Source organism: Falco biarmicus, chromosome 5, assembly GCF_023638135.1.
Source record: "Falco biarmicus isolate bFalBia1 chromosome 5, bFalBia1.pri, whole genome shotgun sequence".
In the NCBI taxonomy this organism is placed as follows: Eukaryota; Metazoa; Chordata; class Aves; order Falconiformes; family Falconidae; genus Falco; species Falco biarmicus.
In genome coordinates this window covers 89,037,975-89,110,063 of record NC_079292.1, presented here as the reverse complement: position 1 = coordinate 89,110,063, position 72,089 = coordinate 89,037,975, and the positions used below count along the sequence as shown (strand labels likewise).

General features: G+C 42.6%; 2 protein-coding genes across 4 annotated transcripts in view; both read right to left on the bottom strand.

The window, feature by feature from the left end:
- The window catches only part of MAB21L3 (mab-21 like 3), a 17,936-nt gene extending 2,140 nt beyond the window's left edge, over positions 1-15,796 (bottom strand). Inside the window, exons 1-7 of one of the 2 annotated variants that reach the window (XM_056341701.1) lie at positions 15,573-15,796; positions 15,043-15,224; positions 11,639-11,779; positions 9,426-9,497; positions 6,621-6,912; positions 2,921-3,102; positions 1,955-2,149 (exon numbers count right to left, since the gene is read on the bottom strand). In XM_056341701.1, coding sequence (XP_056197676.1) covers positions 1,955-2,149; positions 2,921-3,102; positions 6,621-6,912; positions 9,426-9,497; positions 11,639-11,779; positions 15,043-15,090 — 930 coding nt within the window. In that variant the 5' untranslated portion in view covers positions 15,091-15,224; positions 15,573-15,796. The remainder of the gene's footprint in view (positions 1-1,954; positions 2,150-2,920; positions 3,103-6,620; positions 6,913-9,425; positions 9,498-11,638; positions 11,780-15,042; positions 15,225-15,572) is intronic. The other variant, XM_056341700.1, reaches the window with a different exon arrangement.
- Positions 15,797-26,910: 11,114 nt separating this feature from the next.
- Positions 26,911-68,283, bottom strand: SLC22A15 (solute carrier family 22 member 15). 2 transcript variants are annotated; one of them, XM_056340678.1, is made up of 12 exons: positions 68,085-68,283; positions 53,401-53,613; positions 50,146-50,278; positions 48,971-49,135; positions 47,851-47,980; positions 45,859-46,074; positions 44,397-44,537; positions 43,541-43,626; positions 41,335-41,455; positions 40,308-40,380; positions 39,138-39,326; positions 26,911-36,142 (listed from the first exon to the last, which is right to left on the bottom strand). In XM_056340678.1, exons 1-12 carry the CDS (start codon positions 68,169-68,171, stop codon positions 36,056-36,058), a joined length of 1,641 nt encoding a protein of 546 aa, XP_056196653.1. In that variant the 5' UTR covers positions 68,172-68,283; the 3' UTR covers positions 26,911-36,055. The 2 variants fall into 2 exon arrangements, with proteins under 2 accessions (XP_056196653.1, XP_056196654.1); XM_056340679.1 differs by lacking the exons at positions 26,911-36,142; positions 39,138-39,326 and adding an exon at positions 39,350-40,195.
- Between the last annotated feature and the right edge of the window lie 3,806 nt (positions 68,284-72,089).

The window sequence follows — 72,089 nt, the reverse complement described above, 5'->3', positions numbered from 1 at the left end:
ATGCTGAGAGACACGGCCGAACTACAGCCTTCGACTCCCCTGATTCATCAGAAGGAGAATTTCATTGAAATAAGCCACACTCTTCTGGATTGCCTGGTTTGGCTTTTTTCCTCCAGTAAGCCTTGCAATAGTTGTTGTATTGCTGACGAATTTCTTCTCAGGCAGCTTTTCAAATGTGAACAATTTTTTGTTCACAGCTGCAATAACCACAAATACTTTTTTTTTTTTTTTTTTTAATGTTGCCAGGGAACAAAAGCCACAGTGAGGAATTCGAGCTGTAACTCCACGAGAGCTACTCCTTGGAGACTGGCAGAGCAGTTAGCTTTTGCCACACTAAAACTACTTCAGCAAGATCCATGGGCAGCAGTTGCGGTGAAGTTTCTGGAGACAAGGAAAACAGTGCTGCTCTTCCAGTCTGGGGCCAAACAGGTGGTGGTCTATCCCCACCTGTTTGGACTGAACCGTCCCTAGCTCTCCACTGGGGGCATAGAGGTGGCTTCCAAAAGGTACCTTCGGTCTTTTTGGACTTCCAGTTCCTGAACTTCATTCGTTCCTATGGAGATAAGCCTAATGAGTGTGCTTACTCAGCCCTCTACGGCTTTCACAGCTTCTGGGGGAAGGATTTCCTATTTTACAGGGGGCCCTTTTCATATGGGGTCTTGTTTAATCATAATTGTTGGATACCTCTGACAGGGGAAACCTGGCAATATGAAGAAACCTAACCCTCTGCTCAACTGCTGGTTTATCCACTGACTGTTTCTCTGGTTTATCTTTTTTTTTTTAAACGTAAGTAATGTTGAAGCATTCCTTCTGCCCAGTAAACCAATCCTCCCTCACAGTAAAAGCCTGAAGTACAGTTACAGCAAAGAACTGAAGAGCTTCTAAAGAGCTTTTTATTTTGATCAAGAGTCCATGTCACAGCACTTGCTGCACTACTACTCCTTCAGCTAGAGAAAGAGATCGTTACTAATGCTTAAATGGTTTTCCACTTTCTCCTGCCTGTGACAATTTTTCCACCAGGTTGTTCTTACAGGCACCGAGAAGTTTTGCATGCGGCTAAACTATAACCAGCCTCGCCAACTCCTTTTTGACTCCATCCTGAGTTAGACTAGCCCCATGACTATAACAGCATTTGACAGTTACAACCTTTTCTTTAGGAGAAATCTTGGCATTGCGTCTGGTTTTGGACACCGAAGGATCAGTAAAAACTGTGGGACCCTGGTGGCTTGAGGCTTCAAGGTGGGAGAAAAGCAGCCTCTCCCCGCCAGCTCCGGGAGGAGGGAGGCTCAGAAAACAGGATTGCTCTGCTCTCTGATAAACGGTGCTGCCTGTGGTCCGTCCACGTCTGCAGCTGTCAGATGTGGGGACACAGACACAGCAGAGCCTTCTGTCTCTTCTCCACAAATGTTGTTTGAAGCCGTCTTGAACCCTGTTGTCAGTACAGGGAGGATGCTCTGTCTTTCTTCCCTTCCCACCCCAGCTAAAACACTACCAGAACTGTAGTTTGCACCTCATTCATGAAATAATGCTCACCTAAGAGAAGTTTGTTCGATGCACATTCACAAAGACAAATGCACAGTTTTCCTCCTGATGGATAGATGGATATGGATGGCTGGGACAGTCAAGAAGCAGGAGATAACCGTGCAACTAAAGAGAGTATTACAATGCCTGTGGGAAGTCAAACCAGCGCGGGGGCCTCAACTCTGCTGTTATTTATGTTGCTGCAATCATGATGTTCCTGCATGTTTTGCTTTCTTGTTCGAGTTTGGAACATGTATTTACTGAGCTTCTTGCCACTGTAAAGCAGTGAAATGGCACTGCAGTTTAGACACGTTACCTTAGAAGTTACATAGCTTTAGGTACAGTGCTTTATGTCATGATACCTTGATGTTACGGGATGGAAGCTACTGCAACAGATACTGAGATCGTACCTTGGTATCATGGTAATGCCTACCTGAAGGTGATAAGCTGTGATGACAGGCTTATTTCCAGCACACCAGACATCTTCCTTCATCTGCCTCATGACCCTGAAGCACTTCATGCGACAACCACCATCTTCGTCAAGCCCTTCCATGAGTATATGCTCAGCACGGGAGAAGCACAGCTGCCAGTGATAATTGGAGCGGGCCAAGAGGTCAAAACCAAGCGACTGTGAGCAAAAGGGGAAGCGTGATATCAGTTGAGAGGCCAACTTCCCTGAGCAATGCAGAGAGGTGCTACAAAAGGAGTGCGTGACATCTCTCAACGTGTATTCTGAGCAAGGTTAGCGAAGGCAGCAAACACGAGTCATGTTCCCATCCTAATTCCTGGTCAAACAAACACGCAATTTGTTTTGTTTTCTGGTGTGCTGATATCAGTTACTCCCAGGAGATCCAGCTGTGAAGCCACCAGGTACAGTACCAGCAGTGCTACTAAGCAGAGGTGCAGCTCTGCAGGCACTGTGCCGTGGTGCAGCAGGTCATGCGCAAGAAGGGAGCAGGGCTGGAAGGTGGAATGGGACCTGCAGGAACATGGCAACTGGGGCTGAGTGACAGAATCCAGCCATGAGCATTGTAGGGAACGATGGGATTAGACTGAAGGGAAAACTGCAAGAGAGCAGCCCGTTTGCAGAAGGCTTGTGTGAGGCAGAGCAGAAGAGCAAGAATGATGCGTGTCAGCACTGAGCTGCACAGGCAGAGCTGTGTGCGAGGGACTCAAGCAATAAACAGCTCAGGTTTTCTTCCCTAGCATTCACCACCATAAGGGAAATTACCAATAAACTCTGACAAAATACTTTGAAATGCCACTTCTTGAAGGGATACACCTTCCGACCATACTGTTGCCTGCCATCTCCATGCAGCCCTTCATTTGGGAAACCACCGTCAGACACCTGTGAAGTAAATTCTGGCGCAGAGCTAGTAGTGCTTTTTACACTGCTCACCTTGATGCACTGCACTTTTTCCTGGGAAGGCCAACGCTTAAGGCAACGAGGCCACCGGGCTTTCTCGGGCCAGCAAGTTGGAATCTCCACAGCAGGGACCAGCTCCACCTCAACCTGGGATTCCGACGTCTCCACAGCCACCCGGACCACTGAGCTGAAGCTCTCCAGCACTGTCACTTTACCTGTGAAGGAACAACAAGAGAAGATAATAAAGATGAGAAGGTCCTTTTCCACAAACCAAGCAAGAGGCTGCCTTGCAATTCTATTGGTCTGTCTTAACACTTTTTCTTCAATGCCATAAGCAGAACACAAGAGGAAACTTATCTAAATCTGCCCTGGGGAACTAGAACAGGAAGAAGATGAAGGAACAACTAAGTTCTCAATTTTACACTCAATTACCATGTTTGGTAATTTCCCTGTGTGTCCTCTTAAATCCTAGGACCAGCTTCTTAAAAATACAGACAGACAACTGTGCAACATAACATTTATCCAGCAGCAATACAGGCTGGGTGGAGAATGGATTGAGTGCAGCCCTGAGGAGGACGTGGGGGTGCTGGTGGATGAGAAGCTCAACTGGCCCAGCAACTTGCGCTCACTGCCCAGAAAGCCAACCGTGCCCTGGGCTGTAGCAAAAGCAGCGTGGCCAGCGGGGCGGGGGAGGGGATTGTCCCCCTCTGCTCTGCTCTCGTGAGACCCCACCTGCAGTGCTGCGTTCGGCTCTGGGGCCCCCAACATAAGAAGGACATGGACCTGTTGGAGCGAGCCCAGAGGAGACCATGAAGGTGATCAGAGGGCTGGAGCACCTGTGAAGACAGGCTGAGAGAGTTGGGGTTGTTCAGATGGAGAGAAGGCTCCAGGGAGAACTCACAGCAGCCTGCCAGTGCCTAACGGGGCCGACAAGAAAGCAGGAGGGGGGCTTTTTCCAAGGGCACATAGTGGTAGGACAAGGGGGATGGCTTTAAGCTGAAAGAGGGTAGATTTAGATTAGATGTCAGGAAGACATTCTTTACTGTGAGGGTGGTGAGGTGCTGGCACAGGCTGCCCAGAGCAGCTGTGGGTGCCCCATCCCTGGCAGTGCTCAAGGCCAGGTTGGACGGGGCTTGGAGCAACCTGCTCTAGTGGAAGGTGTCCCTGCCCAGGGCAGGGGGGATGGAACCAGAGGATCTCTAAGGCGCTTTCCAACCCAAACCATTCTATGATTGTATGATTCCTAATGGTACAGTACCAGATCACTGCAGATTAGAGGGGACCAGATGAATGCTTCATACCTGAAGATGTCCTTACTCCTTCAGAGAGCCTGTGATCAGACCAAATGACTTACCCTTGCCAGTCATCCAGAATGTTTTGTGGGGTATCCCTACGTTTTGTTTCTGAGGATGCACTTGCACAGAAGGCAATGCCAGAACGTACGGCCAGTTGTGCAGAGCTGCTTGCCTCACTGGGACTGCTGAGTGTCAAAAAGAGTGAGCTCTGTGGGGATTTGGAGGAAAGAAGTTTTCTCAGTGAAATAAGAGTGGCTCGTCTCCAGGAACAGTGTGCTCCAAGAGAGCAGAGAGGAATGAAAGCTGCAACAACTCAGCGAGATGTTTCCTGTTGGTCCAGCTGTGTTCATGGAAGATGTTTCTGTCCCCAGCTTTCCCTGTCACTCTGGCAGGGTCACTGTTCTTTCGGCTTTGCCATCTGAGCCAATGGTGTGATCGGGCTCTAACCCACGGAAGTAAAAGATGGAGCAGATTACCGCAAGCAGTTCAAATAGCAGTGTGTTAAGCCACCTCGTTCTGGTTGGCATGGGCTAAGAAACAATTCCACAAAGAGCCCACACAATGGACTCGATGGGGCAATGATGAACATTTGGGATGGCAACCTCTTCTGCCCTCACAGAGGGAATACCTGCTTATTCCCAAAGGCAATTTAGCATCTCCTCCAGAAAGCACAGGGGTGAATTACCTTGCAAATAGTGGAGTCCATCCCAACCAGAATTTATAAGCCTCAGTAAAATCTGCACATTATTTCCCTGCTGAGCCAAGCCTGGCACCAAAACAGGAACTGTCCTGCTCCCAAGCCCTCAGCAGGGATCCCTAGCAGCTGAAAAGCATTAGAGCAACCGCTGTGTTGGCATGTAAGTATGTTCACAGCACTTCCAAAAGCATTGTGGTTGTCCTACCTATTTTTCCATCTGTGAAAAAAATCGGTTTTGCTGGTACTCAAAGAATTAAAAACCAGGAAAGTAAGGAAATCAGGGAAAATTTTCCGTAACTTTAGCTGTACTGTGGGATGAAAGAGGTTCATTCTTCACAGAAACAAACAAGAATGGTAATTACCCTTCCTGACTTCATCTTAGCTCATCTCCTCCCAGCTGGCCTTATAGAAAAGGCACCAGAATCATCAGCCCAAACATCACTTCCTGGGTCCCTTGGAAGTACCTCGCCTGGCTGAACAATTTGACGTACCGCTGCTAGAAACAAAGGCAAGTTTTCACTTCAACACAATGACTTTCACACAAGTAAAGCCTCAGATGCAAGCCAATTCCATCTGGTGTTTTCTGTGAGCCTCGATGGTGAAATTTCATTCCCATTTTTCCTTCCCATCCCAACTTTCCATTCCTATGATAACAAATGTTTCCTGTAAGAATAAAATGATCTAGCTGGGCTTGACTTTGACATGTTTTCTCCTGTGGCTAAAATGCAGAGTGCAATCATCAGATGAGTGGAAATGGATCCTACGTCTCAGGAATACAGAAGACCCATATTAGGCTGCTGATGAGTAAAGTCATCCTGGCAATGCTATGAGAAGAGTCTGGATTTGATCATGTCACAGTATCCTAATGCGAAAAGATGAACATAGACTATTTAGCTTGGACCAAGCCAAGTGGTCATTAGCTGAAGTCTGTAATACACCTCTAGGATGCTCAGAATTAAGCATGAGGATCACTGTTCAGGCAGCGTCTTGCTACAGACGTTGCAGCTGTGAAGGACTGTCGCACGCCCCACTGATTGCATTATGTCAGTGGTCAGCACTTCCAGCATAAATAACCAGCGGCAACGAACAGGTGCTTTGGATGGCTCACAGAGGGACCAGCACCACTACTGAAAGCAAACTTCATGAGTCCACTTCTGCTGAACGGGACTGGAGTAGCCTGGACACTGGGAAAAGAGCCCTTGCCCAACAGACTTGGATGAAGTAGAAGAGTCCTTCTACTTGGTTCCCACTACCCCATGCTGGAAAGCTACGGGCAGCTAAGGTTTCCCCAGATCATCACCTGCCCTATACACATCTTCAAGCACTTTCTCCTCAGACTTATGCACCTTCCTGGCATCCAATTTTCCTATCCTATCTTCCTTGATAGTCTAATATATTGCAGGTGCTGTAGTAGGAAAAGATTTTCCCCAAACAAATTCTTGAGTGTTCTGAAAATCTGGGTTGCGTTTTGATTGCACTGTGGGGGTGATGTTGCTGGAGACCCTACACAAATTCCTAAGAAAGGAGCAACATCTTGGCTGTGAAGAGCACAAGAATGACTTAATTCTATCTTCAGCGCAGGTTGGCATGCCTCACTGCAACGGGCTAAAGGCGCTCTGATTTTGAAAGGGTTTGCCGCTTCTTAACTTCTGATCATGTGAGACTCTGTGTGTGTGATGGTTTCCCCCTGTCAGCTGCAGAAGACAGGCAGGCCCCTCACACCTGTGCCCACTACACTCACTGGAGAGGTTACAGGAGATAATCGACTTCTCCACCAGCTCCCGGAAGACGACAAGGACTTTGGCTGGAACCAGATCACCTTCGATGTTCACATCCGTTTCATGCCACTGCTGAAGGCTTTTTGAGAACTGCTCCACCTCTAGCCATTGATGCAGCTCCTCGGGATCCCGCACGGAGGAGGGGAGCCTGGCTCCATGCACGGTGTAATAACGCCAGTGCCGTACCTGGCATTCCCTGTACCCGGCCAGGCCACGCAGAGGAACTGTGATGAGGAACTGGCTGGGTGCTAAGACCTAGGAGAGTTCAGAGAGATTGAGAGAGGAGACAAGGGCAGATCCATGAGCCTCAAGTAAGGAAAAGAGTGTTAAGGAAGTAACAGGTAAAGCGGGGGGCTTTGGAGAGAAGGAAAAGCCACGGTATGATGGGAACAACTGAATACAGCCAGGACATGTTCCACACCTGAGGGTTAGTTTGGAGATACACAGACTAAAAGCAAATTGTCTTAGAAAGATTGTGATGTGACAGCCATGGCCCATAGAAGGCAAGAGCTCACCGACTGCTTCGCCACCACACCTGCCATGGCTTCCCCCATTCCTTCTTATTTCTAGTCTGCAATTGCATGGCACGTAATAGCCAGCAGCTTCCAAGGGGCAGGAAAGCATCAGAGAGCAAGTTTCGAGATCCAGCAAAGGGAAACAAAATAGTGCAAGTTATTACCTCAGAATTATTACCGGAGATAAGCCTAGAGTTCAACAGGAGTAAGAGCTATGGCAAAACGTGCACTTTTCTGATCTCTGTCAAAGTCCCCCGCAGGCACTAGTGAATTAAGGCTGTGGCCTGTTCATTTTACACGTGTTGCACAGAGATGTGAGGCAAGCGGCACGCCGAGCCCACACAGGCAGTGGCACTCTCAGAAATAAATCCAGGTCTTGGCCAGCTGCACTGTGTGACCCTGCGTCTGCTGCTGAGCATCCAGGGTGAAGATGGAAACAGTAACCAATGGACAGCAAACCCCCAAAGAGGCTTAAGTGCAAGCCAACTAATTGGCCTCACTTTGGGAATGACCATTTTCTGATAAAAACAGTGCTGAGCCAGTATTTGCAAAGAGTAAATAAGGTGACACAATTACCACAAAACCTCACGCTGCCTCATGGCAGTGCCAGACATCTCCAAGCGCTAGTTTGGAAGCACCTGGGAATTGTGGCTCCAGGGAGGGCGTTCAAACTCCTTCGGATTTTTGCCATGTGACGCAGAAGCTTTTCAACTCCACTTGCTACCAAGCCTAACTTGCACTGGCATTAATGAAGCGAAGCTGCTGCATGAGCAGGATGTGAAGTGACAGCAGTTGCTGCAAGGTGGGTACACCCGAGGTGAACGAAACACGCTTGTCACTCTCCTGTAATAATCTGAAACGTGCTGTAGCCTTCCTGGTAGCTCAGCTGATGTAGCATATTATTGCAGAGGTGCCAGGGCCCTCAGGGCACTAACAGGTTTTAATGGCCCTAAGCAGCCTTCCTGGGGCTCCTACCCACACCTTCTTCCCAGGTGCCTGGGACCCCCATTTCAGCTCAGCCCTGGGCTGTGCCGTAGGAGTGCTGGTCTCCAGCTGTGTGATAGCTGTGCCTGGCCATAGACCTTGTTGTCCTACCTGCAGACTGCTTTAGCCCAACCTCGGGCCTACCTGGCCACTATGGACTCGCCTGCCAATCTGCCTGGTTGCCATCGCTGGGTCTGAGCGGGACCCCCGTGAGTGCTCCAGGCTTGACCTCAGACCTGCCTTATCAGTACAGACTTCCCTGATGAACCAAGGTCTCAGCTGCCCCAGCTGCCCTCCCTGGGTCTGCCTGGCTCCGGGACCATGGGGCAGGTGCTGACACATTGTCATGCTCACCTCCTGGCTCCCTCTCCCACAAGGAGTAGCCCAGTCTTCTCTGCCACCTGGCAAGAGGTTTGAAATACAAAGATGGCCAGCAAGAAGCATGGAAATGGCAAAAGAAACACCAGAAGGTCTTTCTATTGTCAAAACCAAACCACCTAAAGGCAGGAGGATGCTGGAAGGGTGACACTGCAGACCAAGCTGACCTGCCCAAGTCAGGTTTGGTGAAGCTGAGAAATCCTGCGAGCTGCTCAGGAGCAAAATGCTAGGCTCCGTAAGGAAAACATACAATGTCTGCCATGCAGTCACTGCTCATCCCACTGCCTCGGCCACATTTGCAGATAAACAACCATTCCTCCCCATAGCAAGACGCTGGCTCGTACATGCTGGCACCCAAGAGGTATTAAAGGGAAGAGCTGTAAGTGTGTGAGTGCTTTCAGATACAAGTCACAAGGCTCCTCCAGCTGGGGCTTACCAGGAAACACCAGAAATCCCAAGGCTGGGGATGGGGATGGCACTGTAAATCTGGGCAGCTGGTGTCCTCTTGGCCCCAGTCCCACACCTATGCTCCGTCACTCGATGGTCTTATGTGCCATATGCAGACCACAGGCTCCAGCAAGTCACAGGCTTGAAAAAGAGCCTCAGATTCTGGGGTAAGTAACTTACAGCCGATTCTGCTGTATTAAAAACCTGCCTGGAGTATGCTGGGCAAATTAAATACGGCACCATTCTTGTAATCCTGGCCAGGATAGGGAGAAGCACTAGGTTAGAAATATAAATATTTACACCTTGAGCAAAAAAGAAAGTCTGTTGCAAAGAGGATGAAATAGTCATGGGAGGATTGGTTAGGGGGGTGAAGTTGTGTGGGGAAGAGGGCGGGTGAGGAGGAGCAGGGACCAGCAGGCACCAGGCAGCGGGAGGGCTTTGTACCTGGATGGATGGGTGGAATGGACGCTTCCCCCGAAGCATAGCTGACCACTTGGCCAGTAAAGCTGGCTGATCCTGAGAGAAGCAGAAAGGAAAACAAGAAGTACAAGAACAGAGACAAAGCACGTGCCAGGTCTTTCATTCACAGAGCGAAGCTGCAAGCTTCCTTCGAGCCCGTCCTCGCCCCTGCCATGAGCACAGAGTTAAACCCCCCCAGCGCCGTGGGACAGGACCGCACTAGTAATTACTCCAGGCACTAACCTGCTCCTTTCTCCTTACTGAAGCCTCCACAGCTTTTGCGTCAGCCCTGCAGAGTTAACAGCTGCAGGGATGGTGAGTCACAACTGAAACAAACACTTCAAAGTTTTCAAAAGAAAATATTCCATTTTTCCCATCTGAATTTTATTTCAAGCGTTTTATTAAAGATTTTGACTTTTTGTCCCCTGAGTTACAGAAAAGCATTGACTATCTAGAGATGTTTTTTATATATTCCCCACGCAGCCCTGCATGTTTAGAAGGAGGCTTGTAGCTTCTCAACAAATCTAGACCCCTCACCATGTTAAATAAATTCCTTTTAACCAGAAGCTGAAAGTTCTGAAAAGTTACTATAAATTTAATTGTCAGAAAAAAAGGTGTCGAAAAATTAAACACAGAATAGTTAATACATTGGCTTTCCCTTGACACAAGGCTCCTCTAGGTTGGGTTATGTCAGCAGCGGTATTAAAGATTCTATTTTTTGGAAGCAGAGCAGCCCAAGCCAAAAAAATTTCATTATTAACCCATTCTTTCCTGCCCCATACTGACAGGACAACGTTATCTGGGCCCTCCTACTGTGACTTCCACAGATTTGTAGCACTGGGTTCAGTTAAGCATGAATAACAAATCTGCCACTTCTTAAGAAAATACATTTTGAGGATTTCTTTTAAGCAGAAGTTGTTCAGATCAGCCTACCGTAATAGCAAATTACTGCTCAGAATAGATCGCCTCGGTTTTGTTCCGCTTTGTTTTCCAGAACAGCAATCTTACCCTGACCCCGGTCCTGTCAGACCTCATTAGCCAAGCGGGTTTGTCCCGGTATGAGAGGTGGATGGCAGACCATGGCACCAAGGAACACGTGGGCCAGGATGTGGCACCCTCTTACGTCACTGTGGTCATTCCTATTGGCAAGACCACATGCCCTAGGATACATGAAAATTCCTGGGAAGATATAAACTCGAATGTGTTTGTCCCAGAGCAGCAGCCACATTTCAGACTGGATGATGGTGCTAGTCTGCCTACACCTCCACCCCCTTCCCGCCGCCTGGTATTATATAAGCCTGGGTGTATAAATACATATATATATATATATATATATATATATATTCTTCCCTCTCACTCCCAGCCAGCTGCAAGAGTTGCCTCACGCTTTTACACATCTGCTGTGTTTTCATCTATAACTGGTTGCATTTTAGTGTAAAGGCTGACCTAGCTCGAGTATGTAAACTAGTTCAGGTGAAAAACATCACTTTCACCAGAATTTGCCATTGCTATGATCGTTTCTTACAGCCTTACACTAGTTATTCCTGTGTTAAGTAGTCATTGGAAATAACCAGTCTTTTGTCACAGCTGGGACAGGACGTTATTATTTTGGTATTTGATGGTCTAAAATGGGAAGGCATTTAACTTCTCCCACTACTAAGCATATTTCTTCCCAGAAAAAAGAAGTTCCAATCCATGACCAGGAAAAAAACATATTTTTCTGAAGTAGCTTTCTAATGTTCATAGTGGAAGAAGAATTTTTGATATTTTTTATTTTATTTTAGTGAGTTGACAGGTTTTCCACCTGTGAAAAATACGAGTCACAAATCACGAAGGCATGAGCATTTTTTTCTTATGTTACTGCTGTACAAGTTTTCCTTTCTGTCTCCCAAAGAGCTTTGGCTTCTGCCTGCAGATTGACAGCTCTGGCAATAGACGCTCTTTGTAAAAGCAGCAGCTGTAAAAAGAGGCTCTGCCCGATTTACCCGGCCCTCTCTGATGCTCCTGTAGTTGCAAGATGTCCGTGAGTAAGTTCCTATGACCCAGTCAGTCACCAGAACTTCCACAGTGAAGTGTCAACACATCGTCTGTAGCTTTTTGGGCGAGGTACCTGTCCATACCACCACCTACAGCGTAGAGAAATCACTTACTGATTGCCCCCAAGCTGCCAGCGCCTATATTAGAGCTCTTGCTCATACCTTAATATTCTCATTGTGAATGCCAGAGTTGGAGATAGCCTGGAACCGCGTGGCCTTGCAGCTGATTTCTGCGGTCAGCTGCTGGATGATTTTCTGCACCTCCTCCACTGCTTTGGAAACCAGGTCATGTCGCCGTTCCACCTGCCAGTTCCAAGAAAGACATTTCCTATTACAGGTAATGGCAGCCTCCGGAGGGAAACAGACAATCAAAGCATCTGCAAACATTTGTGCCTGTGCTGCACTGGGAATAAAACTTACTGTTCCCTTACAACTTACTATTGTTCCCTTAAGTGTTACAACCAACTTACCATGAGAGACAGAGCTAGTAAACACCGAAGGGCCAATACTCGAGACTGCTGAGCATTAATTGATATTTCCATGCCAATACCATTGGATAGAAGGGAAAGAGTTCATTATATGGATAAATTTGTTATCAATCAGCTACAGTCTCATTCTTTATCCATTTGATATCCAACAGAATGCCCAGTTATTCCCCTGCATATACTAGCCGGTCTCAGAGCCAGGACACGTTTCATTCCAAGAGCTGACAAGACTTCAAGGATTACAGATAACTCTGTGCATTAGTCAGGTTGCAGTTGGATGTGGCAACATATAGATGCATACATTATATGTTGAAAGTATCCGTGTTGTCTTCATGTCTAAAGTACAGATAAGAGCCTACCCCAGATGGTGAGAAAGTATCTTTCCAAAGCTGGTCCCGTTGGGGTCTAGGCATTTGTGTGACTTGATGGAAAGTTCTCTGACTCAAGCAGTAGTAGCACAGTTATTTATTGAAAAATATTTCGATGGAAGGTCTGAGTCTTGGAAGGATTGAGATGAAGGATGGACAACTGAGAAAAATATAAGATGACCCTGAACCTTCACATACTACTAAAAATGAACGGAGCTTAAGGGGATGGTCAAGACCTGAACAAGGGGATTCAACAAGAGGAGCATGAAGGAACCATTTTAATAAAGGACATTTCAATATTTTCCAAAGATCCTTACATATTTACCAAAGGGAGAAGGAGTTTCAGCTACTGTTACCAAAGTTCATCAACATATTCCTCATTACTTATTCATTTTTTCTTTTTAAAGAAAAATTACACTGAAAAAATTTAGCCCGTATTCATTTTCACCTCCTCATGTCAGCTTTCATTTATGGCACTTCCCCATCTATAGCTACAGCTCTTTCCCCCACCATGGTTTTGCTCATCCAGAACAAGTCCTCAGAGCAGTCCAATAAGCTTGACTTGCTCAACGGGATACCTAATGGTTTCTCCAACAAGCAAATGGTACAAGTGGTAGAGAAATTTGTCTGCCTCTATGAGATGTTTAGACACAAAAAGCAGATGTTTTCTGTTGAAAGTATACAACCACTGTGGGTCAGCTCAAATGGAGATCTAAGAGTGCCTCTGCACGCATTGCTCATGCTGTGTTCTCTCTAGATGCCCCTGCTCTCTCTAGGTGCCTCTGCTAGAAACACCTTCTGCCACTTCCAGTATCCTGGGAGAATCCATCCAACACAGCCTGGCCTCATTTAATTGCGCCTTCACCGCCTGCTGGCTAGGCTATAGCAGTTTTCACAAAACCTTTAAGAGAGGACAGACTCTTATAAAACCTTTGAAGGGAGGTACCACTAAACACCTCTATTTGCCTGTACTGCTCATCACTGGGGCAGGAATAAAAGAACAAAGGGCATGTGACAGATGGTACTAACTGTTGCTAACCATAATTAGTTCCCTAATCATGCTATCGGAACATATAACCTTCCTACGAGAGGGAAGGTATAAAAATCAGAAGACAGAAAGAACATGAGTTAGTGAACGCAGCTTCTGCAGAGCCAAGGCATTTATCTAGGGTGCCTTTAGCACCAGCATGGACGTATTATTGGGAGAAGAGACAGAATAAGCCCTTCTTTGGACAGCCACTTCTACCACCTACTGGCATTCCCTTTATCAGGTCTTAACGTTGCAAATCATGCCAAAATAAACTGGGATTTAATGGGGATCGTTAAGAACGTTTGGGTTTGTTCTTAGTTACCCCATCGTATCCATTCCATATGCACTTGAGTTTTACCTTTGCTTGAGCAGCTTAAGGAAGAAATCTTTGGTACCGTAGAGATTCATGGCCCCAGGTGGCTGACCTATTTTCAAAAAAAGGCAGCATTTGATGAGCAGAACTGGGGCTGCCTGAAGGTTAGGCAGCCTCACTTGGACATGAGATTCAGGAGCCGGCAGAAAGTAGGAATCCATCAGAGCTGGAGGGCTGCTAGAAAACAGACTTTCAGTAGAACCTAAAATATTGGCAAGTATAAGCCTCGCTTAACTACATTCCACTTCTGTTCCCTGTACTTGTGGCTGTCATATGAGCATCTTCCTGTGCATGGCTTCCCTCTGTTCCCTCCTTTGTGGCTCCGCTTTATAAATCTTCAGAGCGGCGTTCACTATTATAGCTCACTGAGCAGATTCTGAGGGAATGGTTTTCAGTGCACAACACGGCAGGGCTGAAAATGAAAGTTCTCACAGAAATATACCTACTTGTCACCAAAACATTTCCATTGAGAAAACGACCTTTCTTGCCAGCCTCCTCATGATACTAGAATATTTAATCCTTTACAGAAAAGAAAGCCTTACAATTTTCCATCTTAAATTATTTTTCACTTTGGTATCTTGCATTTTGTTGGGGAAAGCAGACTATAAAATACGATCTAGCTGAGCACTGTGATGAAACATGTCAGCTTTAAAAAAATGTTATGGCCCACTCAGAGTTACTCTTATTAAACAGTATTGTTTCATTGATGATTTTATTCTGTTTTACTTCATTTCATAAGGGGGGAAAAAACAGAGTGCTGGAATTATCTCATAAAATAGCAAATGTGATTCCAGCTTGCATGTGCTAATGAGACATGTTATTTTAATCACAGTATATAGAGACGTATCCTTTGCTGAAGTGACAGGCCAGTGGGTGAATTCTAGCAATATCTGTCTCTCTCTTTAGTTCCTACACGCATCTTACTTAGAGGAAGCCCCTGGTGTGGTTTCGGTCTTGTTTTTATCAAGCCAAGACCACTGGACAGGGAGACAGGCAAGGACCTTTCCTTAGGTTAAATGCTGGCAATTACAGCTAGCCTCACATCTGGAATTCCAGATCATGAGCAAAAATTTAGGGCATCTGAAGAAGAGGACAAGCATCCTGAAAAATTAGGCTGCCAGCTGAGATGCCTGATAACATTCTACAATAGAAACCTAGAAATCTCATTAGATATACAGTTCTCATGAAACTTCACCCGCTCTTGTCTCAGAAATGAAGACAGCAGGCAAGCAACTAACTGTCAAGTTTGGCACCTTTCAGAATCAACACCTAGTGTGGGAGACAGAAAATCTGGACAGATAAAGCCTTACCTTGCTCTGGATGTAGATTTCTACATCTTCATCTGTGAATGGTTTCATGGCAAGACCGTCTTCGCTGCTCTCTAAAGTGTGAATTCACTCTTCACTCGTTCTCCTGCCTCTGGAAGCAGAGGACACTCCGAGCAAGCTGCTCGAACCTTCTTGCCCTGTGAAGCTCAGGTCACCTAATTCCTCTGTGGATGAAGAAGAGAGAGAAGCAAGGAAGTATGCCTCTTTTTTAAATTATTTTTTTTTCCCTGGTCTGAGTTACAACGATGACATCCAGCTGGTTTGGAAAAGTAGCTCCAATGCTAATTTTCTAACTTCAGTCATTATTATTCCTCTCATTCCTTCTAAACGGTGGGTCTCATGTGCAGGCGCACACGCAGATACCCCAGGCACTGCTCGGTCTCAGGGCAGGTCTGGCAGCACTTTGCAGGTTGCGCTGCAGATTCAGTATGCCCATGCACAGCATTATTATTCCGTGTGCCACAGGTACCTCCCTGCCTCACAAACCCTTCCCTCAACCATTTGTTAAACACCCTCAACTATCCCTTGTTGACTTCAATCCACCCGCTTTCCATCTGAAACCGCACGGGTATTTTTACACTCGGCTCATGCACTGGGGTTGCCGTCTGCAGCCGCTGCTCCCCTCTTCCCCTCTCCTCCAGTTTCCTCTCTCTCTCCGGCTGTATTGACAGTAAATATCCTGCAGCCTGTCCCCTCCTGTAGTTTGCTTTGCCTTCTTTACAGTAAACAAACAGAAAGCTCTCTCTCATTTTCTGCCAGCAGCTCAGCTAACAACCCCGCGTGGATAATTCAGAGAGGAAAACAATTGATCAGGCCTCATTGATCCAGTGAGGGTTGGTGGCTTTTAGAAAAAAAAAAAAGGGTACATCAGCACATGGAAGGGAGTGACAGGGTATAGAGATGAGGTGCCGTGCTGCTAAGTGTCCCTTATTAAGGAAGGCACACTCCACTTTTGAGTAAAATCGTTGTTTCCCCCTGGAAACCGAACGTTGATGTCCCTTGACTGATTTATGACCTCAGCAGCAGCTGGCGAGTGCAGGTGGCACTTGGGCAGGCGCCAGGTGCTACCTCAGGGCAGGCACTCAGTGCTCGTCATCCTGCACGATGGTCCTTAGTAAAATACTAAGTACGTTAGTGGAGTACCAATACCTGCAGGACATCTGACTCCCCCGAATCTGCAAAGCAAACCTTTTACGAACCTGGACAACGGGTTTGGAAGGATGTAGGGGCAGGCTGGCTGGGGTTAGGTCCAAGCAGAGCATATAAGGCAGGAGAATGAACCTTCTAAATGGTTGGGCTCTGGTAAAAGGGTGTCCCTAAAACATCGACTCCCTTGTGTCCCTTCAGGCAGCTAGCTGTACGTACAGAAGGCAATTTTCTTGACACTCCTGATACCGTACGTTAATGCCCAGAACCTCAGAGGCGTGTTAGGAAGCAAAGAGAGATTGGGGGTCTCTCTGTCACGCACCCCTGAGGTCTCTCCTCACAACAGCTGTCCAGAGTCACAGGTGCTGGCAGACAGATGAAGAAGTGGGTTTGGTCACTTTTCTTGTGTACAACAACACAACTTATGTTTATAATCCTTTTCTATTGGGAAACACTTCCCCAAGAAGGCCAGCTCCCCCTCTTTGTAGCGAGGGAAGGTGGCATAAAGCCTTGGACAAGGACCATCTTTTTGATTGATGTTCAAGCATATTTAAGCTCGAGTCCAAGTTTATGCCGAAGTCCAGGATATGAGCAACAGTTCCTACCTGCTCCTGCCATCTGAAGAGACAAAAGAGAAAAAATAACTCTCCCTGTCCCTATTAAGGAGGTGGAAGGGGAGATGGCAGAGGAAAAGGCAACAAAAAGTAACACCAACCACAGGCTTTTCTCAGCTCTGACAACTCCTTGCTTCACCTGTAAGAACCTGCTGCTTCCTAATTTCCTTGGACTTCAATGAATTCAGAGAAAGAAAGAAGAACCATTGCAAGAACTGGATGCAGGAGATGATAGCAGACGGACAACTGCACCGAGTACCTGTGGATTTTATTACGCTACTGATAGGATGAGAAAAGCACTCTTTGACCGACAGAAAATGGTGTTGCCTATAAAAAGCCCTTACACCAGCAGCAAAATAGAGTGCAGGCTAGAAGTGGCAAGAGGCCCTTCTGTAAGGGAAAAGCAGCGCGGTGGTACGGGAGGCAGCAGCCAGCCTTGGGCTCACTGATGAGAACAGACATCGTAAGGACTCTCACGTGAGGACCAGACAGCGCAGAACACAGGGGAAAAAGTAGAGGCAGATGGCCATGGGTGAGGAAGGAATATTACTGTGGGGAAAATCTGCATCAGAAAAGAATAATACAGAGCAAGGGCAGTGCAGAGAGGAATGTCTGCGGAGATAAAGGAGGACATAGGCTCAAACTGGGAAGAATCCAGGCTCCTTCAGCCAGATCTGCTGAGCTGATGCAGCGCTGTTGCAGTGAAACCTTCATCTAACTTCAGCCAACAGTCACAGCTTTTGCAGCTCTCCCCAGTCAAAGCTCAGGATTTCTAGATTGTCTCTTTTTTTTCTTTCTTTTCTCCAGTTGACCACCAAAACTACAGAAGTAAACCCGTGCTCCCTCCCAGGGAGCATCTATCCTGATAGTTCTTCTATAGGAAAGTAAGATGATAAATGGAGAAAACCCAAGATGGACCCAAGGTCCAAAGGCTGATAAACACGATCACCTGAGAAAATATTTCCTCTGAGCCTACAGCTTAATGCCCCAGGCACACCAGCCAGGTGGAGAGAAAAAAGCCCATTTCTTTGTTCCTCACTCTTTGAGAAGCACAGAAGGAAAGAACATCCCTCTTGCCACTTAAACCCTCCTCCTTTCTCCAGCACCAGGCGTATTTTGTTCATTGAAGGACAGCGTTTGCTAACTGTTGCTTTTTGAGCAGCTTACACACTCCTTCCCCACACCCACTGCACAGGGGGGCCATGCCCTGCCGCAGAACGTGGCTTCATGGAGTAGCAGCCAGGGCCATGTGTTCCCATTCAGCTGATCTAAGTTCATCTGCAGTGACTCAGCTGTATCACACACACCCACCCCCACACACAACCCCTTATTTTATTTCAGTACCCACCTCATAGCCTAGTATTTTAGTGCCCACCTTACACCCACCTTGCAATGGAGTTCAGTTTGTGGCTAATTGCCTCTGTACCTGTGCCTTCGTTGGCTTATCAGTATTCTTCTAAGAGGATTTAGGGATTTCCTAGTATCTGCAAAAATACTGAATCTGTGATATATCATCCCTATTCGTGCCTTTGGCAATACCCAGAACTTCATGTGATTGTGGATCTGTGAAACCCACATAAAGGTATTCTGTGAATATATACCTTGAAGGTTATTAGATTGGCTCTTGGATCTTCTGAAGCTGCCAATTACTGATGCTTTCCATGCGTGCCTGGCTTTCCTTTCTTCACTCTCCAGGTTCACAGATATGACAAATATATTTCAAACCTACAGTCAAAAATAATCCGAACTGTGAACGGTACAACAATAAAAAATGGCTGATCTCATGTAAATAAGAGCAGTAGTATTAACTGTATAGGGAAGTCCAATATTGTGCCTTTTTCTGTTTGGCAACTATTTAGAAAAACTACTCATACGGAACAGTAAGCATGTATTAAAAAGCCTCTACTAAATCACACAAATGAGTCAGTCCAGTGTACCACTTGTGACTCACAGATGATCTGCAGTGGCAACAAATAAACCCCATTGAAGACGCTGCCTTCCAGATGAAATATAACCCTTAATTTGCAGTTGCTAATGATGACCCATCACTTCTTGCTCTAATTACCAGAGGCATTAAGTCTGTTGCATTAGCTGAAGCATGTACTTGGGTCAAGAGAGACTACCAAAACAAATCATTCTAGTAGATTTAATAATCTCTGACAGTTCTCTTGCCTTCTTAAACTGTTGCCCCATTTCTCCCCATTAGTGGATTAAGTGACTGTACAAAATGAGTAATTGTAGCTTGAATCCCCTGTAACATTTATGCTGCAACAGTCTTTGGTAGTGATGGTTCAGTACTGTTCAGACTCTCCGTTCAGAGGATACTGGCATAACATCATCAGCCTTTCTTGGGACACTTCTGTGAATTGGGTTTTTTTTATTCCCACTTTGTCTTTTAACAAGTACATCCAGGCAAAAGCGATGCTTCAATGACAAAAGCCTAGGATGGACCACAGGAAAAAAAGTGCTGCTAATTCACTGTGACAGCATCCGAATCGCATAGGGATGCCAAATTGAAATGTTTCTCCACTCATTCCCACCCCTTACCAATGAATACTTGGCAGGCTCAAAAATGCTCCAACTGCCTGTGCTGCTTGTTCTCACTGCCACACGTTCTCACATCAGCCTTGGGCCTGCACTTCATATCAAGTAAGTTAAAGGTTTATATCCCTTCCAAACTAAGCATAGCATTGGATCAGGTCCAGTGGTTTATCAAGCCTGATACTTTTTTCCATTCATGGCCAGACAAAACATGTCAGAAAAAAGCAGTTAGTTTTTGCTAGAAATGAGTTCTCTTAACCTGGGAAGAGTTTTGAAATCCAAAATTATTTACAACCTGAATCTTTTCAGGCTGCAGCATAGCATTTCCAAAGAATGCAATCACTCCAGGATCACAAGCTGAGGATGCAGGAAATTCTGAAAACTGCTGAGCTTATGATGCTGCTACTCACCACTCACCAGCCTCAACTAGCAAATCCATAAGAATCCAGCCAGTTTTGCAGCTATAGTTAAGAAGCAAGCCACTGGACAGCAAACATAAATCATACAGCAAGGCTTCCAGCATTGCCAAAATCACGCACCCGGTGTGGCGAGCTGTTCAGAGAGTGTGGAGGTTTCCAAGTTCATAATGGTCAGCTCAGAGGGTGATGGGGGGGCAGGAAGCTGGGATCCCTCCCTGCATTGACTCTGAGGCTCCCGGGAGAGTTAGCCGAGATGTTGGGCAGGAAAATTGGTATTTTGAGTTCTAAATTCATGCATTGTCCTCTGGACATTCACTGAAATAGTACAAGTGCAGTGCATCATGATTTAAACATGAAATATCCCTCTGGACCATTTCCAAGCATCTGCAAATGATATTTTTCCTCCACCACTATGTTTTATCCATCACTGAACTACAACTACTGATCTTTTGTTTCAATCAGGATGCCCCACCATCCTGAAAAACCACCTGTGGCCAGCATTCATGAAAACAGGAGCCTTCCAGCACTTGTATTTATATGCCTAGGTAAATGGCCTGAATGCCAAAAAGGAAATACTCAATCCCAAGAAGCTCTCACTGATTTAAACACATGGTTAGAAGAAAGGTGTCTGGAGAAAACATGATGCTTGGCAGACCACAGTGCAACTGGAAAAACATTTAGCACTGGAAGTCTTGGCAGGTGAGAGAAAGCTGCCTCATTTTTGATCTCAGCATAGATTTGCTCAGCTCTTGGTAGACTGATCATTTTCAGCTGTCAAGAAAAGGACTTTAAATCTAGAGGCACAATAACTCTGGGACAGACAGACCACAGCCGAGATTTACAAGAGCCAAAACAAGAAGCTTGCTTGCAGTGATGCTTTGTCTGTATGAGGAGCTGAATCAGACTGGACCACAGCATTTCCAGGAGCAGGTATTTTTTCCGTGGCTGACCTCCAGAACACAAACAATGTTAGCTTGTATTATTTTTTACACTTTGACGTTGTGCGCAAATTGACCCAATTCAGAACTTACTGCTGAGTCTATGGCAGTTCAAAGCAAATTAAATAAATCACCAGTGCTAAGTGAGAGTAGTCACTCCAGCACAAACTCGCTTGGGAGAGAGAAGACAGACCAGCATCCCTGTTCATGTGCTTCATCCCATGACTGACTAGTAAAAAATGTACAAGTGTTCACTGGAGCCAGAACTAGAAACTAGGTCTCATATCTCACAGGCCACTGACAGCTATGTACCCATAAAATCTATTGGTTTCTCTTGATGAAAATGTAATTATTGCCGAACAGGTCAGCTTTAGCGAGCTGTTGAGAAAGGTCTCCAGACCCAAAGACCCCAGGTCTCAGGAGCTACTTCTGATTGCTGGGAGATATATTTGTATGGGGGGGAATGGGATTAAAAAAACCCAAACCACAAACACAGTAGAAAGGACTGGACAACCACATTCTGCAAGAGCTTGAACATACTAAAGCAACCGTGGGTTTGGACAATCTTAGTGGTATGGCCCATCTGCTGTCAAAGCTGTCTGGTCAACCTTCGCAGCTTGTGCCATCTCACGCACGCTGTAACAGATATCAAACTTACAGGTGATCCCTAGGGTATGTCCGCTTGGACGCTGTGTTGTGTTCCAGGGCTAACATGGCATTGAGGAGAGGATGAAAAACAGAATTTGAAGGGATAAAGGAAGGTTTTGTCACTATAACTGTAGAAGTGTCTCAAGAAAAACACAGGGAAGGGGCCAGACGAGTGCATGCTTTGGGTGGGAAGAAAGGAGGGGAGGAGGGAATCATTGAGTCTTTACGATGCAAGGGCCCCAAGGGGAACAGTTGCTGTAAGAGAGTAATTACTATACAGATGAGAATGAGAGCGCCAGCAGAAGAAAAGCGACGCTCTTCATTAGAAGTGTGCTGTATGTACCGCAAAGCAGATCAAGAGATTCAGTGGACAAACCGGTGAGAAGCAGACTTGTCTGAGAGAGAATCTCAACAGGGGCTTCAGCGAAGCCTTCTCAGAGCATTTCTACACAGATCAGGTCATGACCTCCATTGCTACACACTCCGGCTTCAGTCGCTGGAAAACGAGGTGTCAGCCTCCCGTCCAAGCCGTGCCTGGCACACACACGTCTCTTCTTTCAGACAGCAACTTCTAAAAACTTGTCATCATCGAGAGCAGGCGGCGGGAGAAAGGAGGAGGAATGCAATTGCATTCTTCGAGCAAACACTTCCTCCTCTCTTTGAGCCTAAAACTTTGCAGCTACAAGCGAATCCTCGTGACCAGCTGCCTGGCCCTTTCGGCTTTATTGGCTGGTTTGTGCAGTCAAAGCCAAATCGCCAACGGGAGAGGATCAATCATTTGCGCTGCATCTGCTCCAGGCAGTGCTAGGACACAGGGTAGATCTTTAGGGCTAGAACTAGTTAAATGCAGATTCAGGGCACTGAAAGCGAGAGTGGGGGAGGAGAAACAACCCTGGAATAAAAGCGCTGGGAATATGCAGAACAAGTTGCTTGGCCAGGCTAATTCATGGAGGAGCAAGCCATCTCTGCTCCTTGGCCTTTCGTGGAGGGAGGGGAGGGCAGGCAGGTGGGCGTGTGTGTATTTTGGAGGGGAAACAAGGTGAATAAAGCTATTAGTTGTCTAGGAGGAGAGCGCAGGACTGCTTTTCCACCATGCTCAGTTAGGGTGAGAAGGGAAGAGGATGCAGAACAGCATCCATAGGTCATTTAGTCCAGTTTCTGCTATCAGGGACAACAAAGATCTCATCTGAGTGAGCTTCTACTACATTCGCTGCCTTCTAACAACCCAAAGGCTAGCAGACCAAATGACCTCAGCTGTAACTCAGAATTTTAGAGAAGATAATGGACCCTCGATTCAAACAATCCAATATCCCTGAGAAAAGACCACTGTGCAAGCACTGCTTTCTCCTGCCCTTGTGTGTACTGTTTCTGAAAGCCATGCCACCCCCAAAGCTCGCCCTCCCTACGTATCGTGCAAGGATCAAAGCATTAAAAACTGATTTCCTAGAAATTTTCAGTTTCTCTACGACATCTCTGTGCCAGCTGTAACAGAGATGCACCTTGCCCAGCATCATCATTATAAACACTAATTGAACATAACCTGTGATCTGGCAAACTCAGCCACTTTATATGTGGGAGTGGGGGTGGGGGTGGAGGGTTCAAGAAAGCAACAGACTTTGGTGAGAGAAGGTGACTTACCCAGAGCTGGTGCCAATTTCAGCTGTAGCATTCAAAGCTTCCATCCTAATCACTGCATCGCTAGCGTATGCACTGACAGGGCTTGCAGAGGCTTCAGAGGATTTTTCTCCACTTCCTTTAACAAGTTGTTAATCAAACATTTCAAAATTAATATCAAACAAACCAGAAAGAGAGCTTGACTCAAACAAAATAAGGCCTGTGCAAGCACAAGGCTCTCATCGCTATGTAGGAAGCAGTATACAGCAGGGTGGGCATTTGGTACCCACTGCAACCCTATCCGTGGGTCAGGATACGCAACACGGCTGGCAAGGTGCCTTGCTGCAGGTTTAAAATCAGTTTTAAATCAGAAAAATGAATAGTATGAAGTACAAGTGGCCACTTCCACTATTACAGAAAAAGAATGGTGACTGCAGAGCAGGAAACCAGCACCATAGAAAAAAAAAAAAAAAAAAAAAGCAGCATTGTAGGCTCCAGTTGGCAGGGCAGATCTTCCCAAAGGGCAGTACCGGCATGCCGAAGGATGGAGCCCCACCACTCTCCTGTCACACAAGGGAGCTCTGCGCTAACCTGCATTTGGCTCCTTGATGTAACCATGGACAGAACACCTCCTCTAACAGCTTCTACTTTTACTTAAGCCCAGCATTTGCAAGGTAGCACCTCATACTTGGGGAAGAAGGAGAAACTGTCACTCAGTTGCTAGGACTCATGCAGAGGTAGCTTCTGCTATCTGGTCACCCACCATCCAAAATGAGGTAGAAGATTTCTATCAAATCCAAGTATTATTGATAGCTTTAGGAGGGGGCAAAGCTTGCAGGAGCTCTCGGGAAAAGTAGTTGATCAAGAGAGGAATTACCCTGCACTGAACAAATCCCTTCTTCAGTAGTTTTTGCTTCCACAAAGTGCCTGCATGCTGCTTACGCTTGTTTCTCTGCATTAAGCACACCCAGCAGACAGCTCCATGACAGCATTAGCAAAGGCATCACCTTGTCCTGGCACGGCTGGTAAGCAGAGCAGCTGGAAGATCAGGAGTCTCATACTGTAAGACACAGTGCCTAAGAGCTAACAACAGTCCTAAAAAAAAAAAAAATAAAATAAAATAACACCATCCCCCCCTCGAAACACATTAGAGCACTCCAGCTTTGGGATCTGGTCCATGGCTCAAACCATAGCTGAATCAAAATAAAGATGAACTAGACTTTTAATTGTTTCTGGATTTGCAATCTTCCAAGTAATCCCATCTGCATGGCTCCATCAGCCTTCCCTTCAATGAGTCCTTGTAACACCCCCCCATTGTAGTTTTGCCAAGCTGCTGCATAGATTGTACAAAGTGCGGAGAAATGAACAAAACTGCCCACTTTGAGCTGCAGAACAGATTGCAGGATTTTCATATCTTAGCTACCTTTCAGCAGCAGACATGAGGAAGGGAAAATGTGATGAAATGCTACAGCTTTTCTGGTGCATATTACCTCTTCCCTCCCCAAGATGGAGGCAAATCTGATCAGTTGCATCTTTGTCATCTTTACTAGCAAAACAAAGGGCAAGAATAAGTCACTCAAGAACCACTTTTCCAAGTGTGACATTATATTACCTGTTGTTACAGAGTTGGATCAATAAATTGAGGTTCCTCCCTCCTCCTTGCAGCAAGGATTGTTCATTGAAGGTGCTCTTAAGCCATAAATCAGGATTAGAGACCTTTATTTGCCAAGACAGAGAGAATTTCAGAACAAGTATTTGTCTTGTCTCTGTGTAACCAACAAGACACAAGATGACGATGCTGGAGAAGGCAGGGTTGAGTCTCTCTCAGAACCACACCGCTTGGAGACAGTCTGAGCCCAGCAGAAGTAAGGTAACTGTAGTGAAATTTCAGCCTGGCGCAGTTTGGAAGAACTGAGGAATTCTGCCTGATAGCTGCTTGGCAGCTGGTAGGCAACGCTTACTACTGCCATTCTGCACCAGTCACTGGGTAAGGGACAAGCACATTTCTCAAAATGTCCCAGCTTTCCAGGGACGGCACTTTAGCTCCACACCTCCCATCTGAAGAGTTCAGAGGCGTCTTCCTCTTCTCAGTATGAAAAATTACTGATGGCAGAAGCATCACAACAAAGCAAAGCTTAAAGCTACAATGACTCAAAAAACCCACCAAACCACCAAAGACAAACCATCCCCACCCCCTAAATAAAAAAATAATCTCAGAGCCATATGAACCAACGTCCCTTCAATTTGTGGCCCCTTCCCCCACTCTCGGTCTCTCACCCTGTTTTTCCTTATCTCGGTCCAACAAAGAGTCTGAGGCAACGGCCTGGTCGTCAAACCGGCTCCAGTCGCAGCAAGATACAGCCAGTTTAAAGCTGCATTTAAGACCAGCCCAAGTGGACAGTTTCAAAAGAAAGGTGCGTCCATGTACATCAGCCCGTGGATACGGGAGCTCATACTGCCATACCCAGCAGTGGCTCACAGAAACGCTCCTTATGCTGATGCAGGGAACAACCAAAGTCTTTCACGCCACTAGTTCCCTGCAGCAGGGAGTGGGAACGTATTAGAGAGGAGAGAACAACAAATCTGAATGGCTACGGGTGGAACTATGCTGAGCACATACCCACACATCTGAAAAATGGGGCCGTCAATCATCACCTCCATGGTGAAACAGCAGCGAAAGTGAAAACTAAAGTAAAATCCTAAGTATCTCAAGCACCAGGAATAAGAGTAGGGCTCACGGAATCAGAAAACAACAAGAACAAAAGATGGCCTTTGTCTGGTATCTTCAGATCAAGGGATGAACAAGTGATTTTGGATGCTTATGTATGCTTCATATATTCCAATTACTCACCCTAGAAAGGCTGCTGCTGAAAACACGTGGCATTCAAAAGACTTCAAAATACCTTGTTTAAAGCTTCAGGAGATTCTGGAAAGCATGACAGATTAATCCAAAAAGATACTTAAGATAGCTGTATTTCTCTTTTGCAGTAAGCCAGCCAAGAGCAAAGGGTGACTTTTGCCGTGGTCTGTGCCCAGCAGTGTGAACAGGGCGGCTGGCCGGATTGATCTTCTTAGCTCCACGGTGTCGAAAAGTAAAATGCAACAGAACACAAGGCCTGGTAATGTTACCTATCATGCAGACCACCTGCCTCCTTCAGAATGTACACTTTAAAATACTGATCAATGCAGTGCTTTGGCATCTGCTCAAAGGACTGCCTAATCATGGAGAATCTTTAATTTATCTTTTTTTAAAGCATACACAGAGGTATGAAAGCTCTGGTACCCAGCAGTTTAAAAAAAGAGCACTGATCCCCATCTCACATAGTCACTTTTTTTCAGGTTCAACAATATTTTCTTGTCACTGGACAGGGGACAGGAAATGCAGTCAAGCTATTTATCACCTCATTTCCAGGTAATGAAGACAAATGTTCAAATTCTGCCATTCCCCGCCAAGATATTTAGGCAGAAGCCCCGGCCGAGGACAGGGACCATGTTTTTGTGCATTTGCCACAGCGCTTCAAAGGAGGGGTGTTATAGTGCCAACCAGGGCTCGTGGGAACTCCCCCAGACAAATATTAGTAACAGTACCACAGACACTTTGCTATTCCTAAACCCCCCAAAGTGTTTCCAGTCTTTCAACATCAATCAGCACAACTGGAGCCAGTAGTAAATTGATTCTCGCATTCCACTGGTGCTGGTTTTTGTTAGAAATTATTTGTGATAGATATGGTGGAATATATTGATTAGTACTGACAGTCCCAGTTTCCCAGGCGCTTTGTAGCACTGCCGTTCCAAAATGACCTGCTTTCCACCTTGTCAATTTTCTTCTGCAGAGTCCATTATAAATATCTATTCTATTATGAGACCTTCAGCCCCCTCCAGAAAACAAAACAAAAGGGTCAGGCAAGTAAAAAAACCAGGACAATAAAATAGGTTTGCAGTGTTGCAAAAGAGCTTGTTTTTATTGAGAGATTGTGTGTCAGGGGAAGAAAAGGCACAAAATAAGTTACAAAGACATTATATGAACTGTATGAGTCAGAGGCAGTATCAGAGCTGTTACAAGTCACCTTAAAGTTGGCTTACTAACATAGGTTAGCCTCTAAAAAAAAATCTTAAAAGAAAAAAATGTATTTCAAATGATCAAAATCATTCAGAAATTAAGTGAGACTGTGAAGACCACCAATATTAACTCTTGACTAAATTCACCTGGATTACCACCACCACCCTTCTCTTAGAAGACAGATATCACTGGAAAATATGTACTATTACAGAATTATTTTTAGAACTCATTTACATTTTATAAATTAAGAACCTGATATTTACTTTTTGTACCTTCAGTGAAGTACAGTACATACAGGTAAGGCAGTATGCATAGGAAACACATTAAGAAAACAGAACAGGTAAGTGCAATTGTTCTGAATATTTCAACAGCCGTTATGGTCCTTCACTCATGGCAAAGAACATCTTAAAAAGATGAATCCAACAGCTGTTCACAGAACATATGGATATACCACCAGAAAAGGTCTGTTGTGGAAAAGCTTATGCTGTCTTTAGTTGTGACTTCTCAGGTCAAGTATTCTAAAAACATTCGGCGGTATAACTCTGAGTTAACAGCAACACACTAATACAGTTAAAGTTCTTCTGAAACGTATCAGTCCTCAGTTTAACATGGGAAGGCTCATAACACTCAGTATTCAAGTAATCCAAATAAAATATTTAAAAATAACACACACCAACCATATAGAACTTGATTTTTGTTTGAAGCAGTGAATCTATTCCCCCCCCAATTTCTACTTTCCTCCTACTCAAGTAACTCTCAACTGCCAAGGACTTTTTGACGGTTGGTTCAAATTAATCTGGCATGAGGAAACAATACAAAGTCTAAAGGATATAGAGACTATACAAAGGTTTGTTTTCATGATGAAGGGTTGAGCAGAAAAAGTAGTTTACCCCTTTGGCTGCTCCTCTGGTCAAGTGGAGATCTAAGTTCTGTCTTCTGAAATCAGCAGGGATGCAAATGTAAACAGACACAGAACTTGGCTACACATGTCTGATTATGTCCCTAGGAGTTTCATTTATTTGACCTACAACAACACTAACACAGAAAGGGAACACAGTACCAATTACAACTCACAAAAACTGTCAGCCCAAACTATAAGGCCTTTACTTGCAAGAAACCCCTACACCGTCATGTATCGAGCATAACTGTCAGGGTTTTGGTAGAGAGGGGCTGTGGGGTGTCTTGTGTGGGAAGAGGCCAGTGACTGCCCCGTGCGGGTCCCAGCCAGCTCAACAACAGGCGGCACAGGAATCACAGAATGGCTGATGTTTGAAGGGACCTCTGGAGGTCATCTAGTCCAACCACTCTGTTCAAGCAGGGCCACCTACTAGAGCAGGCTGCCTAGGACTATGTCCACAAACCTTCTGAATACTTCCACGCGTGGAAACTCCATTAACTTCCCCAGGCAACCTGTGTTAGTGCTCAGTGACCCTCACAGTAAAAAAAGTGATCTTCAGATGGATCCTCCTGCGCCTCTTGGGCACAGAGGGCACTGACCCACTGTACTCCAACACTGCCAGAGGAGTTTCTGTCACTTCTGCAAGGGCATGTTTAAGAAAGGGCAATAAATGCCAAGAAAGAGATTACAGTGCTATAGCAGTGGGAGGAAAAAAGGATGGGACCATGCCAGCACAAGAGGAGCGGGAAGGAGAGACAGCTGAGCAGGAGAAATGCCAAAGGAAAAATCATAGCCTGAGCAGAGGCTGAGAGTAGACTCAGAAGAAGCTACAACTCTAAAGGGATTGGCGGCTGGTGAAGAAACCCCACGAAAGCAGAGTAAGAAACAAGGAGCAGCAGAACAGCAGCAAGCGCAACAGACTGATCCCAGTCCCCTGTCCTACCCGCTGCCTTGCTGAAGGGCCCGAGCATAGCACACAGCCAAGGAACTGGAGACCACCTTGGGGTGGGGGGTGGCATGGGGGCAAGAGAGCGAAAAGCATTGTCTGGAAGAAAGCAGCAGTGTTTTCTTTAGGTTTTCTTCCAGTTCCAAAACCAGCACTTAAAAGCTCCTTAACTGCCAATAAATTAAATTGATTAAAACTCCCCAACTCAAAACTTTATTGCCTCAAAAGTCAGGTCCTCAACTGAGATTAGTATAACACCAAGGGCTTTCAGGCCCTTCTAAAAAACAAACAGTACACACAGGAGAATCCATGTTCTAAGTGTGTAATTATTCTGCTCCTTCAAAAGCTTAAGTCTTTTAACTAAATTTAAAAGGCCTTTAAGAAAAAACTTTAAACAGAAGGAGGACTTGTGGTCCTTAAGTCATTGACTCCTACATAAATAAACAAAGGAAATATTTTCTACCTTCTGAAAAATTAATTAAATACAAAATTGACAAAAAAGCTCAACATAAAGAGGTAGCTTAAAAATCAGACTCATTAGATTCAGGAAGGAAATGTAGTGCAATAGAAGTACCAATTAAATTTTAACAAGAAGAAAATAAAATTTGGATTAGACTTTGGAGAGTGACAAGGATTAAATACTCAAAATTAGTCTTTTAGAGGCATACTTGAAATCACAGCAACCACAATACATTCTTTCATCAGAAATCACCCAGCAGTTGTCTGCTCTGTAACAATTTTCATCAACACTGATTATTTTTTTTCTACAAACACCAGAAATGCCTGTCTCCCAATCAAATTTTCATCATTTAAAAACATGTTGTTTGAACACAGATGTGCCAGATACCTCTCATGGGTCATCTTTAAGTAAATATAACTTTCAATATTGGCAAAGGTATTCTTACCACCATACTTTTTCCTGCCTCCTGATAAAAGCAGGTATAATACGATCACCTCAGATATGTTGACGGGAAGCTGTAAAAGACCTGTTTCATCTACTACCCTTTTGCTTTTGTAAATGAGAGTGGACAACTACTTATTTAAATATATTCCACCCTATAAGCTTGCCGTGTACAACAGGACCCTGACACCCCATGGTCCTACTTCGCTCTGCCCACACACTGGAGAAAGATATATATTTTTTTAAACCATTCTTCTGGGGACAGCCAGCTCTTGCTGCCCAAACCTGCCTATTTACTGGCAAAGAAGCAGCCACAACAGGGCTGACTTGCAGTGAATTTTAGTTGTAATAGGGATTTAAACTTTAGATGTTATTATTTAGCAATGCCTCAGACTGTATATTTTTATAGAAAAGTGCTAGATACTCTGAAGCTCCAGGCGAGCTGTTATTAGCAATGCTAATTTGTAAGGCTGGTGAATGAACTAACAAATTCCAATGTGCAGTTTTAAACCCAGGTTTTATCAGTCTCAGAATAAGCTTTGACATTTGCAACTCTGAAGCAAACAGGCTCTGCAGATTTCTCGATAATGGCTACATGGTATAAATTCTGCACATTCTACAAAACCTAGCTTTATTTAAATCCTTCATTTAATTTATTTGGTTTCTCAGAAAGAAAAGCTACTTAAGTGAACTGAGCAATGAAAGACAAGCAAAGGTAACTCTTTCTGTCCCCTAAAGCTCCAGAGATGCTTGTAAACACCAGTTGTAGCAGGTTGCGTGGAAGAATTCCAAATGAATGCAGCTAGAACTAGTTTTGGACCATTGCTTTCCAGAAAAACTGTCTTTGGCACTTATGTAATACAATTCTATGATGTTACTTTACACACAGTCCCCTATCAAGTTGGCTGAGGAAATTAAAGATGACTTTTATAAAACAGGCACTTCAAATCAGAACAGAAAAATCTGCTCCCCATTAGGCAATACAGGAGCCCTTCTCAGAATGACAGAAACAGCAAGTAGTACCAAAAATAAGATGAGAATGTTCAGTAAATTCAAACTGTCAGGGTGAACGTTTTACCCAGCTGTTAGACCTAGCACCTGGAAAATCTGAAGGCTAACAGACTGGACAAGACAATAAAAATACATAGCACGGAAAAAAATTTTGTATAAATTTGTTCACCCTCCAGTTCTACATTTAGATCTGTCACAGAGGTTGTTTTTTTTGTGTGTGTAGGTATCTTTCTTGCACTTAATACATCTTGTAGTAAGATACAAGCAGTAAGACTCAAAACACAGCTACATCCTAAGCCTCCTGTTTGGTAAACAGCTGAATATAGACATTTCTGACACTGGCATTAAGTGTGTCAGGCCAGACTATCTTCCGCCATCAAGTGACAGCACTGCTCTCGGGCTTTTTTGACAGATTTACTGTATGGCTCACAACTTACATGCACAGATGCCTGGATTCAGCCGTGTCAAAGAGCATGATGAAAGAAGCTCTAAGAGGGTAGGAAAAGGTTTGCATAGCACACCATCCTTCAGCTAGAACAAAGGAATACTAACCAAACTTGCATTTGGTGATTACACAGAAGACTTGGGAAGAAAAGTGTTAGCTCAAACGTTTCCATTAACACACTCTCGGAAAAGTAGGTTGGTTCCTCACTTTCCCTTTTTTCTCAGTACAACAAAAACATTCTCTTGCAAACCGCTTTTATATGTTTAGGTTAAACAGACTGGAAAATGTACTGCTCAACTGCATTCCCCACAGTTCTGCAAGGGATATTCTGCTAACCTCAGTACATCCATACAGTCTGGAAACCCTGGCATGGATTTCACACTGTAACCAGGTGAGCATGTGGCAGCAATCCTTAAAGCCTTGGCTGTAACAAAGGTGGCAACTAGCTACAGTCTGCTCCACGTTAATTTGGTGTCTCTGGAGAGATGTGGACATGTTCTTCACTCAGCAACCTGACCTGAACATCAGGTCACCTGTGGCCCTCCTTTAACCTTCTAAGTTTCTGGTGCAACAGGGAGTCTGAGCAGCACTTTTCTAATCCTTAAATGGAGAGTACTAACTTTGTTTTCAGAGGAAGTAGTTTTGACAAGTTAATTTGTTTAATCACTTGCTTATTCTATTCTCTTCAGCCTATCAAAACCAGCCAGGTACTAAAACTGTTTTAAAAGGCTGAGGTATCACTTCACAAGAAGTTGTGCGAAAAAAGTGAACCAAATAATTGTGATCTTCCTATCTTTCTAAAGGGAAGCTGGCAAATAAGTGATAACCAGTTGGACAGCATTCTCCCAAAGAGGGTTTTATAAACGTTAATGATTTAAGTAGACATGCCATTTCATAGAAAAGCTGAGTCCAAAAGAAAACTGAAGTGTGCCACATTTTATATTGATCCAAATGTTTCATCACTATAGTAGTGCTGAACAAAGTCTATGTTAAAAGGAAATTATGAAACTGCCGGCCCCAGTAGGACATTTTGGAACCAATGCTAGCTCTGAAAGGAGAAGCTGCAAGCCAAGACAAGCAGCAAGAAGGGCACTTCCACCCAATGGTTACTATCTTGTGTTTTCACTTACCCTTGCCCTAAAGTTTTTTTGCTGAATCCTCTACTCTTTCAACTCCCTCCAGCTAATTCTCCTCCATGCTGACTCACATGACCTGTCACTCTCCCTCACTTTTAGCTGTATTCAAGGATCACTTGTGAGGTCCCCAGACAGGTGAGGTATGTTTGGGATTCTGCTGAGACAGTACTAAAATCTGATTAATCAGCACCATAGGAAAGCCTCTTTAATCTCTAGCATAATCCCACTAAGTGAGCTGGCTGGAAAAAAAAAAATGACAGCTCCAAAACCAAAAGGAGTCCAGGGAAGGAATTCCCATCCTGTGGGTTAGGTATTGTAGTGCCTGCACAACACAAAAAGCAGTTAACAGTGCAGGCTGCTTAGTATACAAAGCTAGTCTAGCAAAAAATGTGGGATAAGGTTGTCATCCTTCACTCAACTATAGCAAGGATCCAAGTCTCGGGCTCAGCATCACAACATATGTCGTACGCTGTGGTGTATCTAGTGCTGCCTCAGCCTCTGCTCTGCAGTACTCCTCAGGGCAAACGTACTGCTGAAACACTGAGATTTATTAATTGGGTCTACATACACTGCTTACACATAACTTCAACATCACAAGTTCTCTCTGACCTGATTCGGGCTTTCAAGTAACATGGCTGTGACACACATAAGAGCAGGTACTGCTCAGCTGAAGAACTTTTGCTTAGCAATAACGCTCTATCTAGATACAGAAAACGCTGACCACATAGGCTACATAACACTGTACAGCATCTCTCCCCAGTGAACATTATATGTAGCACAAGTATCTCAATACTATAAAGCATTACACTCCATGGGTAAGAAAAAAGTGAACCTGCACATTTCTGTACTAGAAAGCGAGTTTGTATAAAACAAACCTCTATGAAAAGAAGCTTAATGCACCTAATGGATTAGGACTTCCTAATCTAGGAATTACTAGACCAAGTAATTTTAAGAAGCCTGATATTACATTGCTGAGCTCCTCCTGAATGGATTCTCTCCTATAAAACTTCTGAATTAACTGGGCAGGGAAAGTAACAATAGAGAGTTCCTATGGTTGACAAAAAAAGGATGCTGCCCTGTAAAACTCCAAAGGTGCAAACACAGAACATATTTAAGGTTAAAAAAAGAGCAGCAACTTTTATGGAAAAAAACCTGCTCATGTTATTTTCACTCTTGGTTTTGCAATTTTACACATGTATACTTATGATACAAGAGTGCATGAGTGGAGAGGTAAGTTTAATTAAAAGTTGGTGACTGTCACAAAATCCAGCTCAGGTCCTGCAAAGAGTGATCTCCTCCACCTGAACCATTACAGCATCCTACCTTTCTAATGAAAATTATGTTGAGGTGTGGCATAACGAGGGGTGCCAGCAGCAACAACTGTGAAACTATGGAGGGAGGAAACCCAACAGCTCCTGTCTGCCTCCCAGATGACTTACTCCATCTACCATCCAAAGAGGGACAGAGGCAGCACACACCTAAAAAACCTGTTGGGTCTTAGCAGTTTGTTAATACCACCAGGCTTATCACTGTTTGCTTCTAAGCAAGCAGGTTTTATTTATTTAAAAGCCATCAGCAACAAAAAGTATTTTTTCCAGCTGTCCATAATTCAAAATGTGAATGCAAAACTAGGAAAAGAATATTTTTTTTTAAAGTATTTCCAAGTGTCTTATTTGGAGTAATTTTCTTGCATACAAAAGGACCAAATAAGGCAGAAAGACTATGCAGCTGTGTTTAAAAGTGCTTTGCCACATCTACAACTATTCAACAATCTGGAAAAAACAAAGTGCAGACTGCAGGCTGGAATTCTTCTAGTGAAGCTCATAACAGGCAAAAATTACAACAATATTGATACATTGTCCATAGGGACTGAAGTTCCCAACTTTGCTCACAGTCAATGCCTGGATGAAGTTCAGGCCAAGTGGGATTACTGCACGTGGGCATCTGCTGTCTCTGGGCTGCTCTCTGCACCAACCAGGGTAGCTGCACTTTGCTCAGCGTTACAGTTCCCAGCAAACAAAGTTCACGCAGCTAGGTACAGAATTCAGATGCATTTACTTTCACCTTCTTTCAGAGTAAAGAAGCTTCTCAGTTTAACCAGAAAATATTCAGCAGTCAGCTTTTCCATTTTTTTTTAATCCAGCTTTTTTTTTTTAGTCCAACATCCCTAAAAATGGCTAGTGAGCCTGACAATACACTTGCTGCCATTGTGTGGCACTTTGCTAGGAACTCCAAGTATAAAGACTAATAAATATTTTATAGAAATCAATCTTAATAAATAGAAAGCCACAGATCAGAGGATGAAGATGACAATGTAATCAAGAAAACTGAATCCTTGTAAGGCCTCATCTTTGTAGCTGTAACATTTCATATGTTCATGTTTCATATTTCAAGATTCCCTATCCCTCTGATGAAGCACTTACACGAAGTTCAGTGTAAACAGCAGAAGAAAGTTGCCTTCAAGAAGGTCAAGTAACCAAGTGCTTGAGCACACACCGGTTAAGAAACAACATCAAGTAACCAAATGCTGCCTCAAAGAGGTTAACCTTTTTTTTAAAAAGAAAAAAAACTGAGAACTTTATCTACACACAAGATTTATAAATAAATACTAGCAGCTTCCTGGCAATAACCCCCGAAGTGTAACAGCAACACACAGTTCCTCTTACCACTTCAGAGTTAAGTTTCTTCCAGAAATAAAGATACAGACAGGTCCACAAAAATGAGCTATATATTCTAACACACACCTCACAAACACAGTATGTGATAAATACCTCACCTATGCCCCACCCACGAAATTATATCCTTCACAGAATTATTTCACTGCACAGAGAAGTTGCTGAGCTTCTATACTTATGGCAAAGTGAGGACAAGGTAAAAGACTTAAAGCTATAAACAGCAGTGCTGAGATGTGAGGAACATGTGGCAAATATATGTATAAGACAGCCCAAGAAGATGCTTGGTGGATGAAAAGAAGGAAAAAAAAAAAATTATCAGTAATGTCCTTTACATCTGCAGGTTTTATATTCGCTCTTTTCCATAGTCCTTCCTCCCAGCATTCAATTATCACTACGTTAATGCACGGCACATGACTAATCAGCTGCACCCTGTAACTCTCCACACAGGTGTCTGTACGCACAGACAAGAACCTTATGTTCATAGTTGCCTCTCCCCCAGTTCAATATGCAGAAGCCATTTTAACATACAATTTCAGAACTCTGTTCCCACCAGGGTTTCATACAGCACATTCTGTGACCGCTTTCACCCTACAGAAAACAACAGTGGATGTTTTCAAGCTTATCGATTTATACGGAATCAAAAATCAACCACCTTGAAAATAAAATACAACCATGTGCATTGATGAACAGTCCAAATCTGTCTAAGCCTAGGTAATTTCCTAGGCAAATACTTAATCCCACCCTTGCTGTCTCACTTGGCTTCAGCTTCGGTCTGTGCACTGTTATTCTGAACCACAAGAATTTGAACAGCTGTCTCATATGGAGAGCATCAGCGGTGTAATTAGACTGAACAGTACTCAAAACCCTCTCCTGGTCAGGAAAAGACACAGGCACTCGCCCAATTACATTCCCTGACAGGTGAGATCCCCAGCATTCGACTTACAGCTGGTCTGACTGGACAAGTAAGAAAAGGCATAAAATAGGCCAGTGTTTCTTCTTTTCATTACTTGATCATATGAGTCTCTTCATCAGCATCATAAAACTCCTCATCTTCACTTCCACTCCCCGAAGAACTGTCTTTGTCTCCAGACTAGAAACAAAAATGAAGCCATCAGTTAGCACAGAAAACACTAAGTCAACCTCAAAATATGTAAGCATGAGCCATTACACCTCTGTTGGAATGCTGGTAGAGGAAAAGTAAGATGAGACAGGTCAAATCACTGTATTAAAGCCCTGTAAAAGACGCTAGGTGAATTAAAATTTGTGTCCTCAGTTCCTCAAAATCTCTTTAAAAGACATGGGCTTCTAGTGGATGGACTTTCTCTGCTCCATCAGTACACTAGAGAATACATGCAGGAGACAGCCTGGCTAGAATGGTTCTGAAGTGATAATCTACTCAGCTCTCCTAAAGTAAGTCTGAGGCCCCTACTCTGTGGTGAGCTACTGAACCTCTGTTTCCAGAACACACAGATTACTTGATAAGTTAAAAAGCTTCTCCACCCTGAATTATTACTTCTCCATGTGTAGCATGGGCATTTTCCTATGCAAGTTCAATTAAAAAGATCCCCTGAAATACCAAATAAAGGTGTTATGGAAAGGGGGGGGTGGGGGGGTGGAAATTACCATTTTCTATGTTCGGAAACTAAACTCCTCATCATAAGTATACCTACCTCAGCCAGTGTCCTTTTAAAAAACAGAATTTATATCACATACCCAAATTACATTCAACTATTACAGCTAATTGATTTTTATTTGGCCAGTGTAGCATTTTTCCATTAGAACTGATACAAATCATTCCAGTTAAAAAGATTCTCTTGCTAGTATAAACTCCATCTAGTTTGAGTATTTAGGACTTTTTTCCAGTATGCTTGTATCCACCCTAAGACTTCTGCCTGCCTAGTCATATGTGAAGAAGGGTGAAAAATAGAGAAATGGAAATCATGTTCCTGACTGACAGTACCACGCAAGCAAAATCTGTAGCTTTAGATCTGTCTTCAGAGTTTTGCTACAGCAATGTGCGTTAACTGCAAAGGAATTTCAAACAGTTTGAGCACTAAGACATGTCAGAAGATATAAAGGGAATTATGTTATGCTTTTTTCTGGATTTCTAAAATTATTTGAGGAAAGTCAGGCTATCACTGGATGCTGCCCAACTTGAATGTCACATTCTTGGAGGTTTTGTCCCTGTTAACATACATTCTGGGCAACCAGAACACGTTATCTTGAAAGTGGTACAAAAGGACAATGGATTCCACAGGCGGAATTCAGGGTATGCCAACTAAATTCTACATCTTTCTTATAGCAGCTTCATAAGACCTCTCCATGGCCTTGTCAAATAAGGTTAATGTTTAACAGCTTTCCATTTTATCAGTGCTTTGTGGGCTTTAAAATAAACCCCTAATGTGTCACAGACATTCCAGATACAACTTCACTGCAGTTACAGGATTACTTCAGGCCTGAACCAATGACTTTTTTTTAGATTTGGATTCAATAATTTTAATCCATCCATTCCTTTATTTTCTTTTGTGGATCCTGTTCAGGTTGCGATTTTTAAGAAGCATACAGAAGTGCAAGCAGGGAAGATTTAAACCTGAGAAGGCTGCTTGACATAAGTGAATCAAGTTGTGCAAATACTGACAAACACTTGTCACCTCAAAGGGCAATACTGACCTTACTTTGTTAGAAAGGAAAATAAAAATGCGACTTTCTCTCTTCTAAGCTGTAACACCTGCACTATTTGCTAGAACTGTTTTTTGTTAGTAAGCCATCTGCACAGTTAAGATGTAATAATGACATAATTACCAAAATAACAGCTGGTGTAAACTTGATATAAGTGTATATGATGGATTTGTGTTGTCTTCAAGAATGTGGTGCCATAACATATTACCCAGTATGGGTAAAAATGTTTATAAAACGTGCATGTAAAGTAGCTACAGCATAAAATTAATTATTACAGAACTGCCTCTTTCAAGCTTTCTTCAAAGGTGTTTTTGTGAGCGAACTGTGCTGTCCTGTCAAAAATCACTACAGCTAAAATTGGTAAACAAGGCAACATGTTGAAGCCTTTGAAAGGAAACAACTGTTCTCATCCTAGAAACAAATGTTACTCTGCCTCCTGATTTGTGTGAAAATAAGTTTATGAATACACAAAGTTGTGAATCTCAGACCGCTTGACCAAAAATTAATCAAATGAAAGTAAAAGATGGTATAAAGATCCCATCTTATCTCTGCGTAATGGGACAACTAACTTTCTACTTGAAGGGCAACTCATCACTTCCTCAACTTTTGTTAGTCCATTGACACTTAAAATTTTGGGACTAGGATTTAAACATTAAAACCTTAGCCAAATTCAAAACACCCACTTCCAGCTCTCTAGCTACTTCTCTCTAACCCCACTCAATTCACAGAGAAGCAGCCATGTGAAAAAACCTCTGCGTGACTGCAAGATGTACACAGCTCAAGAGGAGGTGGACAAAAGGAAGCATGAAAAAACAACGTTCCAAGGAAATCTCAATAGAAAACATTTATTTATGCTTATGCCTAGGAATTTTGTAGTTCCAACATTTTCAATGAACCTCGTTTCCCAGAATCAACAGCGGGACAGATCTCAGAGGTCAGCCTAGCTTGAGCCCATTTAAAGTCTCTCTAGGATAGATCTAACCATCAACACTGCAGAACAGCCAGAGCAGAAGTACAGTGTGCTACCTTTCAGAACAGCCCCTCACGAACAGGCTTCTGTGTTCTTTAACATCTAAGGCTTCTCAGACTTCAATGGCCAGCTTTGCACAGAGCATGCTGCAGCAATCCGTCTTAGATTAGACTAGACACCACCAAGTCCTTTATGCCAAAGGAAGAAATTGTAAGCTTTGGCCTTAAAGGGATGAACTAACCCAGCTATGTTTCAGCCTGCATTTCCAGACATTTCAGATGCAATGGGTAAGGTCACTAACTATCTTCTGTACCTCCTTGGGGCCTGTCCTCCACAGGCCAAGAATCACTATCCAAATCTATCTAGAGTGGCATATTCAAGCTGACAGTTGAAATAAACACAACAGAAAAGTACTAGGAAAAAAAAATGAACATACCTGTGAGCCATCTAGGGCTTGTAATGACATGGCTTCGTCACCCAGCCTCCAGTACGAACACACTTGCAGGTCTGAAATAGTTTCTAGCAAAGGACTGTTTAAGGTCTCTGGCAACAACAAACTTAAGAGCCCAGACAAAAGACCAGTCGCTCCAAACACAATGTAAGGCAGAGACCACTGTACAGATTTCTGGAAAACAGAACAGAAAGTTAGGTTGAGATTGGTTCCCTCTAGTTCATACTGCATGTTAAAGCACTTCACCCTTACAACCATTCCATCTGGGAAGTATTTGTGTTCTTATTTAGCATAAAAGTTACCAGTCCTACTAGGGTTTTTTTTAACTAATATTGTCAGTTGTATCTGATCAATACTATTAGATCCACACAGGTTTTTAGATGGACTTTAAAAGAAATGCCTGCTGAATGTATACTCAATTCTTGTCCATAACATGGACTTTTTAACAAATGCAACATCACTTTGTAGCAGGGAACAGATATCACAGAATTGCAAATGTGCTAGTTGGAAGAGATCTCTTGAGGTCACCCACTGACTCTGAGCATGACTACAGCCAACACTAGACCAGGTCAATCAGAGCTTTGTGTAACCAAGTATTGAAAAAACTCCCAAGGATGGAGATTTCCCCCCCAAGTAGCCTGTTCCAGGGCTCATTAAGCCTCTCAAGACTATTTTCCAAATTTCCTATCTAACCCCCAAGCCAAAACTTGTGGTCATAGACCCCTGCTGAACACTGCTGGGAGAATCAGAGTAGCAACATTCCCTCAAGTTTTCATCTGGAGCCATGTGCTCTAGGCCCATGACCTCTTGGTTACCTTCCACTGGGCCCTCCCCAGATTTTTTAACATCCCTCTAGAACTGGGTGGGAATGTAATCTGTGGGCCACATACCCAGACTGGGTCTGATGTAGCTCAGTGTGAACTTTGCCTGTTTGTGATGAGAGGATGCTGCTAGCTCCCATTTTACTTGTCATCCATTTTCATACTCAGGTCTCTTCCAGCAAGGCTGCTACTCAACCAGTTGGTTCCCAGTCTGAGGTATACCTTAGTTTGTATACATATGTTAATACAAAATATTCCCACTTCTGTAAGCCTCTGATGATATATCAGAGACACAAAACAAAAATATACATAACAGTGAGAAGTTCAGACAAACCAATGAAGGGACGAAAGGAGCAATGATTCCACCAACACGGGAAAACATGGAGCAGGCACCCATTCCAACATTCCTAAGAAGAAAACAAAAATCATTGATCAGTGACATCTGCACAGGAGAAATTACAACTTTTGAAAAGTGCCACTGAGCAAGGAAAAAACCCTCCATCATGACCCTGACCACATTAACTATTGAAGAAAAGTCAAACATAACTGAAAGCACCCCAAGACAGGAATTAAAACATATGCTTTGGGCTTAAAGAGAAGCAAAAATCCCCTCCACGTTCAGAATTCTAACACATACGCACATAGAGAGGCAATGAAAGTACAATTTCAGTTAATGCATCTTGTCTCTGCCTAAAGCTTTAGCTAAATTCCTTTATCCAAATCCTATTTATCAGTAGATTTGCCCTCCTGTGAAAAACACCACGGTATAATTTCACAGGTGGCTGATCATCAACAATAATACCTGGTTAAAATATCTATTAAAAATTGCACCCATGTAATCGAGGCTTTTGTCTACCCTGTCAGCACAAGCACAGGGTACTTCTGCCTCTAATGAGTGAAACCTTACTGCTGCTTCCCTATGGCACATGAAGCATCAAGTTATTTTTTCCAAAGCTTACTGACCAGTCATCTTCAGTGTTGCTGGTTAAGCAAGTATGAACATTTAATAGAGTTGTCTCATTTATAAAGCATTGAAAAAGTTACAGATATCACTCAATAAAGAGATACCAGAAATACTATTGTAATCCTTATAAGTGGAGAGGGCTGTGAGCATACCAAGCAGCCAAACTATTTACTGTTACACAAAGAATACAGTTAGTCTGAAGAGAACACTGCATATTTGAGGGAAGTAGTGAGAAGAGGATAAGGGAAGAAATTTAGCATATAAGGCTACAGCTGATCATTATATATAACTGAAAAATCTCATATGAAAAGGTATAGTTAATAGAAAGAAGTAACAGAGAAGTAAAAGGTGAAGAAGTAAGAGAACTAGAAAAATGAAGACCTTAGATTTGCGTTACCTGATCACTGTGGGATAAAGTTCTGATGTGTAGATGTAGACAATGTTAAATGCAGCACTGATTGTCAGTTTCCCCAGCAAAGACAGAGAGCGACTATTCACCACAGCAAACACTCCAGTATCTGACAGAGAAAACGTGACTCTTGTAAGGCTTTCGAGCACTCAAATACATCTCCATAATAATTTCAATCACACAACAGTATGGACTGAAAAGGAATCCTCTGAAGAACCTGCTATGACAGCCAAGCATTTTTCCTTTAAAGGACAGTATTTGTCAGGGGTGATCTGTACCTTCAGGAGAACTCTCAAAACTGCAGAGAATCCAAGGAGCTTTCTTTTAGGCAGCAAGGGCAGAAATCACACAACATAATTTATATTCTGTCTACAGATTTATTACCTTTATCTGTGCAATCAAATTTGTACAAAGAGGAAAATTATTCCCCACGTAACACACTTGAAAAAAATAACTGAAAAAAATGGATTTTAAATTCATGGCAGACTTGCTACTAGCCCAAAATTGTTTCCATTCTATTCAATATAATCCAACAGAAATAAACTGAGTTGAATGACTGAACAGTTCCAGAGACTACAGAATGGAATTATTGCTCAAGGCTAGAAAAAAAAGAGAAACTGAGTTTTCCTTTCCTTTTCCTCAGCATTACAATAAATGACATCTTTAAAACACTAAAATCCTGCATTCTACCACAACATCAAATTCTAGATATGTAAGATAAAAAACCCTATAAACATAGTAAAGGCTGAAACTAAACCTCAATATTTTATGAGTCTACCACTAATAAAATACTAAAGTAGTCCCATTGCTAAGTTGAGGAAAAGAATAATTGATGTCTTTTGAAAAAGTGAGCAAGTTTGTTTAGTAAAAAGAGCCCTATTCAGTGTCAATTCCTAGTATGCAAGATAGCACGCTTCTAATGTTATTACTCTGAAAGAAACACAAAAGACAGGAAGATGCTGTAAAGAATCATACCAAGTTTTCCATCCAGCTCAGTTTTGTCAGAACAGCCAGTGCTTCTTCACCAGGCACGTCAGAACATGCATTAATTGCCTACCAAGGAAGCCCACAGCATAAGCCTTTACTGCTTTGGGCAAATCACAGGCAGAGACAGGTGGCTCCTGGCCAGTCAGCCATTCTGCTTCCTAAGCCACTTTGCTCCTGGCTGACTTTGGTGGTTCAGCATGCAGCTGATTTCCTGGGGTCCTGCAGTCCTATCCTCTGAAAAGCTCTCATTTTCACATGTTATACTTTGATATGCAGAAACTGCTTGGTGACTGGTACCAGCTTAACCAGAAAACCTGAGCATCCAGGCTCTAGGATTTGGAATACTTCTGGAAAACTGAGTTGCACCCCTTCAAAGAAAGTTTTACCTATTAGATTAATTGCCATCTAGAGCAACTTACACACTCTCTCATCATAAATGTTTAATCTTTTTGAATCATGCTTCAAATATTTGAAACATTTTCCCTCCTTATGACAGGTGTTATACATGCACAAATCTTACAAGCTGAGATGAATTCATGTACCTAATATTTAAAGGAAGAATTGCTCACTGTGCAATTCTGCTTCTATCATTTTGAAAAAATTCCAAAAATGAAGAAATGAGCATTAGTGTGTCTTTACAGAAAAGACATTTTATTTCACTTCTTTTAAAGACCCCTTGCTTGAGAAGATTTTCAGAATGCCCTCTGAACTATAATGCAGCCACATTACTAACACTACAATCACACCAGTCTTGAACATTACACAGCAGTGAGGAAAAGATGGAAACTTGCCACAAGAATCAAATCTTAGGATCTTTTGACATTGGTATTTCGCTTGGAGAGACACATATAAGTTGCACAGGTACTACTTACACTGACATTTGGCTAATGAAGATAATCCCAAAGAATGATGTTTCTTGAAGTAAGTCAGAAGCACTAGAGAGGAGTGATTGATGTGATCAGATATAAAGGGCAGAATCCAAAGACAAAAGTTCAATACTAAACCTTTCTACCTTTCCACCTTTCCTTAAGGTCTGAGAAAGGTTGCTGCTTATCCTTTTAGTGAGTTGTGGCTTCTCTGGCTTCAAAAATTGAGACTCATATGGGCTATGAGCCTAATCTACTGGCAACCAACAAATTCTTAGGCCATAGGATGCTGTGTTTACCAATTCTTATCACATACTCCAGAGACAAAAGGAAATATTTACCTTTCTTTTTAGGAAGAAACATGACAATAAGACAAGCCAATCCTCCCAGGAACAGAAATGTACTCAATGTTCGCTTCCGACCAAACCTGATGTGCAAGGATAACAAAGCTTTATTCTGCATTAGATCTGTAGCTTGCAGAGCAACAAGTCCTCTAAATTCACGTTGTCTCTTTATCTGCGGTTGGAAATTCTGAATGCCATCTCCCACAAATACTTCCTCTCACACTGTTTTTAAACAAGCTTCTACTGCACTCTTAATAAAATGAGCACTAAGAAGTCTTTATGCAGTGGCTGACAGTTTCTAGGATTTTTGATTTGCTTCCCACTGTGTGTGCACATTTGTAAAGCTCCTCAGGAGATACGTAGAGAAGAGATTGAGAGGTGAATTCTACAAAAAGTGAAAGACATTGTCCAGAGTATCATGGCTCAGGAAACGGCTAAATATCTGAATCAAGAGCTCTGCTCACATACTAGCGCACACAGCAACTATTCCATGAAACCACACAGCTTCTGTTGCGTTTAGTTGCAACAGCTCTGACCTAGCAGTGAGAATGGGGATCAGGAGAGAGAGGTGGGGAGAATGCCATCTTGTGTTAGCACGGAGTCAGCACCGCTCGGTTCAACTGACCTGGGGACCAGCCTCATCTCTGAGCCAAATTTAGATGTCTCATTAACAAGGCAGCTACTGAGAACAAGTTAAATTGTTATTTGAAATAAAGATATAGCAATAGCAATTTCAAATTGAAGCAGGAAGCCCCACACAGCAGATATAAACTAGGAGATGCAATATACAAGAAATTATCTTTAAGAAAAATTATAACAACCCCCTGAATGGGTTAATAAATTTCATACTTACCATTTCTGGTTAATCAAATAAATACAGATTGGGTATGCTGGGATTTCTATCAACCCTGAAAGGGCTAAATTGGCATAAATACTTCCACCTAAGTCGCCCACATTAAGGGTAAGACCATAGTAAACCAAGCTGCACACAAACCTGCAAAAGACAGAGAAAGAATAAAATCAGAGCTGCTGCTTTGCCTGCCAAATCAAAGCACTGGTCTGGCACAATACACTAAAAACTACATTTAGTGTTTCCGAAGATAGGTCTAAAATGTTTCTCTACAAGCATATGATGTTTTCTAGGTAAAGAAACCATTTTGTCTCTGCATAGAGCCAATTCCTGACTTACTACTCAGTTAAACTTCAGACTACACTTAAGAAGAATGTGCATAAACCAGAATAAAGTTAAAATAAGAACATGATTATAGTATCTGACTTGACAAATGATATCTTGGTCCTTTTTGTTTTTATCAGATTTCACTTTTATCCATATTTTTCCAACTGTGTGTAAATCCTTTCTCAAACAGTTCAGATGACACTTCCACCTTCTAATTTCTAAATCCTGGTCCAGTTTTATTAATTTTCCAATTCTGATTTTTTTACTTTTCTTTTGTAACCCTGACTGACTGTTATCCTTACAGAGAAGAATGGAACAGGCCACCAATTCATTCTGCAGGAAATCAGCAATTCTCATTTAAGGAACAAAAAAAGAATAATCAACTATTTTGCAGTAAGCATCTGGAAAAGAACAGGAAAACAGCTCTGTGTTGTCTGCTGACAAAATACCTTTTTTTTTTTTTTTCTTAATCAATACCTCTTCCCCAAATACATGCATTATAAAAGCAACTGAATGAATGGTAATGCCAGAGGACCCCCATACCATGTCATACACAAGGTTTATTTCCAAGTAGCACCAAATAACCTCAGGGGCAGCAGAGCTATGGAAAACAAGACAAGACACTTTTGGAGTTAAATTTCTGCTAGTGACAAGAGGTCGCATCATGGGTTCCTGCTCCTTACTACCACTGGCAGCACTTTCTCTTAAGAAAATAAACACACTCAGACAAGGTAGGCCACCCACCTGTTAATGGGCTCCTTACACACAAAACAATGAATAACTCATGTGACTTAAAGTACTGACAAAGCACTGGGCCAAAGAGGAGGACCGCATGACTGACCTCAGCTGCCTTCGAGGGTCAGAAAAGAAGGGGTAGTTCTGAACTATTCTGAGATTGAGAAAGCATGACAGAAGCGCATAGATAAAACACCTAAGAACTAGACTGTAAAAATGGCTTCATGTTACAAATGCACTAAGGAAATGCTATAATACAAGGATCCTTTTTAGGTACAGTGTCCCTAACACCACAGGCTGAGACCAAGCACAATCTGCAGGATGGGCCAATTCTCAGCAACATCTTCTCTCAAAGACTTAAAAAGACAACAGCAGCACAAAGCCTACGAAGTATTTCAAGTACCAGGTAAACATCATGATCAAGGTGCGTCCCAAGAGAATCTTATATCGGAACAGATCCAAGAAGCTGCCAGCCTCTCTGGAGCTCCTCTCTGCTGGGAGTTTTAATGAAAAAGTGCACTTTTGCTTGCGGTTCCTCTTCGCAATGAGGTAGAGGGCATCTTCTGCTTCATTCAGCCGGCCTTGTGAATAGAGCCAGCGGGGGGACTCTGGAATGAATCTGAAACACACAAACACAGACAGCTTTAGGGCACTTCTTGTCTATGAGGCTGGACTTGTCCACATAAATAAGGCTGAAATACATTTTGGTATAACAAAGAGTTTTTCAAACAACCCTTCAGGTATAAAACTCACTTATTGAAACAGAGACAAAACATGTTGAAAGGGAACATTGTATGTAATTTAAATACTAAGCATTACATTGAATATTACATAGATACACAAAACTACAAGTCACAGTATACCATTAGGACCCTGTCTTCAGAGAATTCAGAATTAAGGAGACACCACATGACTACAAGTAACAGGATGTTTTTGTAACACCATTTCGCATTTTCCAAATTTTTCTCAAGTTCTCTCCTGTAGACAGGAAGGCAGAGGCTGTGCAAAGTCATACTCTTGCTCCCCACATGCACTGTTCACATTATAGGTTTGTAACTCCAACAGAGCCTTCAAAACAAATGTTCTATTATTTTCAGATTCCCAGAACTAATATAAAATTTAGTCTTTTGCCAGAAGCTTTTTAAGATTTTTGCCTCTGATAAGAAATGACATCTTTATTTAAAACATAAAGGAAAGTGAATCTGTGCTTTTATAAAAGAAAACAGCTTAGAAAGGAACATGTTTTCTTCCTCATGATAGAAAAAAAATCTGGTAGCATTTTCTGCACAGAGTAATTTTTAAGTAATGTGGGAGGGAGGCAGGCAGCGTGAAATTTGGAATAAGAAAATATCCTTTCTTACAGTAAGACAGGCCTCTGAGCACAGCTCTGAAGTTCTAAGCATAAAGCACTTTGAGAAACTGTACATACCAATATGAAAGTTACAATTTTTTTCCCCAAAACCCCCAAACATCACTAAGTTTTGAAATATCAGAAGTGTCATCTCTGCCTTTCACCCATGAACAGCCTCTAAGACCTTTCCCTGAGTTCTGATGCTTCCTTTGAAAGGGTGTGTTGACTCTTTAGCAAAGACCTTTATTCAGAAAGTTGGTTACTGAAGTTAAATAGATGTTGGAAGGAAAAAAGCCCTAAATCTAAACAGCAAATTTATCTTCTTTCAGTTACTGGGATTCTGCTGTCAGGAAGTATATAAGAAGAGCATGCTGCATCATATAGCTTTCAGTGCAAAAGCCTACAAACACAAAACCCCTACTATATTGATCTAAAGAAGCCTTCTTCCTATTCTTTCCTAATCACACTTGAAAAATAAAAGGAAGCTGCCCATTTTGCATGTCACCTTTAAGACTGTATGTGCAAGTAATTCTGAAGCTGTTCCTTCTGTGTAAGCACAAGTATAAGAGAAACATCATGTTATCACTTAACTGCAAAAAACATTTCTGTACCTTTTCACATGCATATATAGTGTCTTCTAGCACACCAGACAAGAGTTTAGATCATCTGCATACACCGGTTAAAGACAAGGATATGCTTCTACAACACTCTGCTGTGTTCCTATCTACAGTACTAATGCATATACAATACCATGTACACTTATATTTTCCAATACTGCAGCACTGCTATTTAAAGAAAGCACAGAACGTGAGGTGTCTACATGGGGTTGAGAGAAATACCTTAGTTACACCATTTCGTTCCATCCTCAAAAGGCACTTTGACTTAGCTGTTTGGTTTGTTCCCTAGGTTTTTTTCTTGGGTGTTTTGTGTGTGTGTGTTGGGGTTTTTTTTGGGAGGGGGGGGTGGTGGTGGTGGTGTATGTTTTTTTAAAATTTATTTATTGACACCTTTCTTGATGAAACTCGGTTTGAAAAAATAACTTACAGAGAGAGAAGAAAGACGATTGTTCCTTCCAGGTTAACCACAACAGCCAGAGTCCTCCAGGAACGAATGAAGTACCCTAATAAAGCATACTGGGCAATTCCCACAGCAAAGAACAAGCCACCAATAGATCCTAACACACAATTAAAAACAAAACATTATCACACCTTGAAGGAACATTACTAACTCTCAACACATGGGAACAGACAGAACACTTCATTAAGAAATATTCACCCAGCAACACATCTGACCAAAGAATATTCTACCCTTTTCCCATGCAGGGCAGCAGTATTACATCTAATTGCAAAGATCAACACAAGACCAAAATGCACTTTTCTACATCCTGCTCAACAAAAGCCCCCATGAACAGTTGAGTCTTGTAATTCCAAAAGTATGTTTCAGCTTTCCATGTATAAAAATAAATATAAAAAACCCAAAGCATTGGAAAACTGGTATTTTTAGGAATACATAGTATTCATTTGTAGCTCTCACAATTTCTAAGATACTCTGTTTTAAAACAGTCTCAGCATAGCACTTTGGCACTTGTCACAGGTGGGCAAGCCAGGTCTCAGAGCTGTAACAGTGCAATTTATACACATCATACCTGAAGGACAGCTTCAACACTGGCAACCGAGACAGTTAAGGTGTCTGTATCTTTTGTTGTAAATTCTAAAGTTGATTACTACATGGGGCAATTTTTGGTTTTAACATATAAAAAAGGTTTTTATATAATGGGAAGATAAGACGCTTAAATATATTAATTTTTTTTGAGAACTGCCAGAAATGAAAGGATTTCTATTTAGTGTACAAATACTAAGCTCTGTTTAGCAGAGTGCAAAATTCCGATGGATAGAGCTCAGCTATCATGAACCTTGGACGAATATTTAACTGTGTAATATTCACAGGGGACATTTCAACTAGACCTTTGTCAGCTTGAGTGATGCAGAGATCTGAATGGCCCTAAGTCATCTACTGTGCTTGTCTAAGGTTCATATTACATAAAGATCTTGAAGCAGAGTAAAATTTGCAACTGCTATGGTGCTAGCTTTGGGGTGTCTCAAGTGATGCACGAGACTGAAATTTATAAATTCTGACAATAAAAACACTAGCACTCAAACTTTACCTGCTAACGCCCAGTATGCAGTACCCACACACTCATTCAGCAGAACAAAGGCCACCAGTGACATCCCACCATTCATCATCCCTACCAAGAAGCGAGAGACGGCGAAGAATTCATATGAGGGTGAGAATCCATTTGCAATGGCAAACAAGATGTCAAGAGCAAAACCTGGAAAACGAGACAAAAGGTTTCATTTCAGAGGAGTACCTAAAGAAAAGCAGAAGCATTTTATCAGTATCTTTACTTCACGTTCACTAGGATCCATCCTAAGTAATCATAGTCAACAACTACAATGCAGGTTTGGGCAGAAGTTTAAGTACCTGAAGTCAGTACCATGAAAGGGGACACACAAAAGGAGTGGTTTCTGATATGTAATATGCAGTACTAAACCTTCAAATTCAGTTCACAGCAGACAATGTTTTCACATACTCAGAACTACTGTCTGGCTCCAGTTAAGATGGCTTAATATTCATCCCTGTACAGGAGCCACAGATTACATACCTGACCAAATACCTCCCCTCATTCTTGGAAAGTGCCCTATACAAGCTAGAGAAATGTTACCAGGGGACAGTACATGGGGAGTTTGCACTGTGTAGCAGGCCCACCTTTATCTGCTTTGAATGAGATTGTTCCTTTTAAAAACAAAAAATAATCAAGTTTTTTAATTCTACATGCTCATCCATTGACATACAAATTTATAAATACACAGACAAAAAATGAAGTTCCAAGTGTTGTTTGATCCGGAGACAGTAAAAAAGCTTACGAGCTTTAAAACACTATGAGGATCACAAATATATAAAAATTAAATCACGCAGACAGGAGATAAAAAGTGCAACAAATTCCTAGCAGGTTATATATGTAAGAACACTGCTAACAAATTACTAGAAATATTAATTGCAACCTGTGGAGATCCCATGAGCATGACATGAATGAGTGTAAAACCCTTACAGTACAATTCCTAAATCCAGAACATCTCCCAGATATTCAGATGGTGATTGAAAAGTCAAATATTAATTTGTCACTACTTATATTCCTGAAGAATACTGGAAGGGCAAAACAGAAAAATAAAACTCAAAGCACATCACTGCTATGTATCAAGCTCTCAGCAGAAACTGAGCTCTTGCCATTGATCTTCAGAGGCACAACACCACTACTTCATTCATTTCGTTAGATGTTACCTGTAAGATAGACTTTCTTCCTCCCGAAGCGATCAGAGAGCTGCCCAAAGGAGATGGCTCCAATAAACACACCACTGAAGTAGAAAGAACTGGCAGCACTGACTTTGTATGATGTGTTGCCAATTAAAAACCACTGGATGGAGGGGAAAAACAAATAAAGGTGAATTAACCAGAATACAAGAAGTTCAGCAGTTCACCAAGAGCCAATAGCTGGAGGGGCATGACACATATTTTAAGAGTGATCAAACTTTACATACATCTCCTAAGCATCAGGTCACCAAAACACGACTGCTGTCTCCCAGACTCACCAGGTGGTAGTAACCAATTGCATCATTCCCCCAAATCACATGCAGTCGTTGATTCTGAAACCAGGGACAGATCCCTCATAGAGTATTGTAGGTTTTGCAGTCTTCTCCCACTCTCTCTTTTATTGCTTTTTTTCACATAAGTCTGTTAGCTTAAAAAGACTCAGTACTATCTCTTGATACATGTCACCCACAGTGTGTAGGCATACTATGCAAAAATAAAAATTGTGGTTTACGTCCAAAGAGAATCCTGCATATGCTCCTCCAAGAACTGTCTTGTCACTGAGAAACACTTTGGTTAGACAGGTTTTCTGGTATTGCAAATACTCGTCTTTTTTACAGTGTACTTCCTGTCATTTCCAGTTCTTTTAATTCCAAATACAAAAGTGACCTTTATATGTTTTCATTCTAACAGACTTAATGTCTCAATTTGAACCTGACAGGAGATTTTTTCCCCACCAAAAAAAAAGCAGAATGAAAATAAGCCATGCCCTCACTGCTCAAAAGTTATTTCCTTTTGTATTCTAAAAACTCCACATCTGTTCTTTTTCTACTCCTCTTGCATCTTGAGATAATGTTTCCTATTAGTGACACCCAACTTTTCTTCCTGTGCTGGTAAGCTGGTGATTATGTCATTATCCCAGCAATAACACTCTAATCTTCTCCTCATAATCTTCTCTTCCTCTACCAAAATCCCATTAGATATCCTTTCTAGCAAAGCTTATATTATTTCAAAGCTCAGTTATAAACTACCTCACCACGAGAACAGAGCCATGCAATTAAACCTCACCAAGATTAGGGGAGCTAACAAAACAAAATCATTCAGAAGCTCCAAGAAAACAACTTACTTATTCTCAGTATATGCTTCATTTTGAATTGTCACTTTAACGGCGAGGTGTTTACGGATATGGTAGGTAATGTGCCCATAAAACATCAAGACTGACAAAATTCAATTCTAAAACTAACCACATGACCGCAAATCAGTTTTTGAAGCTTCTCCAGATTTTAAAGACAATTCCCAGAAAAATCCATCTGTATAATAATAGCACATGAGATTAATTTTATCTTGAAATAACATGGTCAGTTTGTTTTATAAGAGCTACAAGAATCATACCCTGACTTTTGGTATAAAAATTTAAAAAGCTGCCAACACTGAAACTCAGTGACATTAGATGCTTTCTGAATCATTCAGGGATTAAGGGATAATTTGGTTGCGAAGCAAAATTTGTTCTGCAAATTAATCTCAACAGCTAAGAAGCCCTTTAAAGGACTCAAGGCTTTTCCCTTGTATAAAGCATGGTACATGTATGTACATGTATATTACATGTATTTACATCAGAGTATTTTTCAGTGCAAATTTGCAATGGTCATGGTAGTAGTAAGTGATGCTACAAGATAAGCATTAAAAACATCCTCCTCAAGTATAGAAAAAGCTTCTTTACACATCAATAAAGAAAGTAGACAGTGATGACATACCCCCCCCAAGTCACACTAAAATCTTTCTATTTAGCATGCAATTCAACTTCCAAATATACCACACATTCAGCTAAGAAATTTTGAAAAAAATTATAGTTTAACAGTGGGAAACAGGAGAGCTAACAAGATTTTATACACATGGGTCTTTACTGAGAAATATGTTAAAAGAACTACAAAGCAGAATCTACAAGTTGCCTGGGGTTTTTTTTTTGTTTGTTTGTTTTTGTTTGAGGTTTGTTGGTTTTTGTTAAGTTTTGTGGGTTTTTTAGTTTTGTATTTTTCAAGTAAACTTTGTTCTTTACCTCAATTTATTTATGCAAGTAAAATGCATAAGAATCTTCATAAAATTTATGTCCTAAAACACTGCTAAGGTCCACAAATGTCTGACTTGTCAAGTTTAAGAGAATGAAAGACTCTTGGATAAACTGAAAAGCAAAAAAGTCCAGAGAAAGTCTGAAAACCTTACTGAGCTTTCAATAACACTTACAAAACCCCACTGTCCATTACGATTTTAATTTAAATAGTGGCATAAGTACTCATATCCTCTTTATTACCAGAATAAGAGGAAATGCCTGTTGTACACAACTGTTTGGTACTATTCCAAAACTGGCAGCTTACATTAATATGCTCATAACCAATAAAGTGCTTTGGAGGAGTAATTCAGATAGCATTAATACCTCTGGACAATAGCCATGAATTATCAGGTGGTACGACACTTGACTCAACTGTACAGCTCTAAATTCAGGTCTTTTAGCAGATGCACTCAGACAGGGCTCTCGCACGGAACAATTTGACATTAACAGATACTGAAGGCCCCAGGAAGGGCAGGTGTTGCACACATCAGTGCAGAGGCTGGAATAATTTCTGTAGGGATTGTGGCTAGACCCATGAAAGAAGACACTTAGAAAACACAGAGACCACACCAATAAAGCTAAAGCTTGGTTTGGGATGGGATGGGGGAGTTGCTTTGTCCACCTGACTCCCTAGTGCCCATGTCTTCCCCCTATCTGGAGTTACAAAGACTGCAGAAGCTACTTTCCCTCCAGTTCCTCCACTGCTGGCTAGCTGCATGATGGATGCACTATATGCATTTGACCTTAGCAAGGGAATCTCAAGAGGTGGCCAGAGCGAGCTCAGGGTCCATAAAGGATTTTGAGCACATTAGTACAATGGACAGCACGATTCCGGCTCAATTGTGGAACCAGGCTACAGGATCCAATACATAACTTCCACATGGAAAAGGTGGGAAGTTTTAGAGCAGAACTTTGGTCAGAGTCTGCACAGCAAAATAAAGCTAGTTTTTGTTGCCAGTAAAGATATGAGCAGATTACCTGTTCTCTACTTGGAGGTAGCACCTGTTTCATTTGTTAATCAAAACATGCATTAGCATGGAAGAAAGCAGCAGTACAACCAGCTCCCTGCAACCGACTCGGTAAGATCAGACACAAGGCAGCAAAACACATTTCCGACTTACCTCAGAGACTATTGATGTGAAGCTGCTGCTGAAGTGTACGTGCTTATGCACCTCACTGCCATTGGCATTCAGAAGCCATTCCCCAAAAGCTCTCTGCTCGCTCACTGACTGGTTGCTATGGCTCTGATTTGCTGAGAGCTCTTGGAGATCCCAGTGGTAAGGAGGAGTTGCGCCCACCAATGCGATGAGGATGGCTTCAGTGGCCGCATAGAGCTGGCACAAAAGAAAAAAAAAAAAAAAAAAGTAAAGGTTGCTAAACATAACCCAAGCAATGTTTCCTCTGCAGCTGGATCAAGTCGGTATTAAAAAATATTCCTTTTTAATATTTGCCTTCTACCACTATAAGATGGCACATGTAGCCCCCATCTACCAAATATCACACACTAAACCACAACTTCAACACAGTGGTTCTTGCACTTTTTAATCTGTTGATTATTTGAGAGAAGTTTCCCTCCTGACACCCCTCCCTCAGCCAGAGCCCCCCCAGCTCCCACACACAGCAAGTGCACCTCCTGGATGCATGAACAGTTGGTAGTACTGCTAATGACACAATAAAACTATTCTTTAATGCAAATATATTTATTATATCCTCTCACTTCACCTGTGTTGTTCATTCCTCTAATTGGATATTTGGAATAGATCTCCTCTTCACTGTTTCATATTTAATCTATCCTAGTTTTACCACAATTAATTCTTTTCTATTTTTAATCTTCCGTGAACCTGTTTTACTCTTACAAAAAAAAAAAAAAGATAGAAGCACACGTGAATGTACATAAGCATCTTCTTACAACTCTACACATTTATACAAGAGATTTAAATACAGTGATTAACAGCTGGCTTTGTTTAAGAAAGAATTAATAAAACTGCTGAAAACACAGACATTTCAAGTGTGGTCTAGAGCTGGGTCACTGCTGCTTGCTCAGAACATTCACAGGCCACTGCTTTAACAGGCTACATTACAACTCCATCTTAAAGCCCAGGGTTCTTAGACCTGTTTGAACATAGAAGTGCCATGAATTCTGGAACAGAAGACGTATGAGAAAGTCTTCTGAGAAACAACACAAGTTGCTGGCAACAACACAAAGATCCCCTGCTCTCCAAATAAAACTGCTTTTTGTCTCAAGCCCTCACTAAGGGACAGTAACGCAGCACAGTAGCTCCTGAACAAAAGAGATCCTGTTGCTTCTCCCGCCTACTACTTCCTCCATGAATAACAACCCCTTGGCCATGCTGTGGACACGAGGCATGTGTCACTCCATTCCTGAAACCCCACTTCAGTCACATCCTGAATACAGTCCTTGCTCTGCTCTCAGCATCCCCTCCCTCTGCTCCTGAAGAATGTACCTGCAGGAGCTGTGTTCTCTCAGAAGGCTGCTACACAAGTAATTCTCAAAACTCAGAAGACCATAGATAGGCACAAAAAAAAAAAAGTCTGAAGACCTCTGAATTCAGATGCACGCAACACCAGGTAACCCTATTTCGTTCTGTACAACAGCTGAGCAGTCAGTTACACCCAGATTTAAATGAGATTTACTACTAAATTAACACAGAGACCCCAAGGTATTAACAGAAAGCATTTTCTTTTCACCAGCTCCTTTTTGCATTCTACATGATATACTGCTGCCACAGCAGCAGGAGGTAAATAAGTATTTTTTAAAAAATCATCCTCTTTCCATTTTTTAATATAAAATTGTTGAATATCAAAAGCCATTTAGAAGAAAAACCACAGTCTGTTGACTATGTTATTATTTAAGCTACAGAACAACTTCCAGACAGACAACAATGAAAAGTAAAAGACTTCATCTGGGGAAGAAGGCAATGACTTACATTATATAGGGAAACAGGTGTTAAAAACCTGAGTGGCCACATTGCTAGGGATGTGTGGATACAGTACTCTCAACAATATTGAGAGGTTTTGAAATTGCCGAGAAATGAGAATTATAGGTCACAATCTGTGGTGCATCCCTGTACCTTGACTCACTCAGACAATTCCGTGTTAGGACTAAGTGATAACATCCTTGCTTTTGTCTTGTGAAATAACAAAACATATTTTTGAAGTAGTTCAGGAAATGAAATCCTCAAGGCATTTGGTTTAGAGAAAGAAAGCATAACCCTTTTGATTTTTCCTCTAGGTGAAACCCACCCCAGCTACAGAAAACTAAGTCAAAAAATAAGTGATTGCAGGTACAATGAAACACTATGGATATTTTTTCAATTAAAAAAAAAAAATACATCAGTCTTAAGCATCCTAGTAGCTGCAGCAAGCAAGGATGTAACAAAGATAGAAACACTTCCAATTGATCTGTTGAATAAGAAGTACATGAAAATGGAGACACATTTTGATGTTACCAAATACTATTGTTCTATTTTCATGTTCACTGGAGTCACTGCTGACATAAGACTGTATTTCCTAGAGCTCATCTGCATTGTACTTTGGGTAACAGGTAAGCCCTCTTCATTTCATTGCAAAAACAAAAAGAAACCCCACCAAACACCCCAAAAATTCATTTATAATTCTGAAGATCAGAAACATTTTCTAGAAGCAGTCTTAAAAAATGATGAAACAAACTCTAAAGTTAAAGAAATTAAAAATACAGTTATATCATTCCAGTAAGAGGCAGGAGTTTGTGTTAAATGAATCTGCAGATTCCCCCCTTAAGAATTCTAAATGCTTGCACTTAGCAACATAGTTGTGTAGACTAGTAATCATTATAAACAAATAAACACTATCAAATATAAAATATTAATATTTATATTTATGCAATTTAAAATATTAAAATATATATTAAATATAAATCAATATAAAACACTATTAAAGCAAATATAAATATATACACTGACTTTATAAGATGTAAAATGGCTACAATATAGGCACTGTGGCAAACAAAGCCCTTCATTTTTCATTTGTTCTGTAACCCAAGTCAAGTCAAATTTATGTCATTTAATGTATACCTTCTATTCATAAAACATTTTAATTGGCTCTGTGTGGATGTTAACAGTTCCCTATTGAATTCCTTGCACTGATCTGTGTTAATCAAGATGAGTACCAAGCACGGGGGAGGAGGCACCAGCTCATAGTCACCGATGATGAAATGCTGAGTTGCGTTAGTTTGGTTCAAGTTTCACCTGTTTGTTTGTATTCTTTGTATGTTAAAATTTTATAGTCTGTCTAGATTAAAAGTCTATGGTGTAAGGAGATTTGGTAAAAGGCAATACCTTAATAACCTGTAAACTTTCACTTTCTCTGCTACGCAGAAAAGATTTTAGTTAGCCATTTATAGCTATTTCATTAACAGGTTTTGAAACTAACTTCAAAATAACATTTTGAAATTAACATTAACAGAAATGCCTGGAATGCCGTGACCAGCTTTCTTGGTGCTCATTTTGATAATAAATTATTTCCACAAAAAATGTAGAATCTCTTGTAAGACTAGTAAGGGACAAGGAAGAACTTCAATAGTTTCATTTGTGTATAACGAACACACCCACAAAAATAATTTATGAAACTTTTAGACTTCATAATTTACCTATTATGAAGCAAAAATGAAAAACAAAAGCAAGACTTAAATTCTGTGAAGTTTCTTCAACCTTTTTAATCAGCTCATCAGCAATTCACGACCAGCCTGGTCATTCCAGACAAGTATCAGCTGAAGTATTCACTGCTGACCAAGATAATGAGTAAGCCACTAACTTCTGACCTTTCAAATACAGAAACATGAAAAAAACTGTACCTTGAGGAAAGACAGAAATTAAGGAAGAACAACAAATGACCTTGCTCTGGTAGAAGCCCGTGATGAAGAGACGGTTACATTTTAGGATTAGACTTATTTCTCCTGAACCCATGACAAGCAGCTGAAAAGCTGGAGGGTCACCTGATTTTTTAAAAGTCTGATGATCTCATCTGTTCTGAGTTATTTCAAAAGAGCGATCTGTCTTGAAATTCACATGATGTCCCATGCCCCGCCCCCCCCCCCCCCCCCCCCCCCCAACTCTTACTTAGAAAAGCCCTAAAACGTCTTCCTGCTGCAAAATTATCGGCTGCTGAGAACACGCTCTTCTACCAAAGTACCTTTCCCCTCTTGGTTGTACAATGAATGTAAGACAGAAGGAAAGGCTGTTTTAGTTACAAAGCAAGAATCACAGTGCGCAGAACATGATGTAATCTCTCAGACACTTGACAACCCCAGCCCCACTCTGGCAGGAAACATTCCCTATGAAGAATGTAACCACTGTTGGATTATTACCTGTGTCAATGAGAGGATCAACACACATTTTGAAAGAACTTAGGATTTCTGTAGAGAAACTGAGAAAATCTACCCAGTTTCGTTTTTTCAACCTTAAAATGTAGACCTCAAGAATCCACAGAAAAAAGTCCAAAGTCTGTCCAAAACCACACCTAACTTTATTCCAGAAATTCTTTAACATCTACAGCGAAATCTAACACTGTACAGCAAACCACAACACTCAGAGCCTCATTTCCCACAGGTCTGTGGAAAATGTCCCCTTAGCTTCCCCTTCTTCTCTGTTTGAAACATCCAAACAGACACACGCCTCAATTCTGTTTCATGCTCAGTATCATTTGGATGGGCAATGGCAGCAGTAGGGGTTTGGTGCTCCTTCTGCTCAGACTGGCCGGCCAGCACGTGCTGATCAGCCAGGCAACTGCTGCCACCAAACAGCGCACGCACAGACAAGGGACACGTCACTCCCCATCAGCACAGGCAAATATTTGAGTCTCAAGAGCAAATAGCTTCATTGTACAAGTTTTCTGCAAAGACAGACCAAGTGGCAGCTAACTCCCGTGCACACACCTTTGCCTGTCAGAGCCACGGGAACGCTGCACATGTCTTGGACCTGTACTCGTGCCTACCTAACAATGACAAAACCCATTACAGCATCGGTGATAGGACTGCAGGACACGTACCTAAACCTTCAACTCTTCAGCTCAAGTTGCTTTAATAATTATTTCGTAGTCTATCACAATAAAATGAACCTCCCCTTTTTCTGCCAACATGCAGAAGTGATCTTTACCAGCAAAATTTAGTGAGGTATTTTCAGCTCTGCACTTTTTTCACTAGTGCCATCCTAGAGATCCAGTATCTTAAGTAAACTGATACCATTTGATATTTCTCAGTTACTGCCAATAAACCCAAGACAGAGGGCATGTCAGAGTCTGCTTATAACTGGAGAGCAAAACAGAGGGTGGAATGAAGATGCTGACAAACAAAAATCAAAACAAAGTTCCACAAAATGTTCTCCAAGAACAAAACAATATTCTTCACACAAGATCATGAGTGAGTTTTAACTCTGAATACGCATATTTCCTTAAACTGTGCCAAAAGCATTCTTCTTCTACTCTTCCACCACCCCATTCTCCCAAACATCAGAACAATCAAGAAAACTTGCCATCATGAAACAGGTTGCTATCACTTTCTGCAAGCTGGATTTCTCCACAGTGCTATAAATACAGACAATGAGTTTGCTGTTAAGAAGTCAGTCTTGTACTGAAGCAAAATCTTGCAAGACAGTTATCTATATGGTTTGCTCCGGGACAGATGAAAATTTACAAGATTAAGAACAGCTCAGTAGGATTCCTCTACTGTGATGTAAGTCTGTTGGATAAATTAACAGCTAGTGTCCTACCTACCACAGAATCGTTAAAAATTACCATAAATACTTCCCCCCGCCCCCCCCCCCAAAAAAAAAAAAAGCATAGGAGGTAGAGGCAATGCACAGGATACCAAGGAGACCTAGAATTTGCTAAAGACCTAGACTGGAGAAGCAGATGCTACAATGCTTCTGGCATGTTACAAAGTACACCACCCCGAAAAAAACCTCACAGCCTTGCCCTACAAAGCATCAAGTTCAGTGACAGAAATGAACAGTAGTTTTACTATATATTTAAACAGTTAGCACAGCAGCCAACTGCATGCTGGGTAGACCGAAACCATGAGTCCAGAACTGCTTCAGGCACTATAGCCTAAACAATTTTCATTTTTGTAGTAGGCTGGAGTACGTGCAACACCACTTAGAAGAAGCAAACATAGTTACCTAGCATGGCCTCACAGCCTGCATCTCAAAGGGCTGAGACAGGACTTGCCACTGCTACAACCGGATCACCCTGAGCAAAGGAAATAGTCACCCTCAGCATCACAGGTTGAATGGCCTCTGAACATGCAAGTTGGAAGTATTAACTTTCTGCCTTTAGAATCAAAAGGACGAAAGAAAGCTTAGGTGCCATATTAAAATATCTATATGTAAACTTGCAGTTCCTCTCTGCTAAAAATGCTCACACACTGATAAGTTAGAGAACCAAGCCAATAAACAAGAACCAAGAACAAAAATTACAAAACCCATTATAAATACTACCTCTACTTTAACAGGAGTATTCCAGAAAGTTAAATTACATTAATGTGTAAAGTGCCAAGACTCCCCAGTTGAATACCAGCTATACAGTTTCATCAATACCACATCAAAAGTGCCACTCCACTATTATGTGAAGAAGGACTTAGAGGAGAACAAAGCAAAAAAGTGCCAGAAGTTACTATTCCACTTTATCAATATACTAAAAACCAGCCCAGGACTGAACAGTCTCAATGGCGTTATATGATAACATGACAAAAAAAGTCAGCAACTCCCGGTAACAAAAAAAGCAGGAATTGTGGGCTGACAAGTATCAGGCAGAATTTAGTCCTGCCTCCACAAACAGGATTATTCTTTTGTTTGCATTTCATCTTTATCCTTCTTTCTCTCCGTGTCTCCCAGCCTGCTTTGGCTATCAACATAGCCAAATGACAGCCAATATCAGTATCGTAAGAGACCAAAGTCCTCACCTTAGACGCTGGTTTGGGACACTGCCAAAGAATATTGGGCGAGTGTCTTAATCTCACAGAGCCAGTTCTGCTAAGAGTATGAGAAAAGCCCATTCTCAGCTGTGCCTGGACTTCCTCACTACCAAATGACTACAGCATTTAACTTGGTAAAAAGACATAATAAAAGCACACACTGATTACTTCAGAAGTTTCTGCTATTTAAGTATCCAGACTAAAAGACATTGCTGACATTTATATAAGCTGCTTTCATTCATTTATTCATTTTAAGGACTTGCCTGCAGGATAAGCAATTGGATCTACTCGTGTTTTGTTTTGGGGTTTGGTTTTTTTAATTACAAAAGCTTTTGGTTTACTGCTATTTCAGAGCAACACGATGAGCCAGAACTGAAAACAGGGGTTTTTTCTAATTTTCTGGTGGAACTTGCTAAACCAGCGATTTTTCAATGTACAGCCTACAGGCCTCAGAAGTCCCTGAATTACTTCTTAAAGTTCTGGGAAAAATAATGAAGAAACACAAAGCTGCCAGCAGTCTTAGATTTACTGTACAAGGATTTAACATCTTCAGTGGGAAGTCTGTAGGGGGGTGGAAATTCAAAAAGACTGAAGAGCTCTGGTCTTTCTCTAAGTATTTTTAAGACACCAATAACTGAAGAGCATACCACAAATGGAAAGCAGTAATAGGGCATACACGCAACTGTCTTCAGCTTTCCTTACCCAAGGATCTCAAAAGCTTCATTGTGCCTTCCAAGGCAAATTCTTAACACCCTTTCCCCCCCAAGCCCACCGGGATTAGGAAAAAGAACAGGTGAACAGAAATACAATGTTTAACCAGGTTAAGCCCAAACTTCATCAGAGGTCATACTGCAAACAGAAAAGACCTAGAAGACAGATGCGATTGCTCCAGAGGGACTTCAGTCCCACTATGCTTGCTTTTTCCAAGTACCAGCCAAGGTTTTACTTAATGCAAACAACGCACATGAAGCACTACATTACCTATAAATAGAAGTAGTTACATTAACCACTCCAGTCAAACAAACAACATTTGAGAGCACAAAACTTTATTTGGGTCAGAAATAAAGAGCAACAGTTATATGCAAGTTGGAAACAATTATTCCGAGTTCAATTATACATCTACCGGTTCTATCACTTGAGAGAAAAGGAAATTAGTCTCTAAAATGGAGGAAGTGTCAGTGACGAGAGACTTGATGATGTGACTTGCTAGTGGAAAAATACAGGCAACTTATTGCCTATGAAATATGGGAAGCTAGACTGTGTGTACATATGGGCAGGGAAGCAGCAAAGGGAGATAAGTGTGTCAATACAAGTATTTTTATTCCATACTCTTTGCTGTCTGGTAGAATTATGCCTGCTAACCCCCCGGCTCATCTTCTGAAGGTGCTCAGAGGACAGACTGGCTAGATGAATTGTCTCAACAGTTTGCCAGGCTGAAAGCCATCTTGATTAATAGCAGAAGATGGGATTGCTTCAGCTCCCGCTGAATCCAAATACCATCCCATTGCACAAAATATTCTAAAACTTTCTTGTTAATAATCTGAAAACATGTCCCCATATGTTTTACCCACACTACATATAAAGATGCCAATCACCACTGACACAGTGCCTCCCAGGCACCTTCCACTCCCAGTTGTTAAAAAGACATTGCAAAAACAAGGCATTCAGCCATAGCTAGAGTAGAGCCCCAGAGTGAGTTCCTTCTGACAACTTCGCTCTTTACACAGCACGTAACCTTTGCTTTTAAAAAAAAGTTTCATTTGTCTGCTGTTGTGTTTTGTTTTTTTTTAATAGGCAGAACAATCTGCTTCCTTCCCTCTGTTGCCAGGCTTTCAGAATGTCTACTGTGGTTCTCCCAAAATTTATGCTTTTTGCTATGCCCATCAGCAGTAACTCTGCTAAGTCTTTACAACAGCACATTGAACAGACATCTTCTAGGACTGAACTGCAAGAAACTGAAGTCACCTTGTAAGTTAAATTGCAAAAGCTGGCTAGATGTGTTTATATAGCTACATACATACAGAATGCCTGGTTTCCCTGTCAGAGTGAGTGTAGTGATCATTGAAAGAGCAAGACACAGCAATTGTGAATGACACTTAGAATCACCTAAATGAGCTCAATTACATGTGCTTTGCAGTTTAAGTGCAGCTAAAAGGAAGGTCCCAAAAGCTACGGCTCATGTTTCTTCTATACCTCAAGCTTGCTCTGACCATACTTTGACCATACTTATCATACTCTGACCACACTTTTCCCCCTGCATAAATTTAAGGCTTAGCTATGTGGATGCACTGGTTTGAATTAAGACACAACATAATTTTGAGGGAAGACTGGGATGTAGGCAGCTGATAAGGTATTCATGAGACTCTTCCACTCAGGATTGCTTCTGGAAAAAACAGTAGCAATTTAGCTATTTAAAATTAATCGGCAAGGAAACAGTTATTAGAATTTAGACTTCTGCATTATTTCTGAGAGTTAAGGACCTCACTGCTAATGAAGCACGTCAAAACTCAGCATTGTTATTTCAGGTTTTCTAAAGAATATAGCATGATGTCTGCATCAGCTGCATTCACTTTTATAAGGTGATATACATCGCTATAGTATCAGAAAATATGTGACTGTTTCTTTTAGCATTCACTTTTATAAGGTGATATACATCACTATAATATCAGAAAATATGTGACTGTTTCTTTTATGGAACAGTTAAGGATCTGAAAGAAGTAATTATAGAAAGCCAGACCACACTGGTCTTGACTGTATTAGATTCTTCTGGCAGCTGTTTTTTTCACAGAAGGCCACTAAAGGACCAAGGAATCTCGGTTAGCATCTGAATCATTGAAATGAAATGTAATAAGTGAAAAAATAACTACTTCTTTTTCTTTAAAAGACTCCCTCCACTCAACTGGAGCAAATGGTAGGAATGGTCTTCACCTCAAAGTTCCACTGACTTTCAGGCAGAAATATTCTTAGCTAAATGAGTACTTTGTGTGATTAACTTACATAATTACATCCACCTAGCTTATTTTTTTCCCAAGCTATACCAGAACAAGGACTTATATTCAGTGATGCAACTACTTTAAAAGCCTTCATAATTTCTGCAAAGAAAGCAACACCATCCTCTAGCATAAGCATGTTCTGAGTAAGATACAATGCACAAAAAGATGTGGAAATAAGAACCTTACTTTAAGAAATAAGAATTTGGGCCCCTACTTTTTATGTTTGTATTCATGCCACATTTGAAACCGCCCCTCCCATGTAAGTGGCCGCACATTTGACATACATTCCACAACTGCTTTCTTGACAATCTGAGGGACTTAAAACTCTTTCTTTTCCCATAGACATAAAGAAAAAAGGCAAACAGTGAGATAATCAAAGTGAAGGAAGGTTACACAGCAATTCTGCAAATCTTTTTTATATCTGCCACCTTGCTTACATACCTTACAGATACTTACAGTTGAACTATGTCCAAGTAACTTTCAGTAAACAGCACACCTGTCATGAAGCCCCTGGAATGCCTTCAGCACCCTACGCTAGCAATTGTAAGGCAATTTGTGTAATTCCCATCTCTTTCTTTCATTTTAAATTCTTCATTACTTTTCAGATTTTTTGTACTTTCTATTCAGATAAAGTTCTAATGGTATACCTCATCAAGGACTGGGAGTAAGCTGGTCATTTCTGGCTAGTTCAAACAGCAGCTTAATAGACTCAAGCAGATGTAAGTATTAAAAGAAGATGCACTGACAAAGTATTTCATTACTGTCACTACAACTACAAAGTAACATCTCATGCTATTAAGGAGGTAGAACGTGTACAGGGGATATATCAGAAATGTCAAGGAACAGAGTTAAAGAAGGCTTTATATGGGATCACATCTGTATCCTATCCAAAGGCAGACACTACTGCTTTTGATGTATTTCTAAAGATTTGGAATGAGTCTGCCTTACTTAAGCCACATGTCCCAGAATATGCTTTCCCTCAAAACATTTGTGCAGATGAGCTGATTAAAGAGCAGCTTTCTGCATTGGGATGTTCTAATTGCAGAAGTCATACATGACTTGCTGCCAACAGCGAAGAGATGTTAGCAGCACCACTCATTACAGCTGCACTACATCAGGAATGTCTTTGCCTTAAAATAATTATTATTCAAGGAACTTGATGTTACCATCTTAACCGTTCTCCCTAAGATGGATGGAAACACCACCCTTGGTAATTATCCATACTGCTGCGTAATGCACATTACTCATTACTTTAGGCAAAGACTTTTTCAGCTGTGCAAACAAGACCTCCCTTTTAAACTCTTAACATGTTTTAAGAAGCCTTTTACTAGAGATCCAGTAGGAACACACTCCTGTTCTCAGATTTCTGCAAATTCAGTTTGGACTTGGGCTATCACATAGCTCAGATTCACCAACAAAGACAGAGCCTCTTCCAACCATGTATTTTGGGTCACAAGGGACCAAGAAACTTTTTTTTAAAATATGCTTGCATGCTTTCAAGCATCGGATCAAGATGTGAGATTTTATCTAACATTGCTACACACACTGAACAAACATCAGAAGACATCATTCTTTAATAATGCTTCAATATAAACTCTTCAAAAGGTAGTGAGCACCTTTTTAGTAATCAGTAAGTGTCAAGCAATTGCTTTTAGTTCAGAGCCCTAAGTATTTTAAGAGTCATCAGCTCCCTTTATTCCTCCCTCATTCTCTTAAAGGTTCACTGAAAACGCAAGACTCAAAGTCACATCATTAGACTATCCCCACACTCGTTGGGTAAGTTTGGTCTTTGCGTAATTCCACAGATTTTGGAAAAAAAAGAAAATGTTTCTCTACATTAGCTGTTGTCACTCCATTATAAAGTTACCAACCACTGCTATAAAACATTCCTAAAAAATCTTGCAAAGTCCTATGAAGTTGGTAGGGAATAAGCCAGGCATATCTTAATACAGTAACAGCTCAACAAGGTAATGAATAACAGCAGCAGGTAGCAGAGAAATAATACAGATCAGTGAAGAAAATGAAAGAAGCAGCCCACAAGACTTACACTTAATCTAGTTTTACACTGATGACATACAAAAATATTTTTTCAACTACAAGCAGCCTGGAGGTTTTTTCCCAAGAGTGTCAGTAAGTGCGTTACACAGGTCGAGTTACCAGTTCGCTCAAGCCCACAGGGAAGTTTACTATCATGTGGAAAGTCTCATCCATACAGACACAAATATTTGGTACAGCTTGCCTCAAAAAAGTTCTCTGACTAAACTATGGTTGTAATTAGAATTCAGAGACCAGATACATTGGCATGTCAGTAAGGCTGCATGGTAGAAACAGTCCACTGTAGAAATTTATATGACAAAAGCACTATGATGACAAAAAATATAAGTAGAAAACTCAAGAGATAAGAAACATGCAGACATAAAAAAGCACAAATGCCTATAAGGAAAGCAAGAACATCTGCTGGGCATCTTAGGGGCAGGAAAAACAAGAGTTTAATTTCAGTATATTAGCATCAGAGATTAAGGGACTTGACACAGCAAAGACAAAAATATTTTTCACCCATGTGGTAGTCTTATCTTTAAGAATGTTAAATTATTTTTTATATCAATAGGCCAATGCAAAAATACAAGCCAACTGAGGGAGCACATGGGAAGGGACAGGGAAACAAGCAATAAAATGGCATACTCAGTCCATGGCAGAGCCAGTGACATAGACTAGCAGGAGTTCTCATTCTGCAGCCTGATGCTGCAGCAAATCCACTAAAGGAGCCCATGATTGCCTAAATCTACATCACACACCCTCTACATTACTTACCCTTGAGTCCATCCTCCAAAGACTTGACGATAAACCAGACAAACGACTAACAGTGGCCGTGGAACCTGCCTTCAGTCTTGCTCTTGCACATCCCAGTGACACATTACATAACTTGGCATCAGTAAAGGAACACAGAAAGCAATCAACCACCCAAGCAGGAACCAGTTGTACAAGTCTGAATCAATTTATGGATTGAAAGACAACAAGCTTCACATCTAAATCCCTTACAAACTCCTGTGCCTGGCATGATAGGAAGCAAAGAAAACATACCAGTCAGGGGACGATCCTCATTGGTAAAGTTCAAGAATTAACAATAATATGAGAAGAAAAAAAAAAAAAAAAAAAGAAAAAAACAAGTCCTGCAAACCAGCTACCTTTTTTCTTTAGTTATTCTGATTAGCTTCCAGATTTGTAAAGATCTTTGTTTACTTCTCCCATGAGAAATGCAAGTTAATTCATTAAAAAGAAAACAAACAAACAAAAGCATTACAGAACAGCTGACCCATACTACTCAAAACCGTAGGAATACAGACCACTTGTAGATTGGTCCAGAGCATGACTGGCACCAGAAGAAAAAAATAACTATTCCTTCCTAAATTCCTGATCTTCAGTGAGCATACAAAGCTGGTCAGCCAGCAGAACAAACTCTGAGCAATGTCTAACTTTAAAGGATTAATAAACTAAATCAGTCAAAGAGAAACAATACAAAGAACAGAGACCTGCAAATTTTTTGCTGTTCATCATCATAGCTTTGCAACCAAGTACAGATATCCCAGTTGACAGGACCGGGCATTTGAATTTTCTTTGGTCCTCTCATACAGCTTCTTGACACTTCTGCCAGTCCCCTAGCTGCCAGGAGAAGACATCTTCAGTCTCACAGCTCATGACTAGAAGTTCTTGATCACTATAAAATACTGGGCAGCAGAGGCAGGAGGATACTTAAGTTCTCCTCTCCCCTCCTGCAGCTGCTAAGTTTCCACAGTGGCTGTAACCCAGCATTTGTCAGCCTAGCTGAATTCACTAAAATTAAATTTCTGAAGTTAGCATAGAGTAAACCAAAGTTCTGTCAGATTCAAACTATACTTTATGTCTAGGCCTGACTGTGAAGGTGCACATATTAACCTCATCTCTCCTCTCCACCTCCACAGGAATAGGCACAAAGATGAAGCAAAGCTGGAGTGAAGACAACACACCTGGTTGCAGAGCACATCACCTGGTCATGCAGCCTCTAATACTAGAGCATACCGCTGTTACTTTGAGCTCCATTTTAATCATGAAACTTAAGGGCAGTCCAGTTTTTTATCTCACAGAACACAAACCTGACTACCCAAAATGTAAAGCCTCGTTCAAATACCTAATGCAGAGCCACTGCCCCTACATTCCAAGAGTTAAGGCAAATCAAAGTACCATAAGCAACCATAGCCTATCAGCTGATTAGATGACAGCTTCTGCACACAGAGGTATCAGTGACCACCTGTACCTATTCAAACATTTCCACCACAAACAAGCCACGCAATCTAGAAATGACTAGCCTAGGCCATTAACCCTAGGTTGTGTCAGATTCCCAGCACAGTCTCTGACAGAAGTCACTGTCTTCCAACCCAGCTCATGGAAATCTGTTTAATTTCACTTCAACAAGCCCTTCACCTGACAGACTGAATACTCCCAGTTTGCTCACCCAGTGACACGAGGCACACGACTCCCCAGGCACCACGGCACAGACAGCACCAGCCGTCTGCCCCAAATTCACCCTGCAGAAGTTCACCCTGCCTTTGCACAGAGGTCACCTCCGCGCCAGCGGCACAGCAAACCGCAGAAAACCAGTTCCTGCCACCAGCAGCCCTCAGCAGAAAACCTCCAGCACCAATCTGCACCCCAGGCAGCACCCACCCCAGGCACACCCACCCAACCACCCGAGCCACCACCTGCCCAAAGCACCCACACTGAGCGGGAGGGAGCATCCCCCGCCGCCACTGCCTCCCTCATGCAAGCCGGGCGCTGCACCCCACGGAAGGGGGGGGGGGGGGGGGCTCACCTGGAGAAGCACGGCCAGCAGGACGCACAGATACACCTGGTAGGGCCCCATCTGCCCCACCAACGGGAACGCCTCCTCCACCTCCATCCCGCTCCTCGCCCGCCACGCAGCGCATCCCCGGCCCGGGGCGGGGCGCGGAGCAGCGGCCGGGCCCTCGCCGAGGAGGTGGAGGAGGAAAGGGCGGGAGGCGCGAGGCGGCGCTCACGCGCAGGCGCCCGGGAAGCGGCCCGCCCAGAGCGCACGCGCAGCCCCCCTCCTTCCCGGGCGCGCGCCGGGGGAAGCGGAAGTGCAGCGGCCGCCGCGGTGCCGGTGGGGGCGTGTGGCGCCCGCGCGCGTCTCCCCAGTTAGGCGGCTCGCGCGCGGTTGGGGCTGCTGCCGGCTGCCGGCGGGGGGAGAGGCGGGGGGGCGAGGCAGCTCTGTGAGGGGTCAGGCTCTCTGAGAGGTCTCTCACGCACTCACTGTCCGTGAGGGGTCGCGCTCTCTGTGGGGGATCTTGAGCCCGCGCCCTCTCAGTGAGGGGTCTCTTGCATCCGTGCTGTCTCTGAGGGGTCGCTCACGCTCTCTGAGGGATGTCTCTGTTAGGGGTCTCACTCTGTGAGGGGTTGCGCTTGCTCTCACTTTCTCAGGGCTTGTGCTATCTGTGAGGGGTCTCTTGCACACTCACTGTGAGGGGTCGTGCTCGCTCTTGCTCTGTAAGAGCTCGCCCTCTGTGAGGGGTCTCTTGCACCCACGCCCTCTCTGTGAGGGATCTCTCACTGAAGATTCAATCTGTGAGGGGTCTGTCATGCTTTGTGAGGGGCCACTTATGCACTTAAGGGATCGCACTCTATGAAGGGTGTCTCTGAGGGGTCACGCTTGCTCTTGCTATCTGAGGGCACGCGTGCTCTGTGAGGGGTCTCTTGCACCCGCTCGCGTGCTCTGAGGGGTCACGCTCTATAAGGAGTGTCTCTGTGAGGGGTTGTGCTTACTCTCACTCTGTGAGGGCTCGCACTTTCTGTGAGGGGTCTCTCACACACTCGCTTTCTGTGAGGGGTCTCTTGCACCCGCTTGTGTGCTCTGATGTGTTGCTTGTGCTCTGAGGGTCACACTCTGAGGGGTGTCTGTGTGAGGGGTCTCACTGCGAGGGTTTGCACTTGCTCTCGCTCTCTGAGGGATCATGCTGTCTGTGAGGGGTCTTATGCTGTGAGGGCTCGCCATCTGTGAGGGATCTCTTGTGCCTGTGCTTTCTCTGTGAGGGGTCTTTGTCACTCTCTGTGAAGGGTCTTGTGCTTTCTCTTTGTGAGGGGTGTCTGAGGGGTGTGTGAGGTGAAGTGGGATGTGGTGGCTATGAAGGACGGGTGAGAGGACTGAGGGAGTTTGCCAAGGGTGTGTGAGGCGTGGAGGTGGCTTGGATGGCTGGGCTGCTTACAGCAAGCAAGCACATGACTGGGGAGATGGGCCCTAGGTGGAGGGGAGTGGTCTTCCTCATGAGGTGCAGCACCTCTGGTCATAGTTGGAAATGGGAAGGGGAAAGAGGCATTACCCCTGGACCCTTGGTTACGCCAAGGCAGCGCACTGGCCCCACAGGCTTGGCAAGAAGGCTTCTCTGGGTACCTGCAAGCAAGGTGGTTCTGGGTTTTATGGCACTCTCCATGCAGCAGCGTAACTCAAATCCAATTTCATCGTAAGAGCACGCTAAGTTACAGTCTGTGCTCAGTGGGTTTGCACCTGCATTGAATAGTGTTAGCCCTGTGCCTGAGAGGCTGTACCCATGTAGTACATGTCGCTTAAGTTCTATAAATTCACACAGGGCCCTAAATGCTGTCATATCTCAACTGTGGAATATTCTGTAATTATACTTAATAGCATACCTGCTGGTAGCTGAAAAAAACCAGATTTGATGTGAGACACGTAGGTGTCACGAGTTCAGTTCTGGACCTATGCAGATCTCACTGTTCTTGATTTAATGCCTAGTGAGGACATGCCTCTCTGTTACAGCAGTCTTCATGAAACTGTAGTTGTAATGTGTTTTATGAAAAGCATTTGCCATTTATTTGGAGAGCCTTCATTGTGAACATGTGGTAGAAGTTCTCACTTAGAAGTAATGGGACTGGTTTGTGAAGAAATGTGAACTCAGCTGAGTAGGAAGGAAGATAAATACATGTGTGAAATAATATCAATGCAAAGTGGCAATGAGCTTTTCACGGTCCATTTTCATTCCACTTTACAATAAAGCTCCAAGAACATGAAACAACTGAGACTTTTTTTTTTTTTTTTTTTTACCTGGTGGTACCAAAAAGCAGCAGCAACATCTTTATACTTGCAGCTTTTATCATGTGAACAACAGCTGGAGAGAAAGGAAGAGGGTTATATGACAAGATGTGACCTTTAGGACCATGCCAGGAGCCTGGGAAATAATACTATTTCCTTGCTGTAAAAATCTCAGCAAATTGACAAGCATCAAAGCAATTTACTCTTAATATGAAATTCACCTTTGCCCTAAGCACTTCTTTTTGTATTTGAGGCTTAGTACAGATTGATTAAAGGCAAAACAGCAAAGGATTTCTGAAATGTCAGGACCTTTCTGGTGTTCACCCAACCGCACTTATTTTATTACTCAGCTAAGATGCAGAGGAGGTGTCCTGGTGCTCAGGAGCCCAGCATTCCTCTCCCCTGCACCCTTCCCACCCAGTCAGTTCAGCCACACTCGAGGGCAACCACAGCTTTATTCCATCTTGCCCAGCACCAGGCAGAGCTGCTGCTGTTGACACCAGCTCCCAGCCCCCCTGCGGCTCTGGAGTCAAAGTGAGCAGAGGCAGGGGAAGGTGATAGCACTTACTCCCTGTCAGGGAGGGTGCTGACTCCAAATCCCCGTGCTCCCTTCAGCCCCTTGGCACTTCTGTCCTTGCTCTTGCTTGGGACCTCCAGCACACCTGCCTGGGAGTTTTCCTTCCAATGTTCCCTGCTTCCTTACAGCCACCCAAGCTACAGGCTCTGCCTGCTGCGTGCGCAGCAATTAGGACTGGCAGTGCTCTGCTGTATTCATCTCCACATGTTGCTGCCTTCCAGATGATGCTCTTGCTCTGCCCCTGCCATCACTCTGCTGAGATAACACTTCTGACTCCCGTAGCCTCCAGTCCTGACTGTACCGAGGTTACTGGGTTGGCTTTAGGCATATCTGTAGCATGCAGCAATGCCCTGCGTCTGGGGAAAACAGCTACTGGGGAGCTGTCTCCTCTTGTGCAGGTGCTTCCCAAGCAAAGTCCAGTGGAGGACCATGAAGATGATGGACTGGAGTATCTGTCATGTGAGGAGAGGCTGAGAGAGCCAGGAGTGTTCAGCCTGCAGCAGGGAAGGTTCAGGGAAGAACTTCCCAACCTGTAAATAATGTCTGATGGGAAGGAATGAAGAGAGGAGCCCAGACTCTTCTCAGTGGTGCCTACCAACAGGGCCAGAGGCAATGGGCACACATTTAAAAGAAAACAACCACCAACAAACTTGATTTGAATACAATAATTTTATTTATTTATTTTTACTGTGGGTGTGGTCAAACACTGGAACAGGTTGCCTACATAGGCTATGGAGTGTCCCATCTGTGGAGATAACTCAGCACCCAACTGGACACGGTCCAGGCGTGAGCAGAAGAGGTGATGATCTAGATGATCTCCAGAGCTCATTTCCAACCTCAACCATTTTATGATTCTGTAGTTAGCACGTCCCAGCTATGACTGAGCCTCTCACATTCCCACTTCGTTCTTACAGATTTTGGTCACACCACCAAAAATGCCTGATTTTAGCAGGGATTTGGCTTTTCATTTTTTGCAGTGAAACCTGAGTGTTGGGCAGAAAGGGTGTTGTTTCAGAGTCAGCCTGAAGGATAGGACTTGGCAGGAGTGTATCTATGGGACACTGACCAGAGGTATAAAGCAAGGAACCCAGGTGGAGCGTAGGGGGAGGAGAGGTAGAAGTGGCTGAGTGAAGTAAAATACCACTAACTGCCACCCTACACTCCAAACATGCAGGTAC

Coding starts and splice junctions, on each gene's coding strand:
- SLC22A15 (XM_056340678.1), bottom strand. CDS start 68,171: ATGGAGGTGGAGGAGGCGTTCCCGTTGGTGGGGCAGATGGGGCCCTAC. Junction 43,627..44,396: donor TATTTGATTAACCAGAAATG/GTAAGTATGAAA, acceptor CTTGCACATCAG/GTTTGGTCGGAAGCGAACAT. Junction 40,381..41,334: donor CTTTATCCCACAGTGATCAG/GTAACGCAAATC, acceptor TTTTCTTCTTAG/GAATGTTGGAATGGGTGCCT.